Source organism: Phyllostomus hastatus, unplaced genomic scaffold, assembly GCF_019186645.2.
Source record: "Phyllostomus hastatus isolate PE091 unplaced genomic scaffold, TTU_PhHast_1.1 phas_contig_210, whole genome shotgun sequence".
NCBI lineage: Eukaryota > Metazoa > Chordata > Mammalia > Chiroptera > Phyllostomidae > Phyllostomus > Phyllostomus hastatus.
In genome coordinates, this window is record NW_025333737.1 from 27723235 (window position 1) to 27790047 (window position 66813).

The 66813-nt window shown below is 56.8% G+C and overlaps 5 protein-coding genes across 9 annotated transcripts; 4 read left to right on the forward strand and 1 right to left on the reverse strand.

The window, feature by feature from the left end:
• Positions 1-220: 220 nt before the first annotated feature.
• Positions 221-5990, forward strand: SP6 (Sp6 transcription factor). 3 transcript variants are annotated; one of them, XM_045836869.1, is made up of 2 exons: positions 221-537; positions 2540-5990. In XM_045836869.1, exon 2 carries the CDS (start codon positions 2598-2600, stop codon positions 3729-3731), a length of 1134 nt encoding a protein of 377 aa, XP_045692825.1. In that variant the 5' UTR covers positions 221-537; positions 2540-2597; the 3' UTR covers positions 3732-5990. The 3 variants fall into 3 exon arrangements, with proteins under 3 accessions (XP_045692825.1, XP_045692822.1, XP_045692826.1); XM_045836866.1 differs by having other exon boundaries at positions 221-439; XM_045836870.1 differs by lacking the exon at positions 221-537 and adding an exon at positions 582-702.
• Positions 5991-9533: 3543 nt separating this feature from the next.
• SCRN2 (secernin 2) lies at positions 9534-13798 on the forward strand. Of its 2 annotated transcripts, none has more exons than XM_045837532.1 (8): positions 9534-9654; positions 9994-10167; positions 10827-11008; positions 11840-12039; positions 12499-12714; positions 12812-12980; positions 13082-13262; positions 13503-13798. In XM_045837532.1, exons 1-8 carry the CDS (start codon positions 9604-9606, stop codon positions 13659-13661), a joined length of 1332 nt encoding a protein of 443 aa, XP_045693488.1. In that variant the 5' UTR covers positions 9534-9603; the 3' UTR covers positions 13662-13798. The 2 variants fall into 2 exon arrangements, with proteins under 2 accessions (XP_045693488.1, XP_045693489.1); XM_045837533.1 differs by having other exon boundaries at positions 12815-12980.
• Positions 13799-13857: 59 nt separating this feature from the next.
• LRRC46 (leucine rich repeat containing 46) lies at positions 13858-18453 on the reverse strand. The gene is made up of 8 exons (XM_045837534.1): positions 18161-18453; positions 17971-18076; positions 16578-16686; positions 15749-15795; positions 15380-15489; positions 15125-15194; positions 14667-14806; positions 13858-14338 (listed from the first exon to the last, which is right to left on the reverse strand). The coding sequence occupies exons 1-8, from the start codon at positions 18168-18170 to the stop codon at positions 13968-13970; spliced, it is 963 nt and encodes a 320-aa protein (XP_045693490.1). The 5' UTR covers positions 18171-18453; the 3' UTR covers positions 13858-13967.
• A 148-nt stretch (positions 18454-18601) lies between these two features.
• On the forward strand, positions 18602-24764 carry MRPL10 (mitochondrial ribosomal protein L10). Its single transcript, XM_045836808.1, has 5 exons — positions 18602-18688; positions 20457-20626; positions 22518-22682; positions 22939-23083; positions 23852-24764. The coding sequence occupies exons 1-5, from the start codon at positions 18637-18639 to the stop codon at positions 24106-24108; spliced, it is 789 nt and encodes a 262-aa protein (XP_045692764.1). The 5' UTR covers positions 18602-18636; the 3' UTR covers positions 24109-24764.
• A 1612-nt stretch (positions 24765-26376) lies between these two features.
• On the forward strand, positions 26377-40041 carry OSBPL7 (oxysterol binding protein like 7). 2 transcript variants are annotated; one of them, XM_045837186.1, is made up of 23 exons: positions 26377-26528; positions 27870-28024; positions 28123-28248; positions 28450-28503; positions 29053-29166; positions 29470-29565; positions 29678-29795; positions 30266-30369; positions 30735-30827; positions 30913-31045; positions 31124-31218; positions 31352-31447; positions 32137-32274; positions 32835-32931; positions 33571-33818; positions 34024-34161; positions 36709-36772; positions 36888-36966; positions 37938-38082; positions 38205-38349; positions 38436-38562; positions 38789-38911; positions 39067-40041. In XM_045837186.1, the coding sequence occupies exons 2-23, from the start codon at positions 27950-27952 to the stop codon at positions 39173-39175; spliced, it is 2517 nt and encodes an 838-aa protein (XP_045693142.1). In that variant the 5' UTR covers positions 26377-26528; positions 27870-27949; the 3' UTR covers positions 39176-40041. The 2 variants fall into 2 exon arrangements, with proteins under 2 accessions (XP_045693142.1, XP_045693143.1); XM_045837187.1 differs by lacking the exon at positions 26377-26528 and adding an exon at positions 27563-27759.
• Positions 40042-66813: the final 26772 nt, after the last annotated feature.

Sequence of the window (66813 nt, forward strand, 5' to 3'; positions counted from 1 at the left end):
GCCGCGGAGGGCCTAGGGAGGAGCGCGGGAGGGGGCGGGCGGCGACCTAGTTAGCGATCCCGCCCCCACTCCCCTCCCGCCCCCTCGCCGCGGGCCGGGCGGGCAGGGCCTCCTGTCGAGTCGAACCCTCAAGGGTTAAAGGCGGCCGCAGGTGCGGTGGGCGGGGCCCCGATTTCGGGGAAAAAGGAGCGCAGGGCTGGGATGAAGGCAGAGTGCGCGGGTGAGTCACGGGCGGAGCTGGCCTCGCTCGCAAGCTCTCTCGCTCGCTCGCTGGCTCCCGCCCGCCCTCCGCCCCTCCTCCGCAGGGTCGGGTCGCGGCCCCAGCTGGCCCTCGGCCCCTGCCCCTCGCCGCTGCAGAGCCCTCCAGCGCCAGGGCCCCGGAGCGCCCGCCGGATAGCGCGCCTGCCAGCCGCGCCCGGAATCCGAGTGCAGCCTCGAGGTAGGAGCCCAGGTCGGGGCAGCGAGGGGCCGGCGCTCCTGGGATCCTCGGAAAGACGTGCCCGGAACGCGCCCCAGCCTCCTGTGGCGCTGGGGAAGGTGAATCCGAGGGCTTAGAGCCCTGGCGAAGTGAAAAACTGGGTGGACAAGAGAGACCGGAGGGAGAGAGGAGGCTGGAAACTGGGGAAACGAGAGCGACTGGGAAAACCGGAGGACTTGAACCTTGAGGACTGGGAGCGTGGAAGTCCGACCACCTGAGCGCTGGTGACTGGGAGAGGCAGCTGGCGGAAAAGGGGAGGAGGGTGTCTCTCGCCACCTAACCGCGTTGGGGAACGCAAAGCCGGGAGGCTCTCAGAGCCGGGAGTGCGCGTCCTGCCGCCTTCCTCCCCGAAACCTTGCTGGCAGGCCCTGCAACCTCCGACTGGGCTCCCTGCCCTGTGTCGGGAGGGGCCACTCCGCGGAGCCTGGAGCCTCCACGCCCCGTAGCCCCTGGGGCCATTTCCAGGCGCCAAGAGCTATTAGGGTCCCAGGCCTCACTGCTCCCGCCCAGCCCCCTCTGGGCGGCCCTGCCTGGGCCTGAGGCTCCGGTCCTGCTGCTTCGCCCTGTTCCTTTCTTGTGGTGAGGCCGCAGGAGCCTGAGTGGGCGCCCCAGGAGCCCCTCTCTCCCTCTGGCAGACGACCGGGGCCACCTTCCCGGTCCCAGAGGCAGGAGGCAGTGGGGTGGGTGGCGCCCTGCTGTGGGAAGTCCCAGCCGGACAGCGCGGCACCTCCTCTGCGAGGGTCCGAGGGGGCCCAGGGACACAAGCCCCACACCTGGGGCACCAGGGCCCCCAGGCCTTAGGGAGAGGTGGTGAGAAGAGGGGGACCTTCAAGCCCAGATCAAGAATGGGGTGGAGGTCTTCAGGTTTCGGAATAGTTTAGGGAAAGAGTGGAGAGACCTGGGTCGCAGAGGAACACACAGCACATAGTTTTGACGGAATGAATGCATGAATGTCTTTGTTCAAGTCGCTTCTCCAAATACTGCCTCAGTTTCCTCTCTTATTTTTATTTTTTTCCAAAAATAAGAGAGTGAACCTGAGCGGTGGTTCTCGACATTTGGCTGCAGGTTAGAATGATCTGTGCGACTCCTAAAAATGACCCATGCCTAGAATGCACCCCTTTATAAAATCTCTTTGGGCAAGCCTTCCTCTCAATGTCTGTGAGTCTGGCTTTTCCTGTCGCCCCTGCTTCCCCCTCTCTGACCCTGCATCCCTTAAGGGATGGCAATTTTGCCTTCCCGAGCTTGCTGGTCGGCTCTGCTCTTCCTGACCCCCTTCTCTGGGGATGCCTGCCCTTCCCAGCTTCACATCTGGGTCTCCCCTCCATTGAAGGGCGCAGGTAGCGGAAAGAAAGCTGGCCACTGGCGTGGGTCAGGGCTGGGAAAGGCGCTGAACTTTCTCTGGTGGCCAGAAGGCTCCCAGAAACTGGCCCTGCAGCCCCAGGAAGGTGAAGCCACTGCCTGAAGGAAAGGTTTGGGGTCCAGGCAGGGAGCTGGGAGGAGTGAGGCTGAGGAGTGAAATGCTCCAAAATCTCAGAATCGGCTTTGGGCTTTGGGAAGTCAGATTCCTTCGCACTTTGAGTTTCAGAAACAGACCAACTCCTTCTCCCCATCTGTGTCCTGAGTTACACTGGGGCAGCCAAGATGGGTTTAGGTCCTCCACTTGGGCTGGCAGCAGGTCTGCAGGGGGGAAATGTCACTCACTGTCCTGGAGCAGGCCTGGGCAGCTGGGGCGGGGCGGTTTGAGCACTGTACCGTAGGAGTATCCCGCCTACCAGCCTGGGACCAGCCCGGCTCCCAGGATAAGCTGGGTCCCCTAGGAGAGGTAACCTGGGGGGAAGGTAGACTTCCATCATCCTCTGCCCTTGGCCAAGAACTTCACGTCCTCAACCCTTCCTAGGGGCTCTCAGATTCTCTTAACTGATCTTTAGTCCCCAACCAGAGAGGTGCATCTATCTTTCAGCTGGGGGCCTGGAGAGCAGTACTTTGCAGGGAGGGATCTAGGTTGGGATCGAAAGCGAGCTGGTGATTTTGCTCACTTCACCTCTTTTTTGCCTCCTTTAGGTCCCACCTGAGGCGTCCCTGACCGTCCCTGTCCCCCACCCCAGCCCCCATCCCGGCAATGCTAACCGCTGTCTGCGGCTCTCTGGGCAGCCAGCACTCGGACGCGCCTCACGCCTCCCCTCCGCGCCTGGACCTGCAGCCTCTCCAAACATACCAGGGGCACACGAGCCCGGAGGCCGGGGACTACCCCTCCCCGCTGCAGCCTGGAGAGCTGCAGAGCCTCCAGCTGGGCCCCGAGGTGGACTTCTCGCAGGGCTATGAGCTACCAGGGGCCTCCTCTCGAGTAACCTGCGAGGACCTGGAAAGCGACAATCCCTTGGCCCCGGGACCCTTTTCCAAGCTCCTGCAGCCGGACATGTCACACCATTACGAATCGTGGTTCCGGCCGACTCACCCAGGCACTGAGGATGGCTCGTGGTGGGACCTTCATCCGGGCACCAGCTGGATGGACCTCCCCCACACTCAGGGCGCGCTGACCTCACCTGGCCACCCGGGGGCGCTTCAGGCTGGCTTGGGGGGCTACGTTGGAGACCACCAGCTTTGTGCCCCGCCATCCCACCCACACCCGCACCACCTCCTCCCAGCCGCCGGAGGGCAGCACCTCCTGGGGCCTCCCGACGGGGCAAAGGCCTTGGAAGCTGCCGCCCCGGAGACCCAGGGGCTGGATTCCAGTCTGGATGGGGCGGCCCGGCCCAAAGGCTCCCGGCGGTCAGTGCCCCGAAGCTCAGGTCAGACCGTGTGCCGCTGCCCCAATTGCCTGGAGGCGGAGCGACTGGGGGCTCCGTGCGGGCCCGATGGGGGCAAGAAGAAGCATTTGCACAATTGCCACATCCCGGGCTGCGGGAAAGCCTACGCCAAGACGTCGCACCTAAAAGCGCACCTGCGTTGGCATAGCGGCGACCGTCCCTTCGTGTGCAACTGGCTTTTCTGCGGCAAGCGCTTCACGCGCTCCGACGAGCTGCAGCGCCACCTCCAGACCCACACCGGCACCAAGAAGTTCCCCTGTGCCGTCTGCAGCCGGGTCTTCATGCGCAGTGACCACCTGGCCAAACACATGAAAACCCACGAGGGCACCAAAGAGGAGGCTGCGGGGGCCGCCACCGGCGAGGGCAAGACCGGAGGAGCGGTGGAACCCTCCGGGGGCAAAGGCAAGCGGGAGGCCGAGGGCAGCGGCGCAGCTCCCTCCAACTGAGCCCTCTAACCCCGCTGGTTACCCTGGGGACATCAGAAGAGACCCCCCTGGCCTGATGTCCTTGGGGGGCGGCTCGAGTAAGAGGAGAAAGTTGTTATTTATTGAAAGGGAGGGAAAGTGGTGTGGGGTCAGGGAGAGGGGGCTTAGGGGTGTTTTAGTCTCAGGCTGGACAGGACGCTTTTGACTGTTTGGCTGGGCCGGGGGAGCTGCGCACGCCCCTCTGTCCGCGGTCTCCTCACTAGTTCACCCAGGTCCCCGAGCTGGGGGGACGGGATGAGGTATCCCTACCGCGGCTGGAGGGCGGAGGGGACCCGCTGGAGAAGACGTGCATCCCGGGAGCAGAGAGGAGTGGGGCGGCCCCGGGCGCTGGGGGTAGCTGTCTGGACGCGTTCTTAGCGCCTGGGAACCGGGACATAAAAGCGCCTCCGGAACCGCCCAGCGGCCCCGGTCTCTTTCATCCCCTTCACAGTGCTTCTTCCCCTAGGGTTTCCGGAGGGAGAGCCGAGACAGGGTAGTGGAGGCTGGGGGTCCCCTTTGGGGAGGGGTCTGCAGCAGGCCGGGAGGGTTGTTGCTGTAGAAATAACTCCTTTGATGCTCCTTCTTATTAATTAACCCCTCCAGACCCAGTCTGATGGAGCCATGAAGGACGAGGGGAAGGGGGCCAGAATCGAGAGCGGGTGTTGGCGGGTGGGTAAAGAAGTCCCCTTCTAAAATGAGAGGAAGCAGTTTGGTGGGGGAATGGAAGGAACGGGCCCCTTCCCTCTCAAACTCGGATTCAGTCCTTAACTCTTGGTCTTTATAAAAAATAAAGTTCAGAAGTCCACGTTCCCCATCAGTTACCCCCACCCCCATGCCAGGTGAGCTTTCAAGGCGGCCGGAAGACCCCACTTCAGAATCCATGTAGTTCCTCACCCTGGGCGCCCCGTCATTTATTTGTTCCCTGTGGGGATGGAAGGAATGGGTTACCTCAGCTATTTGGAAGTCGGTGGGGGCACCCCAGTAGAGGAGTGTCCCGGGGTCCCCCTCCGTGGACTCTGTGTCTGCCTGGCCAGCTCCTGCTCGCCCTCCCCTGCCCCTGCAGAGTGGGCGTTAAGAGGTGCCCCCCTTCCATATGAAGGAGTGGTTCTCCCACTGGGTAGGGGTCTCCTGCCTTCTGAGGGGATGTCCAGGGAGCTGTCCCTAGTCCCCTCCAGACGCTGGAACCACATCCGGATAGTGACCGTGGACCCGGGAAGTGGGCCGGGGCGAGGGCAGCTGAGGCGAGCCTGGCGCAGGGGAGGGTGCGGAGCTAGTGGGCTTTCCCGGGCTTGCAGTAGAGGCCAGATGCTCCCCCCCACCCCCCCCACCTCCCCTTTCCCTGGCCCTCTGTCCATGCAGAGCCTTATTTGAGGATTAGTTGTATATTGATTTTTAAGTTATATGCAAAGGGTATTTTATTTAATATTAGGACATGTTGTGTGTGTGTGTGTGTGTGTGTGTTTCTCTACTGAGCCTGGGGTCTCCAGTCAGGGAGACCCTCTCTTGTTCGCCCCGTCCACGGTCCTGGGGTCTAGGCCCACAGTGCCTCTCCCTCCCTGGGGGATGCTGGAACCCAGTCCGAGGACTGGGGGCTCGACGGGGTGTGAGGCTGGGGTCTGGGTGGGAGTATGTGTTTGTGTAGAAGGGAGTCCTTAAAAGGGATAAGGGGACCCTCCCTGAGAGACTCGTGGGCCTGGGGTAGTTTGAGAAGTGATGTTCTTTCTTTAGGCCGCTCTTATCCCGACCTCCTGCTAACCCCACCAGAGGCTCCTTTTCTGGCTGAGAGGTCTGGGGGCAGGAGAGGGCTGGCCGTGCCTGCAGGTTGCCTGACCAGGTGGAGAGAGGGGGAGAGAGGGAGGGCACCGTGGGTGTGAGATGCCTTTCTCCTCCACCCATCGAAACCAGCCGCCCCCTCCCTGTGCTGCCAGGACAGCTCTTCCCAGTGACCATTCTAGTGGGAACTCCCGAACGGGTGTTGGTGGGGGGGGGGCATGGATGTTCCCCCCAGGGAGGCCCCCAGCTCTAAGGTGTTGGGTGAGGGCTTCGGTTAGGTTTTCTTTCTGCTCCCCCCTTTTATAGATCTAGGTTGCTTGGCTGCCTGTCCCCTTCTAGGCAGCCCCCTAGAGGAGAAATGTAGGATTTTTTTTTTCTTTAACTGCTGTGAACCCACTTTGTTGGGGCGGGGGGAAGAGGAGAAAGAAACAGCCTGTGTTTTTTATGCCATAATAAAGTCATCAGCCACATCATTGCTTCATTTGTCTTCCAGCTCGGGTTTCCTTCTTGGTTTCCCTTTTGACTCGGTGTCCCTGGGCAGTGAAGACCGGGCCCCAGGCCACTGCAGGGTGGGGTGGGCACTTCCCTTTGATCTGCAGCCCTGAGCAGCCTCTCCCTTTGTTTGGGGCAGAGCTGAGCTCTGATGGAAGGGTCTGATCCTGTCCTGGAGGTGGCTGGTGCAGGAGGAGGGAGGAGCGCCCTCTGGGTCGATAACTCTGCCCACCATCCCTCCCTGCTCTTAACCTGTGCAGATGAGGAAGTTCCAGATGTTTCCTTCCTCCTCCACAGACAAGCCCCCTCTCCCCCCTCCCCTGCCAAGAACACTGGTTCCCCTGCCTTCCCAGAGAGGGTCAGCATCTTGGCACCCTCACCCCACCCCCATGGGGGGCGTGTGTGTGTCAATCGGTTCCTCAGGCTGCGAGTGAGGCGGGGGTGACTGACAGCGATTTCTTCACCCAGGATGATCTCTATCAGGAACAAGGCGATGAAAGGCAGCCAAGATATCTGATGGGCTCCCGCCCAGCTGGAAAGTATGAGGGAAAGGCTCCTACTGCAACTCCCAGCTAGAGACCCGCCACAGTTACACAACAGCACTGCGCACCAGTGCGCCCTCGCTGGACCCACGGGGCGCGCTCGGGTATGCAGAAATGTCCATCCGCGCACACTTTCCCAGGCTGCCCAATGCCTGGTATGCAGTTGGTGCCTAATTCATATCAAATGAACGAAGAACCTCAGCTCCAGAGCCCCAAAGCCAGGAAGGTGGATGGAGGATCAATTTTGGGCTCCAAGGGGGCAGGGTAAATTATCGTGTTCTGGCACCTTCCCACCCCACATGTTTTTAACAAAATTATTCTCTCTCCATTAGTGGGGTTCCTGCGTCCCCTACTCTAACCCTAACCCAGTTTCTCAACCAGATCTGGTGCTCCAGGTTGGCCCATCCATCACATGTTTGGGAGAGGGTGGGCCCACCAAGTCCACCTTGGGATGGGGCATCAGAAAGATGTAGGGGTCAGAGAGGAAAGCAGGCTGGTCTGGAGGGTCAAGTATTTTTTCCCCCTGCTCCTGCATTTAGAAGCCTGGGAGGAGAGGGGACAGGCACGTTTTCCCATGACCTCCCGCCCACTCCACTCCTCGGGGCGCCTCCTTTGTCTTCCTGGTTCTGGGGAACTTAGACAGACCCCAGGAGCCCCGTGAGTCCTCTGCTCCTTTTCCCCCATCGCTGCCCCCAGGGACAGGAGGGCAGCAGTGGGGCTGGCTGGGCCTGTCTGGGCAGGGCTGGGGCTGCCCCTCCTCCCCTCCCAGCTCCTCCCGCTGACCTGCATTCTTAGCGGGGGCCTTTGGTGGGGCTCTGACGCTCACTCGGCTGTTTGCCTTGACAGCAATGCTGCCTGGCTGGCCTGGCCCCCCCTGATGCAGCCCAAGGCCACCTCTGACCCCTCAGATCTGGAGCCTTTGGCAGGACGATCTCACAGGGGCTGGGAGAGAGGGAGGGAACTCAGAATATGTAGATTGACCTTCTGGGCGACCCCTCTGAGCCGCCATCTCCTCGCCTGGGAGGAGAACTCTAAGGTGGGTGAGTGAAATCAGGAATGGGCAAGTGGCAGAGGAGCAGGCAGCCCGCGGCTTTGCGGCAGGCGACTCACGCCCGTCTTCCAGCCTGTGCCTGCCCCCCAGCGGGAGGCTGGGGAAGTGCAGGAGGTGAACCGACTCTCTTCCTGGCCGCTTCGGTGCCCCTGTTCGCGCACAGCCTTGAAGTTTGCTCCCGGAATGCTATGCCCTGGCAACCTCGCAATACCCGCCCCCACCCCCACCCCACCCCGCCCACATCGCACGCGAAGCAGCCCTCACCTCCACATTAGTCCCAGGGAGCCCGAATGCTCAGCATCCTAGCAGCATAGGTTTGAAAAGAATCTTGGGAACCAAACAGTCCTGTCTTCCCACCAGGTGGATGGGATATTGGAATCAACCATGGAACTTTCAAGATACCCGGATCGATTCCCTCCCCAGCACCCCACCCAGTTATGCCCCTTGGGGCTATGTGAGAGCAGCACTTCTCAAACCTCACACCTGAGGTCTCGTTAACTCAGCTTCTGATTCAGGAGGCCTGAGGTGGGGCCCGAGAGTCTAGGATTTTCACAAGCTCGCAGATGAGGCCGATGCTGGCAGCCCGCCACCTCCCTGATAGCAGCGTCTTCAAGCATCCTGCCGTGCAGTGGGCGCTGTGTGATTGAAAACTAACCTTTCCTCGCCCCGCCCGTGGATGGGAACCGAGGATCTAGTGCAGTGTCTAGTAGCTAGTGCAGTGCCTTCCTTTTGCCACCTGGGAAACTGAGGCCTTGGCAGGGGAAGTGACCCGCCTGAAGACACCCCACGGCAGCAGATCCCAATGCCGGTCTGTAGGGTTCCAGGCACCGCTCCTCCTAACCTCCAGCCCAGCTTCTAGGTCATTCTCTTCCAGTGGCAGCCCCCTTTCTGAAAGTAAAGCCCATCTCCCTGGAGACAGCACCCTCTTGGACCTCAGCCTCGTCCACCTGGAGGCTTTTGGGAAATATCACAGAATTCAGACCCCCAGCAGCCCCGTTGGGCAGGTTTCCTCCAGCCATCACCCAGCACATCTCCCTCCCTCCAGCCTGCCTCCTGGGAAAGCCTCAGCCACCGCCTGAATTCCCATCCCAGGAGTGGCCACAAGCTCGGGTGCTGTGGCCAGGGCTCTGAGCAGCAGCCCTGATTGGCTGGCTGGAGGGCGTAGGAGAAATAGATCATCTGCAGTGTACTCTCAGTTCCCGGAGGGCTGCACAGAGCCCAGTGGTGCGAGGTGCCCTGGCTTACACATTAGCTACGGAGACGGTTTCAGAGGAAGAGGACCCTGGGAAGGAGAATATTTGAGACCAGAGTCCACCTCTGCCCCAGGGTGTGCCCCCGTTTGGCCAAGACTTCTCCCGAACTGTTCCAGCTTCACTGTGTGTTGAAGGCACCATGTCTTTGGAGTAGAAATTCCCAAGTTTTCTTTCAAAGCTATCTTCCTATGAGTTTGTGCTCTGTGGGGCAGAATCGGCCTTTTCCGGGTCGGATGGGTTTTATGTATACGTTCCCTTCTTAAAAAGTATTAATTTAAGTGTTCCCTGCACCCCTTGGCCTGACCGCTAACCCTCTCACGGATCTTATTGGGGAGGTCGGTGGGGCACCAGCGTGGGATTGTGCCTTTGGAATCCAAACCAGGCCACAAGTAGTTTTCCTAGTCTCCAGGTGCCCCAGCATCCCGAGCTCTCTAGTAAATCAGCCCCATTTTCTTTCTTCCCTTTTCACGTGGATCCTTTCCACCCCTAGCTCCTGCGCCCCACAGTGACCCTACCCGAGTTGAGCGCTGATTCGCAGCTTTTACGGGCCTGAAAGGTGCGTGGGGGTAAGGGAAGGCAGCCAGGCACGACTAGGACGCTCTCTCCCCTCCGAGAAGTGGTGCTGGCGCGCACTCTGGTGGAAGAGAGTGGAACTGCAGGCGTTCGGTTCTAGCTCCGCCCAAGGGACTAGGCCTTCCAGGTCACCTGGGAACCTCCTTCCAACAGGACAGGCCTGACCCTAAATGGAGGAACTGGCGTCCGGAACTAAGCTGGGGATCTTGCAGAAAGACGGGGTGAGGAGCATACATTATTGGGAAGCCTGGAGGGGTGGACAGAAGAGGAGCGAGGTAAAAGGGCCATTGGGCCACACCTCTCAGTGGGGCAGGGCCTTGGAGCAAGGTCTGCGCGGGCCTGCTGAAGCCTAAGCCCGGAGTTTGCAGAGAGAGTGCACTCTCCGTCGTCACTTCACGTATCCTGTGTGCGTGGGGTGCTGAGCGTCCAGAGCTCGACTACAGTGCCTTCCCTGAGTGTCTGTTTCCACGTGCTGGGAGGGGGGCTCCCCAGGGCTGTTTCCTGGCCAGGATGGTGGAGAGAGCGCATGAGGAACCCACTCACCCCCGCCCCTCCCCCAGATGACAACGCAGAGCCCTGACACCCCATGTTCCTGTGACTGCTTTGTGTCGGTGCCCCCGGCCTCGGCCATGCCCGCTGTGATCTTTGCCAAGAATTCAGACCGACCCCGGGACGAGGTGCAGGAGGTGGTGTTTGTACCAGCAGGCACTCATGCCCCCGGCAGCCGCCTGCAGGTGGGTTAGGCTTTAGGGGTCGGACGCTGGGAGGTGGCAGATGTAGGCATTCTTCTAAGACAGCGATTTTCAACCGGTGTACGTGGCACCCTGGCGAGCCGCAAGAATCTTTAAAACATGCAGTGCCTGACTATTTAGTGAGGGGCACTGACCTCTTCCCTTAGATTTCAAAAAAAAAAAAGGCAGATGGGAGTAAAAGAATATTGTACTGCAACAATTTAAATAAAATAAAAAAAATTTAAAAAATGGCAACAGCCAACACACTAGTCATCTGGTGTGAATGAATCGAAAGTATACCTATTTTTTTTTTTGTCTGATTGGCAAAACATATTATTTTTGGTGTACCACGGAATTTTAGTAATTAGTTTATGTGTGTGCCATGAGAAGAAAACGTTGAAAATCACTGGTCTAAGACCTTTCTCCTCTCTGCTCCCCACACCTGGGAAACCTCCGGGTTTGGAAAGAGCGTGAGCTTCAAGTCTACCACCTGGACTCGGCCTATTACTTAAACCTCTGCCATCCTCAGTCTCCTCATCTGTGAAATGGGAACGATAAGACCTTCCTCCAAGGGCTGCGTGGACGACTGGCTCAGTCCCAGCCCCTTGCAGGTACCTCCTCCTTTCTGAGCCGACTCTCCCTTTCTCCTCCTCTACCTGTAGTGCACCTACATTGAGGTGGAGCAGGTGTCGGAGACCCATGCTGTGATCCTAAGCCGCCCTTCTTGGCTGTGGGGGGCTGAGATGGGCGCCAACGAGCATGGTGTCTGTATCGGCAACGAGGCCGTCTGGACCAAGGAGCCAGTCGGGCAGGGGGAAGCCCTGCTGGGCATGGATCTACTCAGGTGCGGCTCCAGCCCTCACCCCCTCCCCTCCCCTCAACGCACTAGAAGTCTGGGGACTGAACACTGGCCCAAGCCTGCACTCCTCCCCCACGCCGGGTCCGCCTGGGCCTCCTCCTTCACACCCCCCTCGCCTTGGGGTCATCACCCGGAGGCTGCCTCTGACCCTCCTCTCTCCTGGCCTCATCTCCGCAGTCTGGTGAGAAGCTCTCAAATATGGCCACCTCTGGGCTGCCCCGGCCCAGAAATAGGGCAGTGGTTTTAAATTTTTCTTAAAAAAAAAAAAAAAGATTGTATTTATTTTCAAAGAGAGGGGAAGGGAGAGAGAAAGAGAGGGAGAGAAACATCGATGTGAGAGAGAAACATCAATCGGTTGCCTCTTGCATACCCGCCCCCGGGGCCCTGGCCCGCAACCCAGGCATGTGCCCCAACTGGGAATCGAACCAATGACCTTTCAGTTTGCAGGCTGGTGTTCAATCCACTGAGCCACACCAGCTAGGGCTTACATTTCTTTTCAATAGAGGTAAAATATTTTTCAAATGGAATCTCATGTGGAGTCCCAATTCACAAAACCAATAAGAGGGGAACAGCTCCGCCCGAGGAGAGGCTGTGGGCTCAGGGCACTCCTCCCTCTGAGACTGTTTCAGGCCTTTCCAGGGAGCCCTCAGGGACAGCTTGAAAACCACGGGTGTGCTTGTGCAGTGTTCCCAGATTTTTCTACGGGACTCGGGCCTGACACCCAACCTCCCTGGGTCTCCGCTGTCCCCTGGAGCTTCTGCCACCAGCCACTGACACCCCACCGCCCTTCTGCCCCCGGGCCTCTTTTTGTGCCAGGCTGGCTTTAGAACGGAGCCGCTCAGCCCAGGAGGCCTTGCGTGTGATCACAGGCTTGCTGGAGCGCCACGGGCAGGGCGGCAGCTGCCGGGAGGACCCCACACCGTTCTGCTACCACAATACCTTCCTGCTGGCTGACCGGACCGAGGCGTGGGTGCTGGAGACGGCGGGGAGGCTGTGGGCTGCGCAGAGGATCCAGGGTGAGGCGCCCGGCACTGGGGCCTGCCTCCCGGATGTGTCCGCTTTTGCCAGCCGTGGAGAAGGATGGGGAACGTGGTGGTGGCAGGGAAGGGCCAGTCCAGGCACAAACCTCTCGGGTGGTGGGGCCCTCCAGAGAAATGGCAAATGAACCCACTGGGGAACTTATCCTCCCCGCTTCACTTGGTTAAGTCCTCTTGTGCTTCAGCCTGCTGCTTCCTCCGAGGAGCCTTCCTGGACTCCCTGATGGTCAGGTGTCCCCCTTATTTGCCAGCAGGCGCCCCTTCATCACACTCACCACAGATGGCAAGCTCACACTTACTTCTGTGATAGTTCTGTCCGTCTCCCTCTTCACGAGAGTAGGTCTCTCCTCTTCACCATTGTGCTCTCAGCACCTAGCCAAGCACCTGGCATGCAACAGGTGCTTAATGGCGGATGAGCAGCCCCCCTGTCCTCCACAGAGGGAGCCCGCAACATCTCCAACCAGCTGAGCATTGACACAGACATCTCAGCCGAACACCCAGAGCTCCGGTCCCACGCCCGGGCCCAGGGCTGGTGGGATGGCCAGGGCACCTTCGACTTTGCCCAGGTTTTCTCCCTGACCCAGCAGCCGGTGCGCATGGAAGCTGCCAAGGCTCGCTTCCGGGCCGGGCAGGAGCTGCTGCAGCAACAGCAAGGTCAGAGAGCGAGGGGGCAGGTGGCAGCATGGGCCAGCAGGGCCACAGGGCCGCCAGCCTTTCTGCCCTGGGGGCGCCCTCACCCTATTCTACTCAGCAGGGAGCATCACAGCAGAGGTGATGATGGACATTCTCAGGAACAAGGAGAGTGGCATCTGTATGGACTCTGGAGGCTTCCGCACCACGGCCAGCATGGTGTCCATCCTGCCCCGGGACCCCACTCAGCCCTGCGTCCACTTCCTCACTGCCACCCCAGACCCGTCCAGGTGCGAGGAGAGGCTGGGGGAGGGGCAGAGTGTGCCGGCCGGGGGTGGGGGGGGAGTGAGAGATGCGATGGCCCTCCACCCTTCCATCTGTGTCCTCTTAGGTCCGTGTTCAAGCCTTTCATCTTCGGGGCAGGGGCGGCCCAGGCCCCCCAGGTGTTGTCCCCCACTTTCGGAGCACAGGACCCCGTTCGGACTGTGCCCCGATTCCAGACTCAGGTGGATCGCCGGCACACTCTCTACCGTGGACACCAGAAGGCCCTGGGGCTGATGGAGAGGGAGCAGGTAACCCCAGGCCACAGGAGCTACCCCCGAGGAATGCCTCGTCTCGCCCACACTCACCTGGGTTCTGGGAACATGAGGGACCCTGCAAGCGGAGAGAGTCCCGGGCTGGGGAGAGGGGTCTCGCCCTTCAGAGCCAGCTGCCCAGGAGAAGGTCTGTCCCTTCTCCTGCAGTGCAGACATGTTCCCCTTACTCGGGAGGGAAGCCTGCCCTGGGGACTCATCTCTGCCTTTCCCCGGCAGGATTGGGGCCAGCAGCTGCGGCAGAGGCAGCGGGATCTGGAACGGGAAGGCCTGGAGGCTGCCAGCCGGCTGCTGGCGGGGGAGGGGGCCCCGCCCTCCCAGGAGCTGGGTGGCCTCTTCCAGGCGTTCGTGGAGAGGGAGAGCCAGGCGTACGCCTGAGGCTGGGAGGAGCCCAGCGTGAGGTTCAGGGGCTGGGCTGGGCACCGGACCCCTGGGGTAATGGATCCGATCCCTTTACACCCCTTGTTCCGAGTGGCCGGGTTGGCCTCGGTTTAATAAACGTGTCTTGTTTCTTATGTGTTTTTCTCATTGCTTCCCTTGAGGTGCCCCCAGTGACGGGAAAGACACTTTCAGGGCCTGGAGACACTTTATTGGGAGGGCTCTGAGGAGGGGGGAGGCCCCCTCCGCTCTTATTCTTGCCCTGCCCTCGTTCCTGCGGCTTCCCTGACAGGGGCGGCCTGCACTTCACTTCTTGATCGCTCTGGCCGTAGTTTTCGTGGTGCTGGGGGCCGCAGCCACTGCGGCCTTGGGAGCTGCAGCCTCCCTGACCCCCCTCCTTGCCTGGACGGTGCTTTGGCGGCCCCTGGAAACCAGAGGGCATGGTTTCTTGGTGGCAGAGGAAGCTTGTGGCAAGGAAGTGGACTCATGGGGTGTCTCCTCGCCCTGCCTGGGAGTGGCAGAAGGGCTGCTGTCCCCAGCCATGGACCTCCCGGGCAGGGCGGGGAGCTCGGTGAGGACGGGCTGTGTCTCCATCCTCAGACGGTGCTCCGCCAGGGCCTCCTGCTGTCTGCGCTCCTTGTGCCTGCTCAGATCCTGCTCCAGCTCCTTGAGGAAGCCTGTGGGGCCGCGGTGGGTGCTGGGTGGAGCCTGGGCTCAGCAGGGGGCGGGGGGGGGCAGGCCCGGGGCTGAGGGTGAAGGTCTCTGGCTGACCCGAGCGGACTGCCGCCGGTAACAGGGAGGAGCCTGAGGCTGGGTGGGGAGGGCGGGTCACCTGTGTGCCTTGGCTGACACCTGGCCCTGGCTGTATTACTCTCCTCTGGCCCAGATGCTGACCTGGGCTTGGGGCCACTTCCCAGACATCACTGCCGCCTCAGCTTCCCCTGGGATCCCACAGGGCAGGGGGCGCGCTCCGGGGAGGCTGCAAGCCTTGCGGCGCAGGCTCACCTTTCTCTGAGCGGAATGGGCCGTACAGCTCCGGGAACTCCTCCTCCTCGGCTCCGTCCTCCTCACCCGAGTCCCAGCGCTCCAGCACCGGCTGCCTGTCCAGGTCCAGGAGCAGCGGCAGGGCCCCTGTCACCCGCCCCCTGCAGGGCAGGAAGCAGAGGCTACGCTGGAGGGCGCCCCTGGGTGCGGAGCCTGGGAGGTTGCACACACGGCAACAGTGCCCACGCCGCCCCGTGGGATGGTGGCTCACGAGCGGGAGACCCCGCAGGGCTAAAGGCTGGCTCCAGGGGTGGAGTTATGGGAAGTGAAAGGGAAGAGGGGGCCCGACTTGAGCTGGGGGTGGGGGGAGGTACCATGGGCCGGGACTCCGGGTCTGCAGGCTGAGAGGGCACCCACGTGGAGTTAGGAGGAGGGGCTCAGACATCACCTCTTTCTTCCCACCTTTGTTTCATCCTCACCTATAGCCTTCCTGTTTGGTGCAGCTGTTTCCAGTCAGGTTAAGGATGAGAAGGCTCTGGGGGAATTCATCTGCTCGAACCAAAGTAGGGGAATGAGCTTCTCACACCCACCTTCCAGCCCGAAGCCACTGCCTCTCTGCACCCCCGGCCCCCCTGGAGGGTGTCCTGTCAGTGGGGACACAGGGAGGTGGGGGCAGGGAGGAGGGAGAGCCCGCCTGGGACTTGTTCTATGAGCCAGGGTGAGAGCGTTCCTACCCAGCTTCAGTTTTTCTATCAGATTCTCGGAAAGGTCCAGAAACTGCAGGTGTGGGAGGTCACGGAGGTTTTCCACCTGCCTGATCTGGTTTCCTGCCAGAGACAGGAAGCTGTAGGGGAAGGGAGGGTACAGAGAAAGAGCCGAATCAGAACACCTGCGGGAAAGCAAGAGGGCATCAGGCACTCGGGCCCCTGGCTAAGCAGGTGGAAGTGGGGACACGTGGCCTTCTGGGGTGAAGATAGCAGCATGAGGCTTGCGGGATCCCCAGCTGACAAGAAGCTGGGCTTGGAGAGGTTTCAACGGGTTCTTTGGGGTGCTACCCCCTTTTCTCCCCTCCCCACCCCTGCCTGAGCCCTGGAACCACATACCGCAAGGAGGGGACACAGGCCAGGTTCTCAATTCGCTGGATCTTATTCTGCAGGAAGAAACCAAGGTGGCAAACCAACCCGAGGGCAGCTGGGTGGGGGGCCCTTTAAAGGGACAAAGTCCCAAGACCAGGTCTACTCTTGCAACCGGAGGTCTGGCACTTGGGAATGATGACCCCGTCACTGACCTGTTTTCACAACCTTGGGATGATCTGCTTTCTGCAGACGGATGGTTAAGGGTTTAAACCTGGGGCTGGCTAAGCTGCTCACCCCACAACCTAAGAGTGACCTGGAATCAGTGAAGCAAGCCAAGGTACTACAGGAAAATGGGAAAGGCCTTGGTGGGGGCCTGCATACACGGAGGAAACAATGAACACATCTTACTTTGATTTGTCATGTTTCAGCGGGGCAGGGCTCAAGGAGCTTGAATATTCAATCTGGGGGAGTCTGGAGGTCGACCACCCACCCACCCACCACCACTGACAGCCTTCAGGTTCCTGAAGGACACAGGGATCTTCCAGTTCCCTCTTCCTCTTTTTTTAAAAACAGGAAAAGAGCTTGAGCTATATAACATGAGAGGTTTCAGGGAGACACCAAGAAGCACTAGACAAAGAGAAGCGTCTGACAAACAAACAAAACAGTGATTCAAGAACATGCTGAGGATCTGTTTCGGAGGATCGGTCTTCCAATTCGGGAGAATTCCCAGTTCACCTGGGAATGGCTTCGACGCAGGGAATGGAACGGGCCAGATGATCTGGTCGGCTCCTCTCCGATTGCACAGACCTGGCCACAGGGAGCAAGTGGGGAGGAACGGGAGGGGACAAGAAGTTACCGCTTGTAGATAGAGGCTGTGAAGATTCCGGAGGCCCTCTAGATTTGAGATAGTGGTGATCCCCTCCCGGTCCAGGCGGACAGTCTGTAGTTCAGCAATAGTGTGAAACCTGGGAGAATGGTCAGGAAGGTGGTGTCACAGAGCGCCTCTTCCGTGCTCTCAGCAGGGATGGCGGGAAGGAGGGAGGGAGGAAAGGGTTTAAGGAGGAGTGGACGGCCAATTGACTTTGATCAGGTATCAGGAACACCTTCTTGACTTATGAGGTGGTGTCCAGGTCCTGAAACCAGGCTGACGTGGAGACCTGGATCTCTGTCGGCAGCACTGGGAGGGATCAGAGGGAGAGAGGAGTCAGGGCCCTTGAACTGCAGCAGCAGCGTATAGTTCCCGGAGAGACTCAGAGGCAAAGGAAGACTTCCTTGAGTCAGCTTGGATGGTGGAGGCAGGAGCTGGGACAGCGATGAGGCAACCTCTGCAGATCGATCCTCCCTCACCACCCTTTTGAGTGGTCCATGGAGGGAAAATCACTTGTTCCATCCACTCATTTATTAATTCCACAACATATACTGAGTGCCCACTAGAGATACACGAGAGAGTCCTTGCCCACCACTATTAGGGATGGAGGCCAAACATCTGCGACAAATGGATGACAGCCAAGTGCAAGGGACTAAGATCACATGGACTGCGCACTGAGTCCAGAGTAGGGAAATCAGGAAATGCTTCCTGGAGGAAGTGACATATGAATAGGAGTTAGCCAGGAATGTGAGAGGGGTATGAGGAGAAAGTATCTGAAACAAAAGGAACAGTATGTACTTATTCAGCCTTTCTCAAACTTTAATGTGCCCACAAATCCCCTGCGGGTCTGGTTAAAATACAGATGCTGATTTGGTGAGCCCGAGATTCTTCATTTCTAACAAGCTCCCAGGGGGTGCTGCTGCTGCTGCCCCGCCCCCACCAGCACTAAGTACTCTAGTGAGGTACTAAGGTGTGAGGGCATGTGGTCGTAAGAGGAGTTGCACACTTGTGGAGAGGGGCAAGCAGGAAGGCTGAATGGGCAGCAGAGGTCATTTTGGAACGTTATGTCTGGGAGTGCCTAATCAGATCTGTCATTTAAAGGGGTCACTTTGAAACAGTGCAGGGGGCCTGGACTGGGGTCAGGGAGACTAATTACGAGTTTGTTGCGAGGCGATGACATCTTTGTCTAGGGCAGTTGAGTGGGCACGGTGGCAAAGAAATGGAATAATTTTTAAGGACGGAAAATCAATTGGGCATTAGCACTGATCGAATGTGTGGAGTAACCGGGTCAAAGATCAGTTCACAAATCAGTGTAGCTCAGGGGACTGGTCATCCCAGGTGTTTCGATCTTCCAGCACCCTCATCTCTGCCGCACACTCACATCCTTTCGGACAGATCCTCATCCTCAGGGAAGGTCAAGTTCCGTTTGATGATAAGGGCTTCAGTAATGCACACACCCCCTTCCTCTGGACTCTGGGCAAGATTAGCTGTGAAGAGATGGGCTCAATCATTACAGGCCTGATCGTACCGTTATCCAACTGTTCCACCTACCATCCCATCTCCCGGCTCACCTGCGTGCATGCTGTAAAGGCTCCTGGCCCGGAGCGGGATTGGAACGAAGAGCAGACCTGCTTGGACAGCTCCTGGGGATGGCGGGACCCAGAATGGTATGAAAAGAGAGAAGCTCAGGAACTTGGGGGACAAGGGAAAGGAGTTGATTCAGAGCAAATTATAGAAGTGGGGTAAAAGACCAAAGTAAATCGAAGTGGAAAGTCTGTAGTTTGAGGGTAGTGGACGAACTTCGCTGGCCGCAAACTGGGGGAAGGCGGTGCTTGCAGAAGCCGAGAGCGGTTCAAGCGGTTTAGCGTCGTTGCTAGGTGACCGACGCCCAACCCGGCGAAAAGGAGCGCGGGCTCACGGCGCATGCGGATTACCGTTCCAGTAGAGGGGGGCGGGGCGGGATCCGCCCGCTGCTTCCGGCCTTAGGTTTCCCACAATCCTTAGCTCTTTCCGTTTCGCTCGGCTCCCGTCCGTCCTGCCGGTGGCAATGGCTGTGGCTGTGGCTGGGGTTCTGCGAGGCGGTCTCCCGCCCCAGGCGGGTAAGGGGCGGCCCAGGTCCTCATGGACCTCACCGGTTACGACCGGTGCTCTCTGATCCTCGTCTCCCCTTCTCTGCTACTGGTCCTCTCCCGTAATCTCTAACCCCAGACAGCTCCCGGTGACCCGCCTCCCCAGCTAGATCGCTGGCCTCCTTCCCCAATCTAATTCCCTGAGACTCCACACTCTAGTAATAATCGCAGCACAGCAGCAGCGTCGACCATAACCACAGTGTTTATTGTCTACGCCCCAGTCCCCCTGCCTTCTTTGGGTTTCTGTAACCCACCACCAAGGTTTTGCTCGCCTCCGGTCTACTTTGCTTAGACCACTCCCGCCCCCACCTTGGCACTGTGTCTCCTTAAGGTCTCAGCCTAAACGTCACCTACTTAGGCCTGCCCTTGCCACCCTCTGCAAAGGTGGTTTCCCCTGTTAAATTTGTAACTTGCACCCTGCTTATTAGCCCATCACAGTCTGTAATGGTCCATCCGTTTGTCTCTATTAGACTTTAAACTCCGTAAGGGCAGAACCATGTTGATAATGCCTAACATTATTAGGCATGTAGTAGGTATTTGTGTAATGAATGATTTTGAGCACACAGTATAGGCCAGGTACAGTGATACATGCTTTACATGTACTATCTCATGTAGCTTTAAAGCACCCTATGAAGAAAGCATTCTCATTTCCTCTGCACAGATGAAGACACTCAAGTTCAGACCCGTCAAGAGACTGGTCATGGTCAAAGCCAAGAAAGACTAAAATGTGGTTCCATCTGACCCAGAGCCTGTGTTCCTAAGTTAGGAATTGTGGCCCCTAGGCTATGAAACATCTCACCCCAAAAACTCTTCATGCTCTCTAACCATTACAGCCAACTTCTAGCTGAACCTTTCCCTGCAATTCCACCCTAGTCTTGGGAAGGGTAGGAAGTGGGAAGCTGTTGTCTTCATTCTTTTGTTGAGGATGAAGGGGTCACTTTGCTCCCAGGTGATGCTGCAAACGAGATGAGCGAGGAACGGGAGACTTGTTTGGGGAAGCTCTAAGGGCGCCCCCTTCAGATCATGGGAGAAGGCTTCACAGCAGCTCTTAGGGCAGCGGTTTTCAAACTTCCGCATCAGCACCACGGGGGCCGACGAGGGGGCTCATTCAAACAGTGGGGCTCCGCCCCAGAGCTTCCCAGTCAGCAGGTCTAGGATAGCACCTAAGAACTGGCATTTTTAAGAAGTTCCCTGGTGCTGCTTACAGTTGGGGGTGGGGGCACACTTTGAGCACTGCTGGTTCAGACAAGGGGTTGGGAAATTATGGCAGGACTTGTCACCATGTTTTATAAATAAAACTTTATTGGGACTCAGCCACGTTTAGGATTTGTGATTGCTTTCATGATACAATGGCAGACTTGAGCAGTAGTGACAGACTGTTTGGCTCTTAACATCTTTATTACTTGACCACTTAAGAGTTTATTCTCCCTCTCCCGCCTTTGTTAGCGTGTTCAAAACACTTTCTCTTTGGTTCTTATCCCCTTTCTCCATCTCTGCGACTAAAGGAATGCTGGAGAAATGGGGGCCTCAAAGGGTCAAGTAGCTAAGGTCAGCCATTAGAAGCGGAGGCTTGGGGACTCGGGGTTTCCAGCAGGGAGTTCTTCATCCCACTCTTGCACTGAATCTAGCTCTGTGGGCCGTGGTTGTCTCTGCCCAGGGGGTGGGCTTTTTCTCCATCTGGGGCAAACCAAGGCATCCAAGAGGCTGCCTCTCACCGCATTGCCATGTCCCCTCCCAGGCCGGCTGCCCACCCTCCAGATCGTCCGCTGTGGTTCCAAGGCTGTTACCCGCCATCGTCGTGTGATGCACTTTGAGCGGCAGAAACTGATGGCCGTGACTGAGTATATCCCCCCCAAACCTGCTGTCAACCCTAGGTGCCTGGCACCTCCCCCAAAGCCTTTGCAGGAGGTAAGAGGGCAGCTCAGCATGTTACTTGGTGGTGGTGTGCTGATGAGGCAGCCTTGTATCTGTGGCCGCAGTGAAGTAAGATTCCAGAACACAGTCATCCACAGCACTAGTTCCTCGCTTTGACCCCGTGGCCCAGATACTTGGATAATTTTTATCTATTGATTTTAAGAGAGGAAGGGAGAGAGAGAAAGAGAGAAACATCAGTTTGTTGTTGCGCTTGTTTACACAGTCACTGGCTGATTCTCGTATGTTCCCTGACTGGGGGTGACACCTGCAGCCTTGGTGCATTGGGGTGACGCTCTCACCAGCTGAGCTGCCCGGCCAGGGCTGGTCCAGGTACTTTAAAATGAAACCTGCACTTGATTTGGCATTGGCTTTTTGGGCTCTGTGGATTGGACGGGCCTCCAGAATTTTCTGTATTCTTAGCTTGTTTCCAAAAATCTGTGTGGGGAAGCTACCTCAGTGTAGGACAGAGTATCTCTGTCCCACCTCGAAGGACTCGAAGCTTCCATGTTTTCCCGAAGCAGTGAGAGACATTCTGTTCTAAAAAGAACAGAAAGGCCAGGGCCGAGTTCGTGACTCTGCGGTGGCTCCTGCAGTTGTGGTATCTAATAACTTCTGGTTTCCAGTCGGCCACTGCCGCTCACGGACACTGCTGCCGGAGGCTGGGGTGCAGGGCGGTGAGCGGCAACTGAAGCTTGTGCCATTTAAGGCCAGACGTCGGACACTAATGCAAGAGGCGGTCAGAGCCATCTGGCAGAGCTCCCTCAGGCGCTAATGGTCGGCCCGAGCCCGTCCACCCGGGTTTCCTCCCCACAGACGCAAAGAGCTCTCTGAAAGGAGCCCTGCGGAGTCCTTGGCAAGTCCCCTTCCGGGGCCTGGAGCCCTTCCAGCGGGCTTCCGCTTTTGCCCGAACTGACTGACAGGAGAGCTGATGGATAGACCCCAGTCCAGACGGCAGTGGGGCTGCTGAACGGAGTGTTCCCACCCACCTTGCTCCCTGCAGGCCAGTGGCCCCTGCTGCCTCGTAACCTCGAAAGAGCCTGGAACAGCCCCGTGCGCCGGGCGGTCGGGGGCCCTGTTCTCCGTCCGCCCGTCCCGTGCGGCAGCTCCTAACCTGCTTGCCTGCCGAGCGCTGGGAGTGAGGCTGGTGTGCCTGAGGGCCCGGGTTCTTCGCTGAATTTAATTTTAATTTAATTAACTTAAATATAAATCCATGCGTGGCTAGTGGCTACTGCATCCCACAGGGCAGACCGAGACTCCAGATTCAGCACACTAGGGTATCTCCCCTTATTTTACCTTGTTTGTGTTCGTGTTTTCATGGAATTCGGCAGAAAGCATCACTGTTTTTAGGTATTCTACTGTTCAGATAAATTTCAGAATTATTGCTGCGGTAAAAAAATCTCTCACAGAGCGTTTATGGGGTCTGCATATATTCTCGGCTTCACAAGTTTGCAACTTCGTGAAACACTGTCTTGTCCTGTGAAAATGCCTCTATTTTGAATTAACGCTGCAAAAGAGTTATCCTGTGTTTATAATTGGTGAAGTAATTCAACATGGGCACAGTATTAGAGGGGTAACCGAAGTGACTTTGACAACATTACTGTCAAATGATGGTGACTGGGTCCGACTGATCACCGGGTCGCAGGGACTCAGTGTCCTGGGGTTTGCAGAGCGGCGCTCTGGTGGCTGAGAGCATCCTGAGAATGACAGGACGGAGGGGAGAAGAGACAGGTCTCTCAGCGTCGGGGGCGACTCTGCTGCCAGCGCCCTGGCCTTCCCCACATCTGGGCGTCACTGGGAGCCTTGGGGGAAGCGTCCCGGAGGGAGAAGCGTCCTGGAGGGAGTAGCGGTAGCTGACATCCCCTGGGCCCTCCCTTCCCGACCGCAGGAGACAGGCCTCCTGCGGCTCCTGCGCCGGGAGGTAGCCGCGGTTTTCCGAGACAACCGGATGATCGCCATCTGTCAGAACGTGGCTCTGAGTGCGGAGGACAAGCTGCTCATGCGACACCGGCTGCGGAAACACAATATTTTGATGAAGGTCTTCCCTAACCAGGTGGGGAGCCACCCTTGGCATGGGCCATGCTCAGGTCCCCTATCCCCGCCATCTTCAGGCCCCAGCGTCTCTCCTCGGAGAGGGCACTTCTGACTGCCCCCCCCCCGGCCCCCGCAGCGCTCTAGTCTGGTGCTGAGGCTGCTGCTCGGGGCTGCCGACCCTCTGGCTGCCCCCTCCGCCTCAGGCAGCCCGGGACCGGGCGGGCGGCTCTTTCTGCCACTGGTCCACAGTCAGCCCTTCTCCCCTGCCCTTCCAGGTGCTGAAGCCCTTCCTGGAGGCTTCCAAGTACCAGAACCTGCTGCCCCTCTTCGTGGGGCACACCATGCTGCTGGTCAGCGAGGAGCCCAAAGTCAAGGAGATGGTGCGGATCTTGAGGGGCGTGCCTTTCCTGCCGCTGCTGGGTGAGCCGGCTCCCCCGCCTGCTGGGGGAGGGGAGGGGGGGAGCGGGTGCCCCGGCAGCCCGGCGCTATCTGCCTGGCGTGAGCGGGGAAACCGTGGACACCCATGGAGAGGACACCCCCTCACAGACAGTTAGTTCATAGAGGGCCGCCTGTGTCTTCTAGCGCCTGTGCTGGCCACTGCCGGCATCGCTTCTGCGCCGGGGAAGGCTAGGGAAGGCAGAGAGGCCCCTCCCTCGGGAGGGGGTTCAGACACCTCGAGTCCAGCGGCGGGGTGGTAGGTGCTGAAACCCATCCAGACAAAGATACTTAAAACGATAGCCCAGGTCAAGGGCGCTGAGGAACGGGCAGCAGCGGGTCCCTGACTCGCCTGATACTGAGAATTCCCGGAGGTACCGTTGCTGTGTGGAATACAAAACCAACAGGTCTCGGTGGGAAGAGGCAGGCATCTTTGTTCATAACCCTCCCTCCCCCCGACCCATCACACACAGACACAAACACCTACGCCATAGTTCCAGAAAGTTTCGGGAACAGGGACCTAGTGGGGGCCGGGCCAGGTGGATGATATGTGTAAGGATTTTCTGGAGAAGAGTCAGGGAGGGGGCGGGAATCAGTCCCAAAGTGGGAGTGGGGTGGGGCACCAGAGGGAACCCAATGGGGGAGGGCTGGGAGGTGGAGAAGGGTAATGGGGAGCGATTCCTAAGGTCGGAATGTTGTTTTTGGAAAATAAAGGCATTTTGGTGGCATCCACCTGACCCCGTGTCCTTCCAGGTGGCTGCGTGGACGACACCATCCTCAGCAGGCAGGGCTTCATCAACTACTCCAAGCTCCCCAGCCTGGCGCTGGTGCAGGGGGAGCTGGTGGGAGGGCTCACCCTGCTCGTGGCCCAGACCCACTCCTTGCTCCAGCACCAGCCCCTCCAGCTGACCGCGCTGTTGGATCAGTATGTCAGACAGCAGCGCGAGGGGGCCCCGGGCACGCCAGCCGGTGGGCCGCCCGGCCCTCCCAGCGCTGTTGCGGACCCGTAGCCAGCCTGTTGTGCCCAGCCTGCCCGTGAATGCGCCCTGCCCCGCGGGCTGTGCTGTCCTCCCGGAGACGTGGAAGAGCTTGGGGTGGCGAGTGGCACGTCCCCCCGACTTCTGCTGCCAGTGACCTCCTCGGATGAAGAAGGATTTCATTTCAGAATGGAGACTTTTAATCACCGTGTTTGTTCTTAGTTTTCCCAACTTGGGACCTGACGGGAGCAGAGTCTCAGCTCTCCAGGTTCAAGGCAGAGAACAGAACAGATGGGGACAGTGCCCTCTGCCGCGTGGTCACTGTCCCTTGCACACGTCTCCCAGCCTGTCCCCTCCTTGTCAGAATAGCTCTACTGAGCAGTTGTGCTGGGAATGGCTTCTGCAGAGAGCCTGCCATGCCGGAGTGTGTGCTGACCACGTTCTAGGTGTTAGTTCTTCTGTTTCCCGGGCAGAGAAGTTAAAGAGCCCGCCCAAGGTCACGTGGTTGGTACGTGGCAGACCAGGGACTTGAACCAGGCTCTCTCTGTTCTGAAGACTGTGCTCTGGATTTCGACACTAGATCTTCCTCATTAAAGTCCCAGTTGGGCTTGGATGTTAATTCTCCACCCTTTGGGTGTGCCATGTGGAAAAGTTGAGAACGCTGCTTTGTGATTAAAAACTGCATTTTACTTGGTCTGTTTTGCTGTTTACAAGCTTAGCCTCCTCGTAGACCTGTCCTCAGGGTCATCTCAGACTCTTACTTCTACTTGGAAAATTCTTCTCCTTCCCATGTCCAAGTCTATTACCCCCCTGTCCCTACTCCTGCAAACGGGGTCTCTTACCTGCTGTCATTTCGAAGGCAGCTCCCAGCTTTGCCCAGCAGCCAGCGTGTCCCAGGTGGTTCTGAGCAGAGGAGCTGGGGGAAAACCAGAATTCTGTAGACACAAGGGGGTTTGGGAGCTTTCCAGTAGAAGGTCTCATCCAAGTCTTGGGGAACAAAAGTTCCTAATGAAGGAGCGAGGATGTTCAACTAGAAGCCCACCCTTGTCCTTGGAGCATGCGCTGGGGGTGATGTGGGGAGAGGGGCTGTGGAGCACCGGCTGGCCTTGGAGCCGTGCCCCGGCTTCCCCAGTCCGGGACAGGCGCACCCCGGCAGTGGCGATCGGCGGCAGCTTTTTGGCGGCCTGGTCCTGCACCAGCTGCCCACGGTGCCCAGCTCTGGGCCGGGTACCCAGGGACAGTCAATCAATGTGAAATGAATTAAAAGGCCCTGGAGGCTCCTGGATGCCAGAGCCGGTCTGGCCGTGCTGCGCAGTGCTGTCCCTGGTTCCCAGACCGCCAGGTGCTAACAGCGCCCTCCTGGGGTGGCTGGAGCAGTGTAGAGGGTCCGGACGGTGGAGAGCAGAGGTGAGGAAGACCCTTAAGGGTCAGCCAAGGCCATGTGGGCACGACATGGATGGGGGAGGTGCCCTCAAACCATTCCTGGGTCAAAGACGAGACCCACATTGCATCCTTTCCCTGTTGATGTGGCCTAAGGCTTCACCATTATGAACCTCCTTTCCAGAAAGGCTTCGCTGCGCTTACAGCTGTCAGCCTGCCTCCCATTCGTTTCCACAAGTTTCAGACCTCTCTCAAGAGCTGGTTTTTAAGTAGAAGGAGCAAGCGAACACAGCGCTCCAGCAGAAGGGCAGGGGTGCTCAGGAAGGGGGTGCACAGGCCGGCTCCCCCCCCTCACCCCGCTCTCTCCCAGCCAGCTGGTTCCTGCCCCAGACCCCTTCTTGGTGCAGGCCTGGGTGTGCCTTATCACATAGGTGCTTTCGGTCCCCCCACCCCATGGGACTGGGACAGGCTCTTGGGGGGGCCACCTGCTGGCCCTTGTGTGCCTTGAATGCCCTGCTGACTGTGCTCTTGGCACCACCAAAAAGGGGCATCCATCCCTTCCCATCAACCTGATACCTTTGCTGGCTCCAAATTTTGCAATCTATTTTCAGATGTAAAACGAGAGGCAGGAGTTAATAAGGAAATGGACTTGGGTACTAACTGGGGTCAAGGCCACACTAGTCTAAGTAAAACCCTTTATCACCACTGGCTTGAAGCCAGCAACTCCCCAGTCCTCTGTGATCCCTCTGGAACTGTGCCCGGCGGGGACCCTGCCCCTAGTCCCAGGCCCCCTCAGCACTGGGGAGTCCCTGGGCCCTGAGTCCTCCGGGGAGCAGGGGGGCAGAGCTGAGCGGCTGCCCGGAGCTTGGCGGGAGGAGGAGCGGGGGAGGGGAAGGTGGGGAGATCCGGCTGGAGGGGAGGCTCCGCTGTCTCCTTCCTTCCTGGTTCCTGCAGCAGCTGCTGCCGCTGCTCAGCTCGCTGAGGAGGGAGCGGGAGCGGGCGACTCCGAGACGGTGACTCAGAGGCAGAGCGGCCGTGTGGGTCAAGGAGCACGGGTGTCCATGGACCCTGGGGTAAGGGGCCACGCTGGCATTTCCCCAGAGGGCTTCCTGCCACCTGAAGCTGTTGGGTCTGCTCCTCCGGAGAAGGGGGCGGGAGTGGAGGTGGAGACAGGGCACCCACCTGGCTCATCTCGACCCCACACCCTCTAGTGACAGAGCCTCCCCCTCCAGCTGCAAGCGGGGAGAGGCCAGGACCCCACAGGGCCAGGAAAAGGGCACAGGCATACCCAAACACCGGGAGAGATGGGGAACTTTCAATGGCTGAATGCAGGAGTTTCCCCCACTGGGTCAGCCTCTGGTGGCATGGGCCCCTCTCTCCCCCACACCCCCCCAACCCCTGCTCCACGGTGTCCCCCGCTCCCTCCAGCCTCAACTCTTCAGGTGCTTGTGGGCTCCGTCAGAAGACCTGAGGCTGTTTCCCCAGCCTCAGGCCAACCTTGCCCCTCCAGTCCCCTCCCTCCTCACCCCCCCCACCCCACCCCAACACACACAGCCTCATGCATTATTGATCTCCTGGTGGAGCCAGGATGGCCAGGGCCAGTGCCAAGGGCGCCTGTGGGCACTGCTGCGGGACCCGTGCAGACCTGGGCATGCTCTCGGCCACCTCTCCTCCTCCCCGCCTTCTCGGTTGTCTCCTTGGGCTCAGTCCCCTGCTCTGCCTGGGTGGCCAGTGCTGCTCAGGAGCCCCAAGGACTGGGATGATAAAAAAGGGAACGGGGAGGCTGAGGGTCCAAGGTGGGCATCCTAGGGGGCTGTTGGATGGGAGGAGGCCCAGGGAGCAACGGGGGCTGTCTCGGGCCTCAGTTTCCCCGTGTAGGAGATGGGAGCCCGAGAACTAGAGGATACGGGGACCCATTGGTGGGGAGTGGGGATGGAGGGGTTGGGGGGTTCTGCAGGGGGTTCATGGCGTGGCAGCAGAGTCTCCAAGCCAAGGGTGGGGGTGCAGGGTCTCGAAGGACGAGGAGCTGGACTGAGGTCTTGCTTGCCTAGTCGCTGAGTTCCTCTGGCCCTTTTTCAGAGCCTCTTCCTTCACTCGCCTGCCTCCTCCCCTCTGATCGCCCCTGGGGATCCCTGCAGAGAAAACACCGAGTGTTTCCTGGAGCCCAGGAATGTGTGCTCAGGGTGGGGCTGGGTGGACTTCTGGTTCTCTCTCTGTCAACGAGCACACAGTGGCTGCGGGAGGGTGGAGGCAGGGAGGCCCCACCAAGGCGGGGCAGGGCCAGGCTCGGGAGAGGCGGGACAGGTGAGCGGAAGATGTGTTAATGAACTCTCATCTCAGACGTTGGAGAGAGATTGGAGGTGGGGAGGTGACAGGGGGGGTCTGTGCTGATGAAGCCTCTCTCCTGCTTCAAGGACCCCCTCAGGACAAGGCGACCTCCTTCCCCTGCCACCCTGCTCTGAGTCCTCAGCAGGGAGGGGCCGCTCCCTTCTCCATGGACTTCCAAGAGAGGGGCCCTCCCTCGCTGTCCGAGAGCACTCCGTCTGCCAAGCCCGGCAGTGCTCAGCAGGTCTGCGGGTGGGACGCCGGCGGTGGGTGGGCTCCATTTGCCACAAAGGGGCCTCACCAGCTGCAACCCCCGCCCCCCAACTCTGTCCTGGACTGCAGGCCTCTGAGCTGTGGGAGGTGGTGGAGGAGCCCTGGGGCCCGCGGGGTGCGGAGGGTACCATGCCGGAGAGGCAGGAAGGCCACCTCCTCAAGAAGAGGAAGTGGCCTCTGAAGGGCTGGCACAAGGTAGGCTGGGCAGGGCAGGGGGCAGGGCCCGATTCGGGGCAGAATGGGGAGGTGCTGGGACTGCTGGGTAGTGCTGGGTGTGTGTGTGTGTGCGTGTGTGTGTCAAGAAGGAGAAGAACAGTCCCTGTGTACGGTTGCTCTCTCCCCCACACCCTTTCCTCCTCTTCACCTGCGTCCTGCTCCTCCTGGGCAACGTCACAGAGGTACTTTGTGCTTGAGGACGGGATCCTTCGCTACGCAACTACTCGGCAAGACGTGAGTCAGCGCCTGGTGGGGGTTGCGGGAGAGGTCTGGCCCCAAACGCCCTGGGCAGGCAGGGGGCTTCTAGAGTCCCCCAGATCCCGGGGCCTGAATCCCAGTGCGCCGCTCCTGGGGGTGGGGCCTTGAGCAAGCGTCTTCCCTGGGCCTCAGCTCCCTCATCTCTAAGAGGGGGACAGTGCGGTCACCTGTTTGTAGGGTCATTGCCCTCTTGGTAAGGGCCCCCAGGACAGTGCTTGGCACAAAGGTGCCTAAGACAGGGAAGCTTCGCCATCGCCCGCCTTGTCCCGTTCTCGTGCTGGGGATAAGGAACGGAAGGCCTGGAACCCGGCCTTCCCTGCAGGCCCCCGAGGGCGGGGGTAGACTTCCCTGCTCTGTGGCTCCCTGGAGCTCAGAGCATGGCTCCTGAGTTCTGTACACAGATGGACGACAGAGAGGTCCCTGTCAGCTCCGTGACTTGGGCCTGAGGGTGAACCCGCGGCAGGAACATGCTGGCTCCATGGCCCAGAGGTCTAAAACCAGCCCCCTCCCCGGCCCCCGCCCCAGATCACCAAGGGGAAGCTCCATGGCTCCATCGATGTCCGACTGTCTGTCATGTCCATCAACAGAAAGGCCCAGCGCATTGACCTTGACACCGAAGACAACATCTACCATCTCAAGGTGACATCCCTGGGAGCCGGCTGGTGGTTTGGGGTGCACGGGAGAGGGGCACAGGGGCTGAGGGTCTGTCCCTGAGTTCGACAGGAAGGGAGCTCCCCTCATGTCCAATGGCCAACAGCAAGCCGCCCCTGCTGGTGGTCAGGTGGACACACACAGAACCGAGGGCTCAGACACCGGGGCCCTGGCGTGAGCGGGACACTGAGGGAGAGAGCCTGCCCCCCTGGGGGCCAGGGCCCCGGCGCCCCGCCCCCGGAAAGGAGCTCTCCTTCCATGTGTCCCACGCCCTCCCCGACGCTTCTGCAGATCAAATCCCAGGACCTGTTCCAGAGCTGGGTGGCCCAGCTACGTGCCCATCGCCTGGCCGCGTGCCTGGACGTGCCCAGCAGCACTCACCGGAAGGTGAGTCGGGCCCCGGGGCAGGAGACGTGGGGATTCAGGCGCGGCGGCCTCAGGGAGCAGCGAGACCCTGAGAGGCGGGCGCCATCGTCCTGACCCTTGACTCCCCACACAGGTTCCCGGTGCCCAGCTTCCCACGGTGGTCAGTGCTTCGGCTCTCCCTGGAGTTGGACCTCGGGAGAAGGTGTCCTCCTGGTTGAGGGGTAGCGATGGCCTAGACCGCTGCTCTCACGGTGAGGGGCCCCCGGCAGCGTGCCCCGGCGGGTAGGGCCCGCACCGTCAGGTTTAGAGGGCATCTGCAGCCCGAGAAGGAGAATGGGTTAAAATGTTGCCTCCACCCCTGCCTCAGGGAGCCCCAGTCTGATGGGGGAGACAGCCTCTGCCACCCTGCTGATGGGCCCCTCAGGCCCTGGGCTGGGAGCCCCAGTCTCACGGAGGGGGCGGGGCTTGTGCAGACGGACAGGGCCAGGCCTCACGGAGAAGGAGTTCCAGATACCCATCCAGGGGGGGATGGTGCCCTGGAGGGGTGCTGGAATTGGGTTCCTGGAGAGTCAGGGCTGTGATGCTGGCCCCGGGGGGGGGCGGGGGGACACACCCCCGAGGGTGAAGGAGAGAGGCCGCAGAGGTAACGCATGGCGTGGGAACCATGGAGACCGGGGTGCCCAGCCAGGTGGGGAGGACCCCTCACTCACTCCTCCTGCAGAGCTCTCGGAGTGCCAGGGGAAGCTCCAGGAGCTGCACAGACTGCTCCAGAGCCTGGAGTCCCTGCACCGGATCCCCTCGGCCCCTGTGATCCCCACGCACCAGGTGAGGCCCGGGGTGGGCGGTGGGGGGGCGGGCCCCTGCCCAGGGGTGCTGCTCCTGCTTGCCGCCTTCGTCCCATCCCTTCCCTGGGACGGTCCCCTCTCCCACGTATGTCACCACTGTTTCCAGGGGCGGCACACGCCTGCCTAGTCACCCCTCCTCCTATGTCCAGGGTGCCCCGGGGTTGTCTCTCTGTCCCTTCGGAGGGACCCCTTCCCCCTGTCTGCCAGGGTGTCAGTCTTCTTCCTTCCAGATGTCACTTGTCTCTGTGCTGCCTTCTGTGGCCACTGGCCTCTTTCCCGGCTTTGGTGGTCGCTGTCCCTTTTCTCCACCCCGAGAGCGAAACTCCCCTCATCTCCACTTGCCAGGCCTCAGTGACGACGGAGAGACCCAAGAAGGGGAAACGGACCAGCCGCATGTGGTGCACACAGAGCTTCGCCAAGGACGACACCATCGGGCGGGTGCGGCGGGGCGTGGACCCCAGGCCCTGGGGTGGGGCGCTCTGAAGAGGGGCTGTCCCCTTCGACCTCTTCCCTTCGCCCACAGGTTGGTCGTCTCCATGGCTCTGTTCCTAACCTCTCTCGATACCTGGAGTCCCGGGACCACTCAGGACCCCGTGGGCTGCCACCCCCAGACTATGCCCACCTGCAGCGCAATTTCTGGGCCCTGGCCCAAAAGGGTGAGTGCGAGCAGGAGGGCGGCGCGGAGCAGGGGGGGGAAGCAGAGGGTCTGACGCCCACCTCTGCCCACCCTGCAGTGCACAGCTCACTCAGCAGCGTCCTGGCTGCCCTCACCGCCGAACGGGACCAACTGAGGGACCTGCACCAGGGTTCCGAGCTGTCCAGGACAGGGGTGAGGCTTGGCGACAGGGCGGCCGGGAGCAGTGATGGGGGGGGGGGCGGGGCTGGCGGGGGCGTGGCAAGGCAAGGCAGGGCAGGGAGGGTTCAGCCTGCGGGCGCCCCGTCCCCTCACCCTTCCCCTGCAGGTCTCCGAGGCCTCAGCGGGCCCAAGGCGCCTCCACTCGCTGTCCACCTCCTCGGACACTACGGCTGACTCCTTTAGCTCCCTGAACCCTGAGGAGGTAGGAGCCGGGGTGGGCTTCGGGGACCACTTTCTCCGGGGCCTTCTGTCCTGGCGGGAGTGAAGGCATGGGTGGTCTTCGGGCCCCAGACGGCCCAGAGATCCTAGCTCCGACCTCTTCCACATCACGTCGGCAGCAGCCACGTCACTTCACAGTGTGCAGAAGGCTTTCCCTGGATTCAGGGGCCTTCGAGGCAGTGGCTCCTGCCCTCAAGTTCACAGATGAGGAAACTGAGACTCAGAGAGTCTCCTGGTCGGGCCCAGGCCCTTGCGCTGTGGACCAGCTGAGCCGGGACCCAGGGGTTCTGAGCAGAGACTCCAGGGCCCTACTCCGTGGAGCCAACTTTGTGACCCCGAGCCTCCGGGTCCTCATCTGCAAAGTGGGGGTCTTAAGTGCACCTATGCATTGTGGGGTGTCAGGACTGATGGAGTTAACGCCCACAGAGGGCTTGGAGCCAGGCTCCGAGTCGGCGCCCAGGAAGTGCGAGCTGTGACTGTGGAACCCGGGTCTCCTCACCCCCAGGCTGGCCTTCGTGCCACCGCATCCTCCCCGGCTGCATCCTCTCCTGCCCGACAGGCTTCAGGCTCTGTCCTGCTTAGGGCCCCCTCCCCAGGGGCTGCCGGCGGGGGGAAGCCTGGCCTGGCTCCAGGCTTGGCGTCCTCGGCCTGACACCCGTTCCGCTTCCACAGCAGGAAGCTCTGTACATGAAGGGGCAGGAGCTGACCCCTCAGCTGTCTCAGAGCAGCGTGCTGTCCCTCGCGGATTCCCACACAGAGTTCTTCGATGCCTGTGAGGTTCTTCTCTCCGCCAGCTCTTCTGAGAATGAGGTGAGGGAGGCGGGAGGCTGGCAGTAAGAGGAGGGGACCCCGTGAATGTCAGGGTGGGGTTCAGAGAGACTAGAACCCATGGATTCCCGAATCCTTTCTCCCCACCTCCGCCGCTGTCTCTGGGAACATGTCCGACCTGCTGGGTTTGAGTGGCCCTGGTCACAGATCTCTGCTTTGTCCCTGTTGGGGATAAAGCCTCAGCTCCCCGCCCCGCCCCCCAGCCATTTTCCTGTGACCCCATTTCAGACCCAGGTCTCCCTTGACCCCTGCCCCCTGAATCTTAGTAATCCCCAACTGCCCTTCCCTTTGTGTCTCCAAAGTCCCTGAACTCCACCCTGCAGCCACCTGCTCCAGGCCGAGGGCCAGGCCCTCCCTCTCCCAAAGCGGCAGGAGATGCAGGGCCTTCCGGGGCAGTATCTTAGGGCTCAGACCTCCCCAAATATATTCTCTTCCCCTTCCCACCAAAGGGCTAGCTGGGCAGAGTCCTGCCAGGCCCTGGGCACTGCCCAGCTGCCCGGGGGAGGCCCAGTCTGCCCGGCCTGTCATCTGTCCCGGCCCAGGGCTCAGAGGAGGAGGAGGAGTCGTGCACCAGTGAAATCACCACCAGCCTGTCCGAGGAGGTGCTGGACCTCAGGGGAGCTGAGCGCTGTCAGAAAGGTGCCAGCCAGGTGTTTGGACGGGGGTGGGGGGGCGAGCAGGCAGGGCAGGGCTAGAGGTGGGTGGGAAAGTGCTGGTGTCCGTAGCCCAGGACCCTCCAGAAGGCAGGCCCTTGTGGTGACGGGTGGCTTTGGGCGCTGACTCCAGAGGTGACTGCAGGAGGTGAGGAGGGCTGAGCTGTAAGCTATGGAATGTTCCCGGGGGGACAGGCTCCAGCCTGGGGCCAGCCTCCTTTCCAACCCTCTGAAAGGGTCGGGTGGGGCCTGATAGACAGGGAGAAGGAGGAGGTCCCTCTGTGCCACTTTGCAGCAGTGTGGCTTTGGACACGTCATTTTACTTGTTGCAGCCTGTTTCCTTGTCTGTAAAATGGGCGGAATGATCTGCACCCTGACATCGATTTCTGTTTATGAAAGGGACGGGAGGCACGGGTGGGAACTCAAAAAGGGCTCCTAGGGTACAGGGTTTCCCGTTGCCCACCTAAATCCCCTGGGAGCTGGTCAGGAATTAGATCCCCAGCCACCCTGCCCCATAGAGTGTGGAGACTGGGACGTGGGGTGGGAGGCAGCCGGGCTGTGGGCCAGCCTGTGGGCCTGCCCCTCGGGGATGCCAGAGAGTGACGTGGCTGTCGGGGGGCCCCAGGGGTGTGTGTTGCAGGGAGAGCCGCAGGCCCACCCCGTCGCCGCTGCCTGCCGGCGGCCAGTGGGCCCGGGGCTGACGTGAGCCTGTGGAACATACTCCGTAACAACATCGGCAAGGACCTGTCCAAGGTGTCGATGCCCGTGCAGCTCAATGAGCCTCTCAACACTCTGCAGCGGCTGTGCGAGGAGCTGGAGTACAGCAGCCTGTTGGACCAGGCCAGCCGCATCGATGACCCCCGCGAGCGCATGGTACTGGCCCTCGCCCACCCTTGGCCGGCCTCGCGGGCTGCCTCTTCCGACTGCGGACGCTGACTCCCGGAAAGCCCTGGTTGGCTGTTGCCTCGCTCCCGAAGCTCCAGCCCAGGGCCCCAGCCCTTGCTTGCAGTGGGGGGGGACATCTCCTTCTCGGGTCCGCACCCCCCCAGTGGCTTTCTCCCTGCCCCCACTCCCGCAGGTGTACATCGCAGCCTTTGCGGTCTCTGCGTATTCCTCCACGTACCACCGCGCAGGCTGCAAGCCCTTCAACCCGGTCCTGGGGGAGACCTATGAGTGTGAGCGGCCTGACCGAGGCTTCCGCTTCATCAGTGAGCAGGTGCGGCCGGGGAAGAAGGCGGCTGGCCCCACGGGCTGGCGGGCAGGGGAGCACCGAGCTCCAGCGGGGCCAGGGCGTGGGAGAGAGCAGGGGGCAGTTGGCGCGGTGCCAGGCCCTGGGCCACATGCTGGAGGTTCGGAGGGCTCTACTCTAAGGAGCTCCCCACTTTGTTGGCACGGTGGGACTTGAAACAAGGAGTTACTGTGCCATGTTGTAGAGCTGGGATTGGGGAAGCTCAGAGGAGGTTATTTGGCTTCCTCTGGAAGGCACTAGGGGGTGATCTTGAGCTACTTCTTGAAGGATGGATTGGAGCTCGCCAGGAGTCCAAGGGGGCAGGTAGAATGGGGTATTCCAGACAGTGTAAAGGAAGGGATGGGGCCTGTTGGGGCGGGGTTAGGCACAGGGCGGGAAGACAAGGCTGGGCCAGGCCCCGAGGGGCCTCCTAGGGGTGCAGGTAAGGGGGGCTTGTTTGTTTTCAAGTCCTGAAGGCTGTTGGGGGGGGGGGGCACTGGAGGGTTGTGAGCGGTAGAGGGACATGCTCACAGTTGCCCTTTATAAAGAACGCTCGGGCAGCGGTGTGCGGCCACAGAGGCCATTAGGAGGCCATTTCAGTCACTTCCCTACGAGCTGGTGAGGACCTGCACTTAGGCTGTGGCAGCTGGGTTGGGCGGACAGGGGATTCAAGAGCTATTTGTGTATTGCCCTTGGCATGACTCAGTGGTCAGCGGGATGTTCTTACGAGTAAGGAGTGGGGAGGTGGCTGGTGACGGGGGAAAGTCTGGGGTGGCCTGGAGGTCCGGGATTGCAGGGTTTGGGCGGTGCCTGTTAGCAGGATGGAGAGTCTGTGAGGGAGGTAACTGAACTGGGGAGACTCCTGGTCCAGTAAGCTCTGGGGCACGTGGGCCTGGAGCTCCGGAGAAAGCACTTGTGGGGCGAACAGAGTCCAGACCACTCCCAGAGAGGGTCGGAGAGGAGTGTGGGCGGGGACGGCGGAGGAGCGCTGTGGTGAGGGGAGGCAGGGCGGTCCGGCCGCGGGACTTGGGGGTGTCACTAGCTTCCTGATGAGGGCGGTTTCAGACACAGGCTGGGGGCCAAGGCTGGATTATGGTGAGTGCACATTGGAAGTAAAAAAAGAAAAAGAAGGAAAGAGAGAGAGTGAGAAAAACGCAGGATAGTTCCAAAAAAAATTTTTTTTTTACCATGAGAGAAGAAAGGAGGGAAAACGGGTGGCAGCCAGAGGGGGAGACAAAAGGTCGAGGGTATTTTTTTGTTTGTTAGATTTTAAATGTTTTTGAAAACAGGGTGACGCATTCACAGCCCAGTAGTGAGCACAGCAGCGGAGGGCCCCCGCCCCTCCCCCCCCAGGGGGGCCGTCCCCCCCCACACCCGGGGACGGCTGCTGCAGGCGTGTGCTTCGTGTGTGCACAAGCACACACGTGCGCGACTGGAAAGGCTTGCTGCCTGTGTAAGGTGGAAGAAACAGGAGACCTGTCCGCTCAGAGGGGCGGAGGCCCAGAGAGGGAAGGACTGCGGTGCGGAGGGAGGAGGGCGGCCGGACAGGAGCAGGGAGGGGCCTGCAGGAAGGGGTGGGAGGCGGCGTGGAGGAAGGGAGGGGCCCTGGGCTGGCGGTGGTCAGGGCGGGGAGCCTGCCAACGGCAGGAGGAGTTGCCAGCTCTGGTCTGGCCCTGATTATGGGGGGATGAGTGTGATTTGAAGAGGATGTCTTGGGGGTCAGTCCTCGGAGGATTCTGGGGGATGCTGAGGCCCCAGGTGTAGACTCGATGTTGAACAAGAAGTTTCTCAGCGTGTGCTCCATCTGGGTCTCACAGCAGGGTGGGGGGCTCCTGAGAGCAGGGAGTGGGGGCAGCAGGGAGTGGGGGCAGCACAGAGGAGCCCGGTGCTGGGAGCGGTGGCCAGTGGTGGCAGCCGGTTGTCCAGGGTGCCGGTGGGAGGGCTGGAAGTGGGGGAGGAGTCTCAGCTGGGTGGGAAGGCGGCGAAGCCCCAGCTGACTGGCCGTGGCACAGCCAGGAGCCCCAGAGGCAGGGAAAGGGCATGGAGGCAAGGCAGGCAGGCTGTGCGATGCAGTTCAAGGTTCCCCAGGTGGAGCCGTTCCCAGGGGCGCAAGGTCAGGGTTTTCCAAGAGTGTGGTGGTGTGGAGGCTTCGGGGTGATGGCAGCTCTGGGGAGAAGAAGGTGAGGGAAGAGGGTCCTTGTGGGAGGGTGGGCTTTCAGGCAGGGCACGGTGGAGTCCCCACCTGTCACTGCTAGAGAACTTCATGGGCTGGAGCAGGGGTTCTGGAGAGTGCCAGGGACAGGGGTGGCAGGACGGCCCCAGAGGGGAGTGAGTGAGCAGGGAGAACGTAGGGACCTCGTGGACCAGGAGAAAACGATGAGATCTGGGTGGCGGCCAAGGGTTACAGGGACCAGAGACCTGGGACCGACTGATCTCTGGCTCACAGGGGAACTGGGGGGGGGGGGGGGATGGTGGTGGTAAGGGACTCTGGGGGTCCTCGAGGGCAGCCTCAAGAGAATGTCCTTGCTTACCAAGGTCTCCCACCACCCCCCAATCTCGGCGTGCCATGCGGAGTCTGAGAACTTCGTTTTCTGGCAAGGTGAGGAGGGGGCCTGTGGCGTGCCCCCGAGGGCAAAGGGCAGATGGGGTGGAGCCGGACACTCACTCTCTGGTCTTGTCACTGCCGCCCCTCTCCCTCCCCGACCCGACTCCAGACATGAAGTGGAAGAACAAGTTCTGGGGAAAGTCCCTGGAGATCGTACCTGTGGGGACGGTTCACGTCAGCCTGCCCAGGTGAGAGCCGGGCCCAGACCACAGGCCGTGGGCTGCTAGGCTGGACAGGAAGGGCCGGGCCGGGCCGGGTCTGGACAGGAAGGTCTGGCCTGAAGCTGCCGGGGGCGGGGCGGGGTCTGTGCACTTTGCTTCTATATTTGTACCAATTTCCAATAGAGAAAGGTGAGACATCTGACTCGGTAGAGCTGGGAGGGCTCCTCAAGGTCATCTGATGCAGTGGCTTTCACACGTTTTTGACCATGACTTCCAGTAAGAGGTGTATTTCAGACTTCAAGCCAGCGTGAGCACACACCCGTTCCCACACAGGCGCACGCACGCACACACACACCCCGGAACCTGAGTTGATCTCGGAACGGGTCACAGATCACATTTGCAACACCCTCATCCCGCTCATGTCGTGGGTGGGGACCGCAGCCAGAGAAGAGGAGCTTGCCCAGCGAGGCCCTGGAGTTAGCCAGAGGCCAGTGTAGGGGTCGTGGGGGCGAGCCTGGGCATCAGGTCGGAGGTCCTGGCTGGGAGGCCCGGTTCTGCCACTTTGTCGTTGTGCAAATGGCAGAATGACTGGGCGCCTCAGAACCCCGAGTTTGCTCTGCTCCGTAAAACAAGACCAATGAGTGACCCCGATGGTGGCGGGGGGGGGGGCGGCGTGAACAGGGCCACAGAACAGGGCCAGCGCTGTCCCTGGCACCCCAGGGCGCAGCCCTTGTCTGTGCCGCCCCACACACACACGGCTCAGGCCCTCGGGAGCCTTGTGAGGGAGTGGGGACGTGTTCCTGGGTGCTCTCGGGGAGGCCGCTCTGCTGTGTGAATGCGCTGCCCTTCGGGGCAGAGCCCGAGTCAGGGTGCCGGGCGTCTTCTGCAGACGCACGTGACCTGCTCCGAGAGTCGGGGGGCTCCCGGCTCAGGGCGGCTCTTGTGTCCCGGTGCTGGCCGGCTGCCCCCACCCGCGCCCCAGGCTCTGTCTCTCTCAGGTTTGGGGACCACTTCGAGTGGAACAAGGTGACATCCTGCATCCACAACATCCTGAGCGGCCAGCGCTGGATCGAGCACTACGGGGAGGTCCTCATCCGGAACACGAAGGACAGCTCCTGCCACTGCAAGATCACCTTCTGCAAGGTGGGCACGCACCGCCTGCGGCCCTGCCCGGCAGGCCCAGCGGCTCCCGCTGAGGTTGGGGGAGGGGAGAGAGGGGGGGAGGGGCCAGCTGCCTGAGCCCCCTGGCCCTGCCCCCACCCCAGGCCAAGTACTGGAGCTCCAGCATCCACGAGGTTCAGGGGGCCGTGTTCAGCCGGAGTGGCCGTGTCCTCCACCGGCTCTTCGGGAAGTGGAACGAGGGACTGTTCCGGGGGCCCCCGCCCGGCGGTCAGTGCATCTGGAAACCCAGTAAGTGGGGCGATTGGGGAGGGCTGGGCAGGGCCGGGGCAGCTACGGCCCAGTCCACCTGCCGCAGCCCCTGCCTTCCCCCGCAGACTCGATGCCCCCAGACCACGAGCACAACTTCGGCTTCACTCAGTTCGCCTTGGAGCTGAACGAGCTGACGGCGGAGCTGAAGCGGTCACTGCCTTCCACCGACACACGGCTGCGGCCGGACCAGAGGTCAGTGCCAGCCAGCCAGGAGCCACCCTGGAACCGCAGCCCCCGCCCCCATTCCCCCAGCCCCCAAGTGGGTTCCAAGTGGGGCCAGGGCTCTGTCCTTCCTTCCCTCACTCGTCTCAGGGAGATGGGGCCAGTTTGGGGGGCTGAGCTGGGCAGGAGGCAGGGGCCTCGGACTGGGGGGCCCCCCCGAGGGGAGCACCCCGCTGACGGCGGTCTGGACGCTCAGGTACCTGGAGGAGGGCAACATACAGGCCGCCGAGGCCCAGAAGAGAAGGATTGAGCAGCTCCAGCGAGACAGGCGCAAAGTGATGGAAGAGAACAACATCGTGCACCAGGCCCGCTTCTTCAGGTCCTCTCCGCCCTCCTGGGGGTCCGCCAGGGGGGATCCCCTCCCCTCCCCTCCGGCCTCTTCCTGCCTTGAGCAGGTCTGGCATTGGGGGGCAACGTCTCCACTGGCCTCCATTCTGATGCTCACTCTCCCCGTTCCCTGGCTCTCTCCCCCAGGCGGCAGACAGATGGCAGTGGGAAGGAGTGGTGGGTGACTAACAACACGTACTGGCAGCTGCGGGCCGAGCCCGGCTACGGGAACCTGGACGGTGCCGTGCTGTGGTAGCCCCGGCCACGGGGGCAGGAAGCTCTGGCCCCTCCCTCCTGCCTCCACCCGCACCACCACGGACACAGGGGCGAAGCCAGGCTCCCCGCTCACTGTCCTGGAGACCAGAGGCCCAGCCCTACTCCCCTCTGCTGGCCAGAGGGGCTGCATCTCAGCCCATCGCCCACCCCATATTCTGGGGGAGAAGCAGGATTCGTGCTCCCCCAGTCTCGTTGCCCCCTTAACTGGCATGTAAGACCCTTCTTGCTCCATCACCCCCTTTCTTCCCTGTTGGGGTACTTGGGGGCGACTCCAGGCCCTCGAGGATCTGCTCCCCATTTCAGTGCCTTCCTAGGACACTGGTTGCTCCCCAGGCTTCCTGTGCGGTGCGGTTGGGGTGAGTGAGGGAGCGCAGGCAGCCTTTTCTCCCACCCGTCCCCCCTCCGCCCTGTCCGGCATCTGCCCTGAGCCCTACCCCAGCGGGGCTCCCTTCGCTGTCTCTGGCGATCTCTCTCATGCTTCTGGGCGTCCTTCTCCCAAACCGCGAAACACCTTCTGCTTTCAGCTCCTTCGGCCCTGCACCCAAGTGGTTTCCTGCAGACCCCCCCAGAGCAAATGAGGCCTCTCCGAGAGGGGAGGAGCAGGCTGGGCAGACAGGGCGCCTGGCCCCCCCCCCACCCCCAGCCACCGGGAGTGAGTGTGCGTGTGCGTGCGTGCGAGTGCCCGTCTGTGTGGAAGAGCGAGTGTGCGCGTGTGCCTGTGCACTGCTCGCCGGCGAGCAGGACCCCTACTGCGGCCCGGACCGGGCGTCCACCACTGTTGCTGCTCGCGTTCGCACAGCCTGCCCCCGACATTCCAAGCTCCAATAAAGACTGTCCCGGACCCTGGCCCGTGACCATTTGTCCAGCACAGTGCGTTCAGGCTCGGCAGCGGCCCACAGCCGCCCACTCGCCGGGACTCACAAGCTGATGCCTCCCTCCCTCCCTCCAGCCTCACATCCTGCCCACAGACCTCAAGTGTCCCCTCAGCTCTGGCCCTTCCTGCAACAGTGCCCAGCCTAGGCTGGGCCCCTCACCGAGGTTCTTGCCGTGGCCTCGGAGCCCCCAGTTACGTCCAGGGCAATGCTGGCTTTCGGGGTGAGATTTCCAAAGAGAAAAATGGTACCTTGTACCTGCTCCAGATACACCCATTGCTTCTAAGTACCTAGACAAAAATTCCACACTCTTCACCCCAGCAGAGAACTGTGTGGTCCCTGTCACCCTCCGGCACAGAGTGCTGACCCCCACACCCAGCATCCCTAGTCAGGTCTGGGCCTCCCATGCCCCCCGCCCCCTGCCCCCTGTCCCAGATTAGTGAGCAGTCAAGAAAGGGTGGGAGGGAGGCAGCGACTTGAAGGGGCTGAGAAGGGGGCCAGCTGTGTGCAGTTTCTCCCCTCCCCCACCACCTGGGCTGGGCCAGCTGTTAGGTCACAGCTGCGGGATCTTGGCCAGGTGTCTGCCTTCAGACCCTTCGTTCCCTCTTCCGTCCAGCTGCTCCTGCATCTTAGAGCAGGCTGTGTGTGGGGTGGCCCAGGCTCCTCCGTGCACTCGCCGCTCCTGACCCCTGACCCCTGACCCTGTCCCAGCACAAGAGCAGGCCCAGGCCCTGCTCCACTCTGACGGACATCTCAAGACCAAGTCGTGCCTTCACTGGGGTTTGGCAAGAATAGGGGAGACCCTGAGCTCACGTAGCCCTTCCGATCTGTCTCCTACCCCCTCCCCCAGCCCCGGGGGAGGAAGGGGCGGCCACATGGCCACAGTTTCTGGAGAGTGTTAAAGTTAAAATGAACACAGCTGCATTGACACCACATACCAGAAATAACCTCAACCCATTCCAAAAAAGCCAGAGCCTACACACGTTCAGGATATTTAATTTTTTTTAAAGATTTTATTAATTTATTTTTAGAGAGGGGAAGGGAAGGAAAAAGAGGGAGAGAAACATCAATGTGTGGTTGCCTCTCACACACCCTCCACTGGGGACCTGGCCCGCAACCCAGGCCTGTGCCCTGACTGGGAATTGAACCAGCAACCCTTCGGTTCACAGGCCTGCACTCTATCCACTGAGCCACACCGGCCAGGGGCTACTCAGGCTGTTTAAAAAGCAACAACAACAACAACCAGATACACTGCCTTCCTCCCCCACGCTTTCCACTCAGAGCAACACGGAGCCCGACGGACCAGCCAGTCTGTGTTCAGCTTCCACACATTTTAAGAACTGGTTTCAAAGAGACCCAATTTCAAAGTTATATTTTTCACATGGAGACAGCCTAGCAACACCCCTGCTCACAGGAACCGAGCGCTCTGCGGCTGATGCCATCTCGACCAGCCTCTCCCGGCCCAGGCACCGACTCTGCAGCGGGAAATGGTCAGGGTGGTTTTGCTCTCGCTGGGGCCCCCGCAGGTGCGAGGCTTTCCGGCGGGAGGGCCGCTGTCTTCTTCAAAACCCTCCCCGCTGGGCCGGGGTGAGTCATCGCTGACGGGGTGCTCGAGCCACGCTGCGCTCTGTGGACAGAGTGTGAAGGGCCCAACGCAGCTGTGGGTGGGTGGTGACCACGTCCCGGCCACCGGGGAGACTGGCTGTGGCTGGTGGGGTGGGAGGGGTGCACGCTCAAGTCTCGTCTGAGGCGGGAACGGCGGGCCCCATTCCCGAGCCTGTCCTGGTCTCCTCCAACGGCACACGGGAGGACTGCTCACCAGTGGGGGTGGGGGCAGCCCAGCACAGACCTGGCCCCCCCACCCCCAGCTTTGGTTGCAGGACATGCCAGGCTGGGGCAAAGGGGAGGAATGTGGGCTTAAAGGCCCCACATCTTGGCTCAGCTTGGGAAAGGTAGGAGATGGAACACACCGGTTTGTAAAGCCAGGGGCCCACTTCCCTGGATGAGCAAAGATGGGAGTTGGGAGAGCGGGGGAAACCCCTGCGCCCCACACGGTGGCAGTGGGGCGGGGGCTAGGGGCAGGAGGCAGGCGGAAGGGGGCAGTTCTCACCTCGCCTACTTCGGGCCTTCCAACCCCAAACCGCTCCTCCACCCAGAGAGAGAGAAAAAGAAGAGTGTGTGTGTGTGTGTGTGTGTGTGTTTTAAAACTCAGCTGTTGAATAGCTGATGGGGATGCCTGGTTGCAAGGGTTTTGTAAAAGGGCTGTGAATACTTATAACCCCAATTCCCCGAGTCTCCTAGATGACAAACGGTTTCCGGTGTGTGTGTGTTTGTAACCAGCCTGAGAGGGGGGAGGGCGCCGAACCAGTCGAGGAGCCAGGTGGCAAAGGTAAACACAGCTGGACACCAAACGTGGTGAAAGCAGATGTTACTCAGCGACTACTGGCGGTCAGGGAGAGCTGGTGTTTAAAGGCAAAAGGAGGGCAGGAGAGAGGGGAAAGGGTGGGGTCTCCAGCAGACTCAGAGGTGAAGAATGGTCGGTGCAAATGCCAGTCGGCAGGGCAGGGGGCAGGGGGCTGGGTGGGTGGGGTGGGGGGGGTGGGGGGGTGGGGGGTGGGGGGTGGGGGTGGGGGTCCCGCTGGCCGGCATCATGGAAGTCAGGATTCCACCCTCCCCAGGAGACTGGGAGACAGGCCCTGGCCTTCCTCAGGATGGATTACATTCCACAGGAAAGGCTCTGGGTCCTGGAGGAAGACGCTCCACCCCTGAGCTGTAGAGGTCACACGGGTGCCTCAAAGTGACAGAGGAAGGAGTCACAACTGCAGGCCCTTTTTAGTGGACGTCTGGAGAAAGGGCGTCAGGGGCCTCCCATCAGGTGTCGGGGGTAAGTCCTCCTGGCTGCACCGGGCTTTCTCAGGCAGGCCTGTGAGGGGGGCCTGGGGTCACCCTGGGGACTCAGCCGCATGTGGCCGGAGGCCGTGCTGGTGCAGGGGGTTGGACGGAGTCATTACATGCAGAGTCTGCAGTGCTCACGGGGCACTTCTCATTAACATACATCGTCACAAAATGCCCAGGGTACTGGCAGATGTTTCCAGACCCTGATGTGTACGGAGGGGTCGTCCATATGGATAAGTCCAAATGGCTGGTGCTATGCCCCTTAAGGCCAGGACCCTGGGAATGCTGGGCTCGGTTTCTAATAGGAGAAGTCTCTCAAAGTGATGGGTGGGCTGGGCTGTAGGACATGGGGAAAACTGGGGCAGAAGCAGGAAGGAGAGAGAATGGGGATGAGAGTCAGCTCCAGAGTTCATGCATCCAGAGCCGACGTGGTAAGATTCTTCAAGCATCCTCAAGAGGGCGCCAGGGTCTCTTGAAAGGACCAAATCAGGCTTTTCCTGAGCCCACCTGGCAGGAGGCTGCAGCCACATCCACTCGCAGCGTTAGGCCCCCAAGAACCCAGCAGTGGCTGGGTCCCAGCCCGGCAGTGATAAATGACAGTGGCAGACACAACTTATCAGCCCACAGTCCTGCAGATGGCCCGCACACTCAACTCTGCCCACCCTCGCTGTTCAGAGAGCGCCCGTGGGGCCGGGGAACCCCTTCTCTGGGAGACCCAGGTGTCCCCCACCACTCCCAACGCTGCCCAGGTGGTCTGGGGGAAGGTGACCAGGCCCCCCTGGTGATGTCTCCTTGCCACCAGGGCACAGATCCCCCAAGGCAGCTGGTCCAGGACCCACGCCCCCTGCCTCCATGCAGAGCCCTCCCAAGAGACCTTTCCCCTGAGCTTCCGCTAACACCCCTGCTTCTGTGCCCCCCACCCAGAGCCATCGGACTGGGGGAGGAACCCTTAGTGTGATTCTGTGCCCTAGCTCTGAACTTCCAAAGAGAAGGGGGGCGGGTGGGGGCAGTGAATAGGAAGAGGATCCCCCATAGGTCCACACAGGAGATGGCCCCACCAGGGCCCTCTGCTGCAAAGGGCCCCTCCTCACTTCTGGGGCCGGAAGTCAGTGGGGTTAAGGGAATGGGGGGCCCGGATCCTTGAAGACAATACTGTGGAAACGGGGACCCTGGGATTAGGGACCAGTTGGCTTCCGGGCAGTGGTGCGAGGGTGTCCCAGGCACGCCGTGTTGGGGCCGTCTGTGCCTGCCCGTGTGTGTGCCCTGGGCGCCGGCAGGCAGGGGTCAGCCACTGGCCCAGGGCCAAGTCTCCCTGCACCGCTGACCGACTCGAAGGGTTTTGAACCCGGCCTTTGGGGTCATAATGAAGTTACATTTTGTCAGGGTTGGGAGATAGAACATGATCTGTTAGTCTGGTTTATAGTTTAAGTATTTATTTACTTTTTAAAGATTTTATTTTATTTATTTTTAGAGAGGGAAGGGAGGGACGGGGGGAGAGAGAGAGAGAGAAACATCAATGTGTGGTTGCTGGGGGCCGTGGCCTACAACCCAGGCATGTGCCCTGACTGGGAATCGAACCTGCGATGCCTGGTACGCAGCCCACGCTCATTCCACTGAGCTACACCAGCCAGGGCTTATAGTCTAAGTATTTAACATAGGATATGAGGGCCTGTGTTTGTACTCGTCCTGGGCCCCCTGCATGGCTGGGTGGGCCTGAGAAGATGTCTTGTACTGAGCTTCTGAAACACCTGTGTGTGTGGGGGGGGGGGAGGGGACATCCATTGTGCCCTCTTGGAAAGAAAGAGAATGGGGACCAGAAGGGAGCCAGGCCAGTTTAGCAGAGAAGTCTGGGCTGGTGGGGAAACCATTTCACCTAGGACTCCTGGAAAGAGAGAGGGAGGAGCTAGGAGGAGAGGAGGGCAGGTTCCCTCCGCCTGCCCTCCCCTCTCTACCACTTGGCAAGATACTCCAGGCCCAGGGCGGCCTCTTCCCTCCAAGCCGGCCCATCAGAGCCCAGCACAGCCCCTCACGGCCTGGGAGACGGGCGCAGGGATGAGCACTGGCCTCACAGCTGGGAGGTTTGTGTTCCAGGCCTGGCTCTGCCCCTGGCTTCCCTTTCAGGTGGGCGTGAGGATAATGGCGCAACTGCCTCGGTCTCCTTCGTCAGAGAGGATGGTGGGCTTGGAATTGTCCAAGCAGTGGAACACCAGACAAACGTGGCTTCAGGTGACTTGGGCTGGAGCCACCATGGCTCTGCTGGCCGTGACTTTGGGGCCTCCAGGTGCAGCCCAAACCCTCCCTGGGCAGGAAACTGAGGGGTGGGGGTGGAGGGCGGGTGTACAGAAACAGCCTGTGTCCTGAGTTCCCCAATGCTTTTGCCAAGAAAAGAAGGATGTAAAGCATCTTCACAAAACATGGGGGTGGGGGGCTCAGACACTGGTCAAAGGGGAGGGGCAGCACCCCTCATCTCTCTGGTGCCCCTCACCAGCAGTCTCCCAGACAGAACAAAGCAGCCCCCGGCAGGTTAGCTGAAGGATCCTCCTCCCCAATTAAGGAGCGTGGGGCTGTGGGAAGTTCCTACCCCACCCACTTCAGACACACAGAGAAACCTGGCTGAAAGGGGTCAAAAATTCTGGAAGGGCAGGAATCCAGGCTGGCAAAGAGAAAGGTAGAGCGAGCAGAAATGGGCATCGGCCCCAGGCATCCTCTTCAGCTCGCGCCCTGGCACCAACATCATGTGGCCCCGGACTAGGAGGTGGCTTGGGCGCGTGGAGACACTGGCTTGGCAGGTGCCTCAGGGGCAGAGCCACGCCGCCCAGCTCGGCGGCTCCGGTGCAGGAGGCCAGGTGCCCGCGTGGCGGAGCCCGAGGACCAGAGACGTTGGAGCGCGGGCCTCCGTAGGGCTGTAGGGCAGCAGGGCGGTAGGGACTCGACTCCCTCCCGGTTCTTGATCGCCTCCGCCCAGAGTGGCGCGGGACCGCGTCATCCGCTGGGGAAACAACGCTGGGAGGGAGGGCTCCGGGGACCGAGGTGCCGGGCGGCAGGCCAAGGGGGCTGCCGGAGTCCTCGCACCCTCCCTCCGCGCACAGGAACGCAGGCACCCAGGCGCTCCCCAACCCGGGACGTGCCCCCCCCCCCGCCCCCCAGCCTGCAGTCTGGCCCTGCAGAGAGGGAGGCCCAACCTTGGGCGGCCTCTCGGAGGAGCTTCGCCCCCTCCGTCTCAGTGGGTGCAGGATGTGTCCTAGGGTGAACTTCTGGAAAAGGATGTCCGGACCGAGGGGAGGATGGGAAAGGGCAGCATGGGCCCCAAGTGCCGAGAGGTGAGGAGGCAGGGGTGTCTGAAAGGCAGAATAGTTTAGAACCCCACGTCAGGGAGAGGAAGTGGTGACCGAGTTCCCTTTCTAGGCTGTCAGTGTCTCCTTGTAGTTCTGTAAAACGACAACACAAGCTGCTTGATAACACAAGTTGCTTTTTTTTTTTTTAACACCCTTTCACCCCTGTTAAAAACAATGCATTGTTCATGGTTGGAAAATGAGAAAATAATGGACAAACGTGATTTTACAAGTATGCATACTATCCCACGGGACCAGAGGAGGTCTACATTTGTAACCTTTGAAATAGACCGTCACACAGTAATAAAAACCCTTGAAGCAGTGTCTACATCTGTTGTTTTTTTTTTTTTTCCAGCTGGATGACTAAACATGAGATTATTAGCTCTAATGCAGTGGGTTTCGAGCCTGGCTGCGCACGCTATCGCCCCGAGAAGTTGTAAGAAGGACGCGGCCCCGTGGCACCGGCGTCACCACCTGTCTCTCACCTCCTGACCCCCCCCAAACACTCGCTCGGACGGCTGCCCTCTGTCATCGTCCTTGACGCTGATTCTCGCTTCTTTAGTAGCAACCAAACAATAATTGTCTTTCTCCTCCAGGGGATTTTTGTCTTTTATATTCTGAGAAAATTGTCTCTTGTCCCTTGTATGGAGTATGTGTCGCTCGCTCACTCTTCTCGTTAACCCGGTCCCTTACGCCCCCGTCTCAATGTTCATTCTTTTTCTTTCTGAAGGCTAAAAGGAAAAAGGCTGATGACAGGAAGTGCTGGGAAGGGTCCAGGACAACAGGTCTCCCACACACTGCTGGTGGGAGCATAGATCGTTACAGCCTCTCGGGAAACTGTCCATACCTGTGAACGCTAAAGTTCATGTGTCCCAGGGCCAACAATCCCACTCTCAGCCGCACTCCCAACAGAAATGCACCTGCTCCCCGAAGGACATAAATAAGAATATTTGCAACATTCATGATTCATTATTGCCAAAGAGTACTGGATACGTCCCAAATGTCCGTCGCAAGGAGAATGGATAGGCAAATTGTGGTATGTTTACACAATGGAACTCAGCACAGTGGAGCAACGAACAAAGGAAACACTGCTACTTGGATAACATGAATGAAATTGCAGACATAAGATTGAGCAAAAGAAGACTTCCGGCCAAGATGGAGGCGTAGGTAGACACACTGCGCCTCCTTGCACAACCAAAGGAAGGACAACAACAATTTAAAACCAAAAAACAACCAGAACTGACAAAAATCGAATGGTATGGAAGTCCGACCAGGAGTTAAAGAAACACTCACCTAGACCCGTAGGAGGGGCGGAGTCAGGCAACCACGTGGAGGGGACTCATGGCAAGGCGGCAGCTGGCGGACCGGTGAGGTGGAGGCTGGTGGACCGGTCGGTCCCATTCATGCACAGATAAACCGGGAGGAACAACTGGGGAGAGAGACGGACCACGCAATCCAAGGCCCCCGCGTGGGGAAATAAAACCTCAAACCACCGATTGAAAACACCTGTGGGGTTGAAGCAGCAGCAGGAGAGACTCCCAGCCTCACAGGAGAGTTCGTTGGAGAGACCCACAGGGTCCTAGAACGTACACAAGCCCACCCACTAGGAATCAGCACCAGAAGGGCCCAGTTTGCTTGTGAGTAGTGGGGGAAGTGACTGCAATCCGGCAGAGAGCAGAGCAAGCCCATTGTTCCCTCTCTAATGCCTTCCCCACAAACAGTGTCACAACGCAGCCACGTGGGTTGCCCCTGCCCTACTGAACACCTAAGGCTCTGCCCCTCATTACATAACAGGTGCATCAAGACAAAAATAAAATGGCCCAAATGAAAGAACAGATCAAAGCTCCAGAAAAAATACAACTAAGTGATGAAGAGATGGCCAACCTATCAGATACACAGTTCAAAACACTGGTAATCAGGATGCTCACAGAAATGGTTGAATTTGGTTGCAAATTAGATTTTAAAAAATGAAGGCTATGTTAAGTGAAATAAAGGAAAATGTACAGGGAACCAACAGTGACAAGAAGGAAACTGGGACTCAAATCAACAGTGTGGACCAGGAGGAAGAAAGAAACATCCAACCAGAAAAGAATGAAGAAACAAGAATTCAGAAAAATGAGGAGAGGCTTAGGAACCTCCAGGACATCTTGAAACGTTCCAACATCCAAATTATAGGGGTGCCAGGAGAAGAAGAAGAGCAACAAATTGAAAACTTATTTGAACAAATAATGAAGGAGAACTTCCCCAATCTGGCCAAGGAAATAGACTTCCAGGAAGTCCAGGAAGCTCAGAGAGTCCCAAAGAACTTGGACCCAAGGAGGAACACACCAAGACACATCATAATTACATTACCTAAGATTAAAATGAAGGAGAGAATCCTAGAAGCAGCAAGAGAAAAGGAGACAGTTACTTACAAAGGAGTTCCCATCAGACTGTCAGCTGATTTCTCAAAAGAGACCTTGCAGGCAAGAAGGGGCTGGAAAGAAGTATTCCAAGTCATGAAAGGCAAGGACCTACATCCAAGATTGCTCTATCCAGCAAAGCTTTCATTTAGAATGGGAGGGCAGATAAAGTGCTTCCCAGATAAGGTCAAGTTAAAGGAGTTCATCCTCATCAAGCCCTTATTATATGAAATGTTAAAGGGATTTACCTAAGAAAAAGAAGATTAAAAAATATGAACAGTAAAATAATAGCAAACTCACAGTTATTAACAACCACACCTAAAACAAAAACAAAAGCAAACTAAGCAAACAACTAGAACAGGAACAGAACCACAGAAATGGCAATCACATGGAGGGTTAGCAACAGGGGAGTGGGAGGAGGAGGGAGGGAGAAAAGGTACAGAGAATAAGTAGCATAGATGGTAGGTAGAAAATAGACGGGGAGGGTAAGAACAGTATGGGAAATGTAGAAGCTAAAGAACTTATATGTAGGACTCATGGACATGAACTAAAGTGGGGGAATGTGGGTGGGAGGGGGTGTGCAAGGTGGAGGGGAGTGAAGGGGGGAAAATAGGACAACTGTAATAGCATAATCAATAGAATATTTTTTAAGAAGATTGAGCAAAATAGGCTATGCCACGTAATGAATGACATCAATTATAGAAAGTCCTGTGTTGCTAGAAAACCAATCTGTGGTGACCTTCACAGAGAGGGATATTGGCTGAGAGGGGTTCCAATGGCGCCTTTTGGGGTGCTTGGCAATGTTTGCCATTCACCAATGTTCTAAATTCAGAGACTAGATTTGTTCACTTGACTGTGTATAATTGTACCTCAATACAAAGTAAAAAAGAAAAAAGGAAAGAACTGTCGTAGTATTTTCCCCACATGTGAATTTCCTCTTTTGTGAATTCTTCATTTGTTTCCTTTTGTTCCCTGTTTTATTAATAGTTACCATTTGGTTACTTTTAAAAGTCTGTTCTTTCTAGGGTGAACACGATTAAATAGCATACGGTTGCCATGGCTGGCTTTTCGTAGGGTTTCCTCAGTCATCACTTGAGGACTGTTATGATCCTTCTCCACAATTAAAATGTTAAATGCAAGTAGTCATGCTTAATTGTGGTAAAAATATATATATATATGACAAAATTACCATCTTAAACTTTAAGTGTACCACCACCCATCTCCAGAAGTTCTTTCACCTTCCCCAACTAAAATTCTGTAACCATGAAATAACCAGTCCCTATTCCCTGGCAACTACCATTCCACTTTCTGGTCTCTATAAATTTGTGGACTCTCAGTCCCTTATGCAAATGGAATCATATATACTTGACAGGACTTGGAAGTCAGTTATTTCCTAACATATTTTGTGAATGTTACGTGGAGGAGAAAGTATGTTTTCAGAGACTACAAAATCATATTGTCGACACTGAAAGGAAATAAAAATATTTCCTTATATATCTCTATAAAGCAGCAGAACTCTTGAGGAGATTCTGATCTGTCCAGGGTGCTGATAACTCACAGGCCGTCCTGCCCATTGGGGCTGGAAAGATTCGATGCTCATTGTGAAATGAGCCCCAGGGGCTCGATGCCTTCCAGGCTCGAGGAGAACTGTGGGTGCAGGCTCTTCTCCCCCCGGAGAAAGTTCAGTCAGAGACACCCTGTCTGCAGCCCAATAGGCCGGAATTCCAAGGAGCGTTGAGAAGAGCACAAAGCTCAGAGAGAAGCACAACTACATTAATACCTTGGAGAAGAGTATGTGAACATCGGAATGAAAATTCTTAGACAAGGTATTACAGTAATAAACTCACAGCTCAGGATGTCGGTAAACTCTGGGGGGGATTGAGGGAGCTGGACTGGGAGAGGGGACACGGACAGACACAAAATCGTTTGCATGGTTTTGGGTCTTACCTTATGTTTGATTCATTTATTGTTCACATTACATTTTAAATCCTAGGTATACGCCTCCTGTATTTTTATATGCACCAAAAATGCACCATGGAAGATGGTGAAGGCTCTGGCTGTTGCGGCTCAGTTGGTTAGGCATTGTCCCGCAAAGTGAAAGATCACTGGTTTGGTTCCCGGTCAGGGCACATGCCTAGGTTGCAGGTTCGGTCCCTGGTCGGGGCCAAAGGTAGCCAATAGATGTTTTTCTCTCACACCGATGTTTCTCTCCCTCTCATTCTACCTTCCTTCCCCTCTCTCTCTCTCTCTCAAAAAGAAAAAAAAATAAATAAAGATAATGAAGATTAATACTATTCCTTAAAGGCATATCTTGGAAAGAATTAAGTCTAGGGATGCCTTTACATGGTGCTGGAGGAGCTGGGCCGCCCAGAGAAGTGAAAGCTTTCAGTCTACCCTCTCCCACACTCTTGTTACTATTGAAGACATGGAAATCATTCATCTTACCACACCGCTACATTGGCAATTACACTATGTAAAGGTATGGTATGTTACAGACTGGTCCAGAAATCCTGCTCTGTCACTCTCCCATGGTGTGAGACTGATCCCAGTTGCCCCTCTCATAACTGAGTCTCATGTTCGTTAGTGGGGCCAGTCACTTCCGTCTGAACTGCTGGGGAAAAAGCAATTTTGGTTTCACAGGCCATCACGTCCCTGGGAAGTGCAGCCCAAGACGCTCACTTCCTATTCATGATCTTCATAATGTAACCGCCTAAGGTAGAAGATTTTCATTTTTATTATGAAAATATAGAACAGACCCTGTAGAGAGGACGTACAGTGAATCCTATAAGCCCGTCTCCCAGAACGAACGATTGCCCAACTTCCTGTGAGTGCGCATTCTCACCGGTCTGGGTAAGCGCCCAGGGCGCAGCCGCCGAGTGCTCGTCAGCGGCACCATCCGGACAGTTCTGCGTGTGCGAACTGCAGGCGAATCCTAAACATGTCTCTTAGAGCAGCGAGCACCCTACACACGTCTTTCCGCAACTTTCGTTTCTTCTGTTTCTCTTTGAACCTCAGTAGTATACCTCGGATATCTTCACATATATGGAAAGATATCCAAATATATACCCAGGGTCCAACACAAAGAACACCCCTCTCCTATCACAAAATCATAAGCATGCAGTTCTGTAACCATGCCGGTCGCACTCGGGAACACCATACGCCACTTTAGGTGAACTGCGCCAGTTGCTGTCTTCCTGGTGAGAGACAGTCACGTACCCCGCCCACCACACTCCAGCAAGCCTCCCTTCTGCCGGACCCCATATATTTACTTACACGTGTGCACATATTTGTGACATGCGGGTGTCATTCATCTTAACGGATTCACAGTCTGTCCCGTTGCGTGGATTTAGAGAAACGGTGGCCTGCACCGCACAGAAGCCTCAGCAACTGCCACTGCCATCCTCTCCCGGGGGGAGGGGGCGACCTCCGCCCGCCCCCACACGAAGACGAAGACGGAGACAGCCTGGGGTATGCTCTCCAGCCGGTTACTTTTTTTTTTTTCATTACTTATCAACAGTTACTTAGACCTAACTGTAAGGACGCTGAGTTCTTTGCCCTCTATTTTTATTTACCCCATGTCTCTCTCTTTTTTTGATTCATTATCTTTTCTTCCTGAGCACATCTTCAGACTATTCTCTCGCGGTTTACACACCTGAAAACCTCTTTGCTTCACCTCCACACTGGAATGATGGTTTGGGTGCATTTAGGATTTTAAATTTAAAATCCGGGGCTGGGCTCTGCGGCTCGCCACACCTCCGCTCAGGTTTCAGCCTTTTCTGATGGTCCGACAGGGTCCCACGGGGACCACCGGCCCTGGCCTCAGCACTGTGCCCCTGGACAAAACACAGTAGCATTATAATATCATTGTGTCTGATCGCGTTTCTCAATTAAGGACACTCGGGCTGTGGGAGTCCCACCTCAGACACACAGAGAAACCTGAATGGGGCCAGAAAGTTCTGGAAGGGCAGGAAGTCCAGGGCTGCCAAAGGTAGAGGGGGCATAAATGGGCACCAGCCCCAGGCGTCACCTTCAGCGCGCGCTCTGGCACCCACACGGCGGGGGGGGGGGGGGCGCAGGATGAGAGAGGGCCGGTGCTTGTGAGGAAAGCCAGTTTCGCAGGACCCTAGAGGCCAGAGTCGCACTGCCCCGCCTGGTGGCTCCGGTGCAGCTGGCCCAGTGGCCGCGGGGCGGAGCCCGAGGACCAGAGATGTCGGAGCGCGGGCCTCGATGAGGCGGGAGGGACCGGGTGCGCAGTGTCCTCGGGTTGCTTCGGCCCCCGGAGCGGCTGGAAGGCTCCCTGCTTCCCCTCCCCGGGGCTGCCGGGCTCACGGCGAGCGACGAAGATGTGGGGTCTGCTGCCATCCTGGGATTCTGTCCTCTGCTGGCTGGCGGAGCGGGGGAGGGGGGTGTGGGGGTAACCCAGCTGGGATGCAGGAGGGAGGGTGTGGGGTCCTGGAGTTGGGGAGAGCCCAAGGGACAGCTGGAGTCCCCTCAAACTCCATTCCTCCACTCTGGGGAAGGGCTCAGCTGTCTTACAAGACTTTGTTTCTAACCCTTAAGGCAGCCTACGGCGGAACATTAACTGCCTCGTTTTTCAGAAGAGAGAAGTGGAAACCAAGACACCCAACTCCCAGGCCAGTGTTCGTCCTGCGCCCAGAACTACATTTCTCTGCATTGTTATTGACCTTGCCTTCTCACCAGAATATAAGTCCTGGGTGACAGGGCCCTGCCACCCCGAAGGCCACAGACGATGCTGTCCCAGCTGTGATTCCAGGTGTGAACCCCATCCTGAGCCAGGCCTGGGCATGGGCACTGGCAACATGGTGGGTAACATGATTCAGTGGGGGCTTCTGAAAGGGTTTCTGGCCTGAAGGGCAGGTTAGGGCACGACCAAGGCTGGGCCCAGAGGGCCTCGCAGGGCACTGCCTGCAGCACTGTCACAGAGAGGGGACCCCAGGAGGTGGTGCGGCGCAGGCCCCTGCGGCACGTCAGAAACCCGGATTTGCCCGTCCGAAGGGCGCCCACCGGCACTGACACCCGGAGCTCCGAGGAGCATTCCCGGGCTGACCCGCTGGACATCCGTTTCATCCTCAGTCCCCTGATGCCACTGCTTGAGCGCAGTTCTGAGTCTGATGGCCTGGCGGGTCCTCCTCACGGGTGGCCCGGTGGTGCAGCCGTCCCCAAGAACCTGTGACATGATCTCATTCACACTACTGAGTCATCTCAAGTTCCTGTAACCTTTCTTTGCCCACAAACCCTAAGGCCTGTGTTCTCTCTCAGCTTGCAGGTTGGCGGCTGGAACTCCCTCCGCTTTGGAGGTTCACAGTGAAGTGTCTCTGCACCCCACGAGGTTGGAGGAGGCCTCTGGGCTCCCGGGCGGCCATGGGAGGGCGTGAGAAGAGCGGTTCCTGCCCAGCTTCACGGAGGAGAGCGGTTCAGTCCAACAGAGCCTCTGGGGTCGGGGGTAGCCATGTTTGGGCAGGAAAGACCCTTCTGTTTGCTCGGCGTGGACGGCCAGACCGCCAGGCAGCTGAGGACCTGCAAGACTTTGCTCCAGGTCCCGCCAAAGAGGCCAGCCCGTCCCCAGAACTCTGGACACCCTGCACTCCCAGAATGACAGGCTGTAACGGTGAGGTCTGGACGAGAGCTTCCACCCCCTCTGCCCCAGCCTGCCCTGGGGCCTCCCCTCCAGCACTGTGGCTTCAGGGGTCTGAGGGCCTCTCCTCTCCGTGCTCACAGGAGGGGCCAGGCTTTCACCCCCCGTGCCCACAGAGACAGTGGGAGGTGGGAACAGGCACTCAGGCCCCGGGTGCCCTGACTCTATTTCTCTTTCCTAATGTCATTTGATTAGTTATTGTTTTTACAATGAATGCGTACATTCGTTGTTTTTCTTACAACAATTTATTTGATTTCAAGAAAAGGAAGGAAGGACTGTCAGTGTGATCTGCTGTCCCTCTGTCACACACACACACACACACACACACACACCTCAGGGTGTGTGGATCTGTCAGTGCAAATGAGGAGCCGTGAACCTTCCTTACACAAGTGTGGGTGGGCAGTGTCACCCCCCGGAGTTGGACAAGAGTGGGGGGTGGGTCTTCAGTGTTCGCTTTCCTAGCTTCAGAGTCGCGTATGGATGTTTACAAGGAGCTGGGACATCTTTTAGGATTAAAATACACTTGACATCATCATCTGTGTATTTCACGCCATGATTCCACTCTTAGTTTTTACCCTAAAAGAACAAGCATCCACGGGCAAAGATTCATGCGCAGGGACGTGGGCGGAAGTGTGACTCAGAGACTCAGAGACTGACAGCCCACCCCTCCGTCAGTAAAGGACTGGCTAACGAAGTCATTATCTGTGCTCCCGATGAAATATAATACAGACTTAGTAGGCCAGGCTTTTATAAATTGTTTCATGATACGGGAAAATGATCTTGCTATAAGGTTAATTTTAAAAACAGGATACAGCCCTGGCTGGTGTGGCTCAGTGGATTGAGCACAGGCTGTGAACCAAAAGGTCAGAGGTTCTATTCCCAGTCAGGGCGCATGCCTGGGTTGCGGGCCAGGTCCCCAGTGGGGGCCATGTGAAAGGCAACCACACACTGATGTTTCTCTTTCTCTTTCTCCCTCCCTTCCCCTCTCTAAAAATAAATAAATAAAATCTTAAAAAAAATAAAAACAGGACACAAATTTAAATATTGTAGTTGATATATATAATCTATATCTGGGTGGTAGGCTACATGTCTCTGAGTGAAAGATTAGGAGCAATTTACAACTTTCTTAATTTTGTTGTGAAATTTTTATCTGCAAGAAAAAAAACAAGAGTGATTTAATGGAATAAACACAAAGTCCACTTGCGCCTGCAAAGGGCCCACAGACCCTCAAAACGCCGCGGCAGTGGCCTGTGCCTCCCGCCCCCAGCCCCCAGCCCAGCGGCGTCTACTCCCAGCTCCCCTCCCCCAGCCCCCGCCCCACCGCCTCTGGCCCTCGGTCCCTTAGTGTATGGGATCTGCGGTGCCTTTTCCGTCGTTAGCCTATAGCCTCCCCACAGCCCTTAGAAACTGGAAGTGGCAGAGGGCCCCCAAACTGGGGCGCCCTGGGCCTGCTGTCTCTGCAGGGTACGGAGGGCTGCAGGCTGGGGGCCCGGTTGGGTTGGGCAGCGCCCGTCCGGGTGCCTGTGTCCGGGGAGGGCCCCGCCATTCGTGTGAGTGCAGGGAGGGCGCGGGGACCGCAGCCCCCTTGGCCCGCCCCGAAGCCCACTCCCCATGCTCCGTGGGTGCCCTCCACCAAGGGCGCGGCGCTGCTCCAGGCAGAGACTACTCGGGGGCGTCTCTGGTCCTCAGGTTCCGCCCCGCGCGGCCGCCGCCGCTGGGCCAGCTGCAGCGACTCTGCCCCGCAGGCTCCTGGGACGCAGGCTGTCCCCACCAGCCCAGCCACCTCCTACCCGGGGCCGCCCATATGGGTGGCAGAGCGTGCGCTGAGGATGACGCCTGGGGTCGCTGTCCATTGCTAGCCCCTCTACCCTCTTCCTTTGAGCCAGCCTGGGGTTTCTGCCTTTCCAGAACTTCCTGAGGTGCGTGGGGCAGGGAGGCTCCGTGACTGGGGCCAGGAGGGGAGGGGGGACAGGATCAGCCAGCTAAAAGGAAGCTGTGCTCCGTCTCAGGGACCGATGGTGAGAGGGGCCACGGCGATGCCGGCCCCGCCTTGTGAGCGGGACTTAGTAGTCAGGATGCGCGCGGCCCCTGCCCCAGCTAGACTGCGAGGTAACATCAGGAACTATGATTTATTCCCACCTGCGGCTGGCAGGACCCCTAGCCTTCCCGCCCGCCACGCTCGGGTTCCGCCTCCTGCAGGGGCTGGTCCGCCACTCCCTGCCCGGGCTGGGTGGCACTGCTCTCCCGCTTACAGAGGAGCAAACTGGGACGCAGGCAGGTGACAACAGTAGGTGACAGTGCCAGGCATAGAACCAGGTCTCCTAGAAGGTCCAGGGCTCCGCGCTCGGTCCCTGACTTCTCTGTGTGGGGGTGTGGTGAAGTGGGAGGGGCTCAGGGGCAGTTCTGCCCTATCCGGGCCCCCACAGAGCTGGCTGCGGAACGGTGGCCCTGGGCCACACTCCCTTTCCCAAATATCCATGCAGCCCTCAGGGTAGCAGGTTCGAGGTCAGCGCTGCAGGGTGGGGGATATCTGGATCTCCGAGGATGAAGAGGCGGTGTATATCGGGGTGCACACAGCCTGAGTTGGAGATGCTGGGCAGCACCTTCAGCCGCGATCACACAGTTATGGCCTGAGTCTGACTAATCCGCACCAGTGCAGACACCCAAGTGGAAGTAGAGGCATTAAGTCCCATAGGCTCTCCATTATGGAGTGGGCTCTTTTGGGAAAATTGGGTGCCCTCTTGTGGACACTTGAGGAATTTCACTATATAGTTTTTATCCTCCAAGAAGTTGCAAGACCAAGAAGTTCCACCACCACCCCACCCCACCCCACCCCCCATTCCACTAACAGATCATTTGAAGGGTCTTTTTATTAGGGACAAGAAGGCTTATGGGATCCCAAGATTGGGCTTCAATGCATGAAATACTAATGAAGTCTAAACATAGCACTTGTGTGCCTTACAAATATCAACCTACTTTTTCCTCACAGCTACCCTATGACGTAAGTACTCTTATCATCATCCCTGCCGTAGAGGTGAGGAAATTGTGGCACAGAGAAGTTAAGTGACTTGCCTAAGGCCACACAGCCCCTCTGGATTCCAGATCCTCTCGCATGTTCATGCACCAACCGCAGCGCAGCCAGAGGGGGTGTGTGCATGCAACAGAGGGAGCGCCTCCCCCCGAGCTCCCCCTGCACCTCCGGGGATGACCATGTCCTGCCTCAGGAACGGAGGGCCAGCAGATTGCCAAGCACCTCCCTCCTTTGACCTTAGTGGTGCTTTCTGTCACTTCTCAGAGGTGGGAAGTGGGGGAGGCAGCAGGGCTACGCAAAGCTGTGTGGGTCCCAGGGACAGTCAGCGTTCTCTAAGGCAATGTGGGCCCACCATCACCGACTGAACCAGACACCAGTGCAGACACCGGACGACCAGGCGGCCTCCACCCTGCCTTCCCACTCTCCACCCTCTTGGCATGGAGGGCATCCTGGTGAGCGATGATAAGACTTGTCTGTGTTCTGAAACCTGAAACCCATGTGTGGGGGGGCGGTCAGAAGAGTCCATTTCCACCATTCTACAAATAAGGAAATGAGCTTCTTTGTAAGCCCCGCCTCCCCGCCCCGCCACTCACTCATCACATGTTAGTTGACTGTCTGCCGTGGGTGTTGGAAGACGGTCATACAGAGGTGGGTAAAGAGCAGCTCTCTGCCCTTAAGGAGCTCTGTCTAGTGGAGGGAGGAGAGATGAGTACACAATCACTGCCATTCCGTGTGGTGGGTGTACAGTGGAGGGGACTGCTGCAGAAAGGGGGGCTGGACTCTGCTTCAGTGGGGCAGAAAGGCTCTGAAGGGGGCGCCACTTGCCATTGGTCTTGGAGGGTGGATTGGGATTCATGGGGAGGGGCGGGGAGAAGAGCATTCCAGGTGGAAGTCATGTGGAGAGGCAGCGGCGGGGAACACCGGGGAAAGTGCAGAGGACTGTGAGCATTTTTCTGGCTGACACAGGCTACCAGGGAAGAGGACAGGAGACTGGAGAGTTGGGGTCAGAGTGTATAAAGATCTCATTTGCCAGGGTAGCGAGTTCGGACCTGACACCACACTTCAGGCGAGGGATGGTGCCAACGTCTCCAAAGAGCATAGATGAGGAGGCATCTTGCCATCCTCAGAGGGAGTGAAGGTTGGGGAGAGAGGCACTGGAGATGGTTTGCCTAGTTTGTTAATGTTTTCATTAAACCTGAATGTAGTTCTCCATTAGTGGGGACTCAAGGCCACCAGAACTCCACCTCTGCCCATGGATTATCTCTACTTGTCTGCCTGGCTCCGTTCTGCAAAGAGACTTTCTTCACAGGGAGGGAAGCTGGCCACCCATAGCCCCGTGTCTGTATTATCTCCACTAGCAACCCTAGCGTGAGGAGGACCTATTTCCCGTGAGCACAATTAATCCCAAAGAAGCCTCTGATTGGTTCTGCTTGTTTAGTGACACCTGTTGGTCTAATCACTGTTCCTGGGAGGATGGGAAGCTGATTAACCTGGGTCACATGTCCACCTCCGTAGAGGAGGCATACGTGGAGGGAGCATGCTGATTGACAGCTCCTTGATACCACATGGAGTGAAGGAGGGAGTTTTCCAAAGTTACCAGGAGACGCGTGGGAAATGAGCCAAACAACAACCAACAACAGCAGCTGCCCCTTCCGTGGGGCAAATGACCCACTAGATGAAGGGAGTGAGAGATAAGATGCCATCTCTACCATCAAATAGCTCCCAGTCCAGATGGCGGTTCAGATGATTAGAAACTGTCACAATGATGATGATGGGATATGGGGACTCTCCAAGTACCTTGGGAACCCAAGAGAAGAGCACCCAACCTGGGCCAAGGCCAAAAGAAACCCAGAATCACATTCCCCCAAAATGCTGCCCCTCAACTGAGTTACGGAAGATGAATGAGCATTAGCCAAGGGGAGAAAGGCAGAAGGAAGTTCACGGAGAGTGGGTGATGTAAAGAGGTATAAGCCCTTCGGCGATGGCGGGTTTCTGGAACAGGCAACGGGACGAGGTGCTGGGCAGTTCTTCCAGAGAGGGACCCAGAGGAGTCCCTGTGAGGGGAGAGGGACTGGGGGTTCAGGCTGACACATGAGGGATTTGGGAGCCTGTGGGAAAATCAGACAAAGACACCAGTACATGACCACATCGTTCTGGATCTAAAGGATGAGAAAAAGTAGTAAGCTATGGAATAAACTTGGGATCATCCTAATGCAGCTGCACATTGAGAAAATGATTTGCACTCTTGGGTCCCAAGGCCTCTGCATATGTAATTCTCTCATTAAAAATCTTCCGTGGGAAAGAACAGACTGTGTACAAAGGAATGAAAATCAGATTGTCATCAGATATGTCATCGGCAACCCCCGACGCAAGCAGAAGGTGAAGCAATGCCCGCAAAGGGTGGTGGGATTGGCGAGGCTGCTGGCTGTCCCCACATCTGTGCCCCTATTCTTCCTCAGTAGGAGAATCTTGGGATTTTAGCCACGCACGCCGCCAGCCTGAATCACGTTTACATCTCCAGCCTCCCTGGAAGCTGAGTGTGGCCATGTGACTGAGTTCCGGCTTTGTACCTTCCGTCACCCCAGCCCATTGCCCGGAGAGCCAGTGCAAAGCCGTCTTCTTCCACCACGAAGACAAGGACCACGTCGTACGTGGGGCAGAGTGGAAAACTGGCAGGAGCCTGGTCCCCTGCAGCCTTGTCCATGGGAATGACATAAGCTTCAACTTATTTGAGCCACTGCTATTTTGCGTCTTTTATTTACAGCTCAACGTAATCCTAACTAATATTGAGGGAAAATTATACCCAGCTAAAATATCCATCAACAACAAGAATTAAATAGTCATCCTCATACAGGCAACAATTCAAAGAGAAGTCAGGAAATAGATGTTTAAATCTACTGTTCAAAGCCCTGAAAGTAAATGATAGAAGTAGTACATACGTACGTGACTGACAGGGCTAGGGGGAGAGGAAGCAGTGAAAACAAGCTCATCATCTTTCCTTGCGGGAGTCGGGAGATAGTGTTTAAACCTGATGAATTAGGTACAATGATATTAGCGTATTTTCTGGCCTTATGGAAGTCGTATTGGAAAGGCTAAAGAGAGAATGGTTTGAAATGATTGCTTCTGGGGAACGGGCCTCAGAGTTGATGGAGGGAATTGTGATTTTTCAGTTTCGCTCTCTTGCACAGTTTCATGGACACTTCTTTTTTTTTTTTTTAAAGATTTTATTTATTTATTTTTAGAGAGGGAAGGGAGGGAGATAGAGAGAGAGAGAGAGAGAGAGAAACATCAATGTGCGGTTGCTGGGAGTTAGGGCCTGCAACCCAGGAATGTACCCTGGCTGGGAATCGAACCTGGGACACTTTGGTTCCCAGCCCGCGCTCAATCCACTGAGCTACGCCAGCCAGGCCTTTCATGGACACTTCTGCTTGTGTGTATGTAGGGGGCCCTCTGAAGGAGAAGCACCCAACTCAGCAGTGCAGCCCTCCAGGGGCGGGAGTAGACCCAGCGAGGGAGGGTCTGAGTGCAGACTAAGGTTTCGTTCTATAAATTTTTATATTACTTGGTGTTATAAAAATGAACATTCATTATTTTTGTTAAAAGAACTTTAGCTCTGGCTGATGGCTCAGTGGATTGAGTGCTGGCCTGTGAACTGAAAGGTCGTTGGTTCGATTCCCAGTCAGGGCACATGTCTGAGTTGCGAGCCAGGTCCGCAGTAGGGGTTGCACAAGAGGCAATCACACAGTGATGTGTCTCTCCCTCTTTTTCTCCCTCCTTTCCCCTCTCTCTAAAAATAAATAAAATATTAAAAAAACAACTTTAAACATGTTAAAAAAATGTTTAATCCTCACCCAGAAACAATTTTTTCATTGCTCTTTTAGAGAGAGAAGAAGGGAGAGGGAGAGAGAAACATCGATGGGAGGGAGAAGCATCCATTTGGAACCGGGGTGGGGTGGGGGGGTGTAACCTCAGCCCAGGCATGTGCTCTGACTGGGAGTCAAACCCACAAGATTTCGGTTATGGGACGATGCGGCAACCAACTGAGCCATACCAGTCATGGCAAAATGTATTTTTTGAAGAGAGTCAGAAAGGAAGAGTGACAGACAGCGGTCCCGGACTGGACAGTGCCATGGGCGGAGGACAGGACCTGCAAGGGGCACTGTCCTGTGGTGCCAGCCGTGTCTCTCCGCACGCCCGACCGCCCCTGGTTGTGGCTGCTGCCTGGATCAGTCTCGTCCCTTGTCCTCCGCAGCTAGACCTGAGAGGAGTTGAGAGAGAATTCCCCTCTTGGGAGGTGTCCTGTGCAAGTGTCCCACTTCCTGCTGGCACAGTTCAAGTTGGAAGTATCTCCCAGCCGAGCCATCGGAGGCCCCTGTTTGCCAGACTTGGAGTTGCTCTGGTGACACAACGGCCCGAAATCCCAGCTGGCTGGCTGCCATTTCAATTCCTAGGGATGCTGCGTGCCAGTCACCAGTGCTACAAAGCTCGCCCAGTCGTGAAACTTGATTCTGAACCTGGCTCTTGCCGTTTGTCTCTTAGCAACAGGCTTGAGGGCTCTGACTGCCCTTCTAGGCCTTAGGTTAAGATTCTTCCTTGGTGTATGGACCTCTGCAGTTCACCACCTGCATCCTTTCTGGGACTGGAGCCTTGAATTTCCTTTGGGAAGCCATCTTTCCTCTCCCATTCTCAGCTAAGAGATTTAATCTGGGATTGATGTCTTCCCCCAAATCTATGGGTATGCACATCAGTATGTTCCTGTCTCCCTAGCCAAAAGGATTGTTCAGGGATGGGCCCATCATCTAGGGCAGCCCAGTCGGAGTGAATCACAGAACTTTTGCTAAAAATGCTAAGACATAGACTTGCTCTTTCTTGATGATATTGAACAAAGAAGCTTGTAGCGCCAGAAGCTAAAGGACCAGGAAAAGGGCAGCTTAGCAATAAATAAAACTTTTGGACAATGGTCCCTCCACTGCAGCCAACACTATCAAAACAACTGTGGCCTAATCCCCACATGCCAGCAAGACCGAGTGAGGAGTCTAGATTCATCCTTGCCAGTCTCTAAGGAAGCAACTGACCTTCCCGCCTCCCCACCCACTGGACTGGCGGCAAGGAAAGGCCAAATAAGGGGTCAGGACTTGCCTCCCCACTGAGAGTAGTGTCCCTCACCTGCCCTCGGGGTCAGTGGAGATAATGTGGAAAACCTGGGCTTCCACTCCGACTTGGGTGCCAACCCTTGCCTGAGCAGTGTCAGAGAGAGCCAGATGAAACAGGAGGTTTGAACCTGTACCCACTGTACAGATTTCAGTAGAAAGTCACTTGTCATATCAAAAACCAAGAAGTTCTCAAACCGAATGAAACAGAAAATTAATAGATGCTAATATAGATGACAGGCATGATAACACTATCTGACAAAGATTTTAAAGCAATTGTGATAGAGATGTTTCAACAGCCCTGGCCAGATAGCTCAGTTGGTTAGAGTGTCATCCCAATACACCAAGGTTGTGGGTGTGATCCCTGGTCAGGGCACTTAGAAGTATCAACCAATTTATGCAATGAATGCAACCAATTTATGCAATGAATGCATAAATTAGTGGAACAATAAATCAATGTTTCTCTCTCTCTCTTTTTCTCGCCCCCTTTTTCTTTCTCTAAAATCAATTTTAAAAAATAAAGAAAGAAATGCTGCCGTGACTAGTGTAGCTCAGTTAGTTGGGTGTTGTACCGCAAAGCCAAAGGTCACCAGTTCGATTCCCAGTCAGGGCATATAACTGGGTTGCAGGTCTGGAAACAACTGATCTCTTTCACATTGATGTTTCTCTCCCTCTCTTTCTCCCTTCCTTCTCCTCTCTCTAAAAATAAATTAGTAAAAGCTTTTAAAAAATTAATAAAAAATCTTTTTTAAAAATTTATCTTTTTAATATACTTGAAACAAATTTAAAAGATAGGGAGCCTCATCAAAGAAATAGAAAATTTCAGCAAAGAGATAGAAGATATGAAGAATAAAATGGAAATTTTAGAACTGGGAAATAAAATAACAGAAATTTAAAAAACTTAGTGGATGCATTAGCAAAATGGAAGGGATAGAGGAAAATTCAGTGAACAGGAAGATGGAAAAATAGGAATTATCCAACTGAACAACAGAGAAAAAAATAGATGGAAAACAAAAATGAACAGAGTTTTAGGAACATGTCGGACTGTGAGGAAAGATCTGACACTTCTGTTGCTGGAGTCCCAGATGGAGAAGAGAAAGAGGAGATGGTTGAAAAAGCGCCTGAAAAAATAATGTCACAAATTTGGTTGAAAATGTCACAAATTTGGCAAAATTTGTCACATACTATACAATATAATAACTACAGTGACTACTAAAATAAGCTTCAAAGGTATATTCAAAAATACTATAAATAACTCTAAGTAAAATTCTAAAATATGTTCAAGTAAGACAGATAAAAGAAAGTAGAGAAATTAAAAACAAACAGAACAATCCTAAAACAAAACATGAAATGGCGGGCTTAATTCATAACACATGAGTAATTGCATTAAAAGTAAATGGTATAAATCTACCCATTAAAACACAAAGATTGGCAGCATGGATGAAAAAATATGACCCAACCATACGCTGTCTATAAGAAACTCACTCGAGATATAACACCATAGACGGATCAAAAGCAAAAGGGTGGAAAAGATAGATCACTCGAACATCAAAAGAAAGCAGAAGTGGCTATATTAATATCATATAGAGTAGACTTCAAAGCAAATTGCCAGAAACAGAGATGACGAAAAGGTTTATCTACCAAGATGACATAAAAATCCTAAGTGTGTATGCCCGAAGGACAGAGCCCCAAAATTTGTGAACTACAAACTGATAAAACTGAAAGAAGAAATAGACAAATCCACAATTAAATTGGAAATTTCAACAATCCTCTCTCAACAATTGATAGAGCAACTAGAAAGAAAATCGGCAAGTATACAGAAGAACTTAATAATGCCATTAGTCACCATGATCTAATGGACATTTATAACCCTTCAGTGACATCAGCAAATTACATACTCTTTTCAAGTGCCCACAAAATGTATAGCAAGATAAACCACATCCTGGGCCCTAAAACAAAGTCAGTAATTTTAAGAGAATTAAAATCACACAGACTGTGTTCTCCAACCACAGTGGAATCAAACTAAAAATTAATAACAGAAAGACTATAGGAAAATCTCCAAATACTTGGAAACTAAACAATACATGTCTAAATAATCCATGTGCCAAAGAGGAAGTCTCAGAGGAAATTGTAAAAAGACATTGAACTTAGTGAAAATGAAAAAACGACTGCCCCAACCGGTGTGGCTCAGTGGGTTGGGCATTGTCCTGCAAACCAAAAGCTTGCCAGTTTGATTCCAGGTCAGAGCACGTGCCTGGGTTGCAGGTTTGGGCACATACAGAAGGCAGCCAATTGATGTTTCTCTCCTTCCCTTCTCTCCATCTCAAATTAAAAAAAAAAAGACAACATATTAAAGTTTATGAGATGAAACACTTCTGAGAGAAAAATTTATAGAAAAAAAAGAAATGGTCTAAAGGATCTACAAAGGAGAAAAAATTGGGACAACTGTAATAGCATAAATAATAAAATATAATTAAATTATGGGAAATAAATAAATAAATAATCCAAAGACATGAATTAAAAGACAGATTGGTGGGGATGAAAAACTATTACCCATCTATAGGCTATCTACAAGAGACTCATTTTATTTTTTTAAAGATTTTATTTTTTTTTCCATTTTTTAAAAAGATTTATTTATTTTTAGAGAGGGAAGGGAGGGAGAAAGAGAGAGAGAGAGAAACATCAATGTGCGGTTGCTGGGGGCTGTGGCCTGCAACCCAAGCATGTGCCCTGGCTGGGAATCGAACCTGCGATACTTTGGTTCACAGCCCAGATTTTATTTATTTTTTTACTGTACTGAATACTGTAGGCAATGGTAACACAATGGTAAGTACCTTTGTAATGCGTTGCACTGTGACATTGTGACAGCTATGATATAATGATTATGACATTATGACGAGACATCACTAGATGACAGGAATTTTCCAGTTTCATTATAACTTCATGGGACCACCATCATATAGGTGGTCTGCTGTTTACTGAAACATCCTTACACAACACAAAACCACAAAAGGAAGAAAATATCTAGAAAGATACCAATGTGCACCTTGGAATTTGATATATGGTAATGGTGGTATTGCGAATAAGTGGAGAACTAACAGGCTAGTCAAATGGCATTATGATAATAACCACCCATTTGACCTTTCCGGCACAGATTTCCCTTGATGACTTATGGGGAGAGGGGTGCATTGATTAGAACAGGTTAAGCTGCTATACAAAGAGACCTCAAAGAAAGTAGCTAAAAAAAAAATTGTATTTCTTTTCCTTGGAGACCTCTGGATTTAGGGTGAGGAGGTAGCCTACAAGTAGAGGCTATACAGTATATAGGTGCTCTGTCTTTGAAGATATGACACCAGTCTTTGCCTGAATTTCATTTTTTAAGAGATTTTATTTATTTATTTTTAGAGAGAGGGGAAAGAGAGGGAGAGAAACATCAGTGTGTGGTTGCCTCTTGCGTGCCCCTACTAAGGACCTGGCCTGCAATCCAGGCATGTGCCCTAGACTGGGAATTGAACCAGCAACCCTTTGGTTGGCAGGCCAGCAGTCAATCCATTGAGCCACACCAGCCAGAGCTGAATTTCATTTATAATCTTTCACTATAAATTTGTGAAAAAGTTCTAACTGCACAACCAGACTCTGTGTTCTAATGGGATGCCATACATATACATAAAAGGCAGGGGTATATGTCTATATTAAAAGATGTTTCAGAGAAATAACAACCAAATGTAAGGAGTGGACTTTTGGAGCCCTAAAAACAAATCAATCATGAAAGACATTTGGGGTACAGTTGGGTTGATATGAATTAGAACTTGAGGCTTCCAGTCAAGATGGCTACATAGGCAGACATGGCTTGCCTCTTTGTACAACCACAACAAAATTACAACTAAAATATAGAACTGCCATCACTCAAGAACATTAGAAATTGAGTTGAATGGAAGTCTGATAACTATGGAGTTGAAGAAACTACATCCATCCAGATAGGTAAGAGGGGTGTGGATGTTGAAAGAGGGCCCCAAACCATGTAGATAAAAATTCTAGAGTAAGGTTATCTCAGGAGTGAGAAGTCCCAAACCTATACCAGTCCCTCCAGACCAGGGTCCCAATGCCAATAAGATAAATCCCCACAACTTTTGGCAGCGAAAACTAGCAGGGATTGTTGGTGGAAGAGGCTGCTGGAGCCCTAAGCAGTTTCTCTTAAGCAATCCACACACGGACTCACCTTCTGAGACTTGCTCCCTCTGAACTCCAGCACCGGGGTGACAGCTCGAAGTGCACCATTG

Coding starts and splice junctions, on each gene's coding strand:
- SP6 (XM_045836869.1), top strand. CDS start 2,598: ATGCTAACCGCTGTCTGCGGCTCTCTGGGCAGCCAGCACTCGGACGCG.
- MRPL10 (XM_045836808.1), top strand. CDS start 18,637: ATGGCTGTGGCTGTGGCTGGGGTTCTGCGAGGCGGTCTCCCGCCCCAG. Junction 20,627..22,517: donor CCCCAAAGCCTTTGCAGGAG/GTAAGAGGGCAG, acceptor TCCCGACCGCAG/GAGACAGGCCTCCTGCGGCT. Junction 22,683..22,938: donor TGAAGGTCTTCCCTAACCAG/GTGGGGAGCCAC, acceptor CTGCCCTTCCAG/GTGCTGAAGCCCTTCCTGGA.
- OSBPL7 (XM_045837186.1), top strand. CDS start 27,950: ATGGACTTCCAAGAGAGGGGCCCTCCCTCGCTGTCCGAGAGCACTCCG. Junction 29,566..29,677: donor CCAGCAGCACTCACCGGAAG/GTGAGTCGGGCC, acceptor CTCCCCACACAG/GTTCCCGGTGCCCAGCTTCC. Junction 32,932..33,570: donor AGCTGAGCGCTGTCAGAAAG/GTGCCAGCCAGG, acceptor GGGGGGCCCCAG/GGGTGTGTGTTGCAGGGAGA.
- SCRN2 (XM_045837532.1), top strand. CDS start 9,604: ATGGAGGAACTGGCGTCCGGAACTAAGCTGGGGATCTTGCAGAAAGAC. Junction 10,168..10,826: donor CCCCCGGCAGCCGCCTGCAG/GTGGGTTAGGCT, acceptor CTCTACCTGTAG/TGCACCTACATTGAGGTGGA. Junction 12,715..12,811: donor GCTGCTGCAGCAACAGCAAG/GTCAGAGAGCGA, acceptor TATTCTACTCAG/CAGGGAGCATCACAGCAGAG.
- LRRC46 (XM_045837534.1), bottom strand. Junction 16,687..17,970: donor GAGGATCTGTCCGAAAGGAT/GTGAGTGTGCGG, acceptor CCATTCTCCCAG/GTTTCACACTATTGCTGAAC. Junction 15,490..15,748: donor GCCTGTGTCCCCTCCTTGCG/GTATGTGGTTCC, acceptor CTTCCCCTACAG/CTTCCTGTCTCTGGCAGGAA.